At 46.8% G+C, this 59,032-nt stretch overlaps 2 protein-coding genes across 2 annotated transcripts; both read left to right on the plus strand.

Moving 5' to 3' along the window:
* The first annotated feature begins 15,295 nt into the window (after positions 1-15,295).
* Positions 15,296-26,782, plus strand: DLL4 (delta like canonical Notch ligand 4). The gene is made up of 11 exons (XM_030950356.1): positions 15,296-15,733; positions 15,857-16,120; positions 16,568-16,625; positions 17,319-17,588; positions 18,293-18,353; positions 18,463-18,593; positions 19,964-20,133; positions 21,250-21,469; positions 21,922-22,630; positions 23,376-23,484; positions 24,927-26,782. Exons 1-11 carry the CDS (start codon positions 15,680-15,682, stop codon positions 24,930-24,932), a joined length of 2,052 nt encoding a protein of 683 aa, XP_030806216.1. The 5' UTR covers positions 15,296-15,679; the 3' UTR covers positions 24,933-26,782.
* Positions 26,783-53,650: 26,868 nt separating this feature from the next.
* Positions 53,651-55,691, plus strand: CHAC1 (ChaC glutathione specific gamma-glutamylcyclotransferase 1). The gene is made up of 3 exons (XM_030949791.1): positions 53,651-53,943; positions 54,040-54,075; positions 54,323-55,691. The coding sequence occupies exons 1-3, from the start codon at positions 53,692-53,694 to the stop codon at positions 54,752-54,754; spliced, it is 720 nt and encodes a 239-aa protein (XP_030805651.1). The 5' UTR covers positions 53,651-53,691; the 3' UTR covers positions 54,755-55,691.
* Positions 55,692-59,032: the final 3,341 nt, after the last annotated feature.

A 59,032-nucleotide genomic window follows, 5' to 3' on the forward strand; every position in this document is an offset into this window, starting at 1 on the left:
TGACTTGGGCGGGGAGGGGGGGGGGAGGGAAAAAAAAATGGGAGGGAAAAAAAGCAAAGTGTGGATTTTGTCCTTGGAGGGAGAGCTAAAAAGCAAAAAAGGTTACCACACATCCATTGATCCACTGCACAGAGTCACCATGTCACCATTTCTGTGCTCCCAGCAAAACAACATCAGCACAACCCTCTGTACAGCTGAGACAGGTACCTGCTGGCAGGTGGGGGAGCACTTCATCCTAACAGGAACAAGGATGCAGCCCTTCCTGCACACTCCAGCAAACACTAGGGTATGACACACCACAAAAGCAGGTACAGGTGTTGATTCACAGTCCGCGTTTTTTCAGCAAACTTCTTATTTACCATAAACGAACACACACGAGCCCACTTTCAGTTTCTCTAAGTTGCACTGCAGTTAAACTCTGCTTTGTGTTCACCAGAGTGTAACATCAGGACCATAACCTCAAGGTGATAGCAGCTCTCTACAGCTTCAGCTATTACTAAAATAGCTGTATCAAGACAAAACCAAGATTCAAAGAAACTACTTTAATGGGCTGAGTGACAGGGCTTGTAGGTGAAAGCTAAATTGCTGTAAACATTAATAGCCCATGACTGTGTGTGGGTGGCAAAGAAATGCACCAAAGAAATGGGCAGCTCTTGCTTATTCTAGTGGTTTCCTATAGTTTTGATTTCTGGATGGACAGAAGCAATAAGGATATCATTTCTGTTAAGCATTCATTTGCTCTCTATGTAGAAAATACACCACTGAGCTAACCAGTCTCTTCTCTTTGTATCAGTCCAAGGTCACATATATTGCCAGTGACTGCATTGCTCAAGCTTTGTCTTCAGATTTCACAAATCTGAAGACAAATTCAGATTTCATAGATCCCTCCACTGCTGGCAGATGTAGATGGAGCTGCCACTCCATCTCCTCAAATATTTTGTAGTCCTTTCCTGTCCCTTTTCTGTGGATGGAAAGACCAGAGCCCTGTGCAGAGCTCCAAAGATAACAATATTGTAGATCTGAAGTACAGGCAGTTGAGATTTATCCCGAAATCCTGTCCTAAAATCTTCTTCCTAAATCTGTGTGCTCCCAAAGGAACATGTGAAAATAACAGCAAGCATGAGACAATTTGGTCTATCGAGATCTTCACAGATTCAGTGGGCAGGAGTGATCAGCTGCCACATAACATGGGGCCATCAAAAGTCTCCTGACATTCAGGCCCTGCCTGTGCACAGAGCAAGGGAAGGACTTTTATTACCATGCAGTATCCAGTAATGGCCAGGAAAAGCAGTGAGTTTTCAGCCTGGATGTTAGTGGTGGGATTCTCTGATCCTTTTGGAATAAGAGTCCATCAAAATAGACAGCTACCCAGGGTTAGGTGTTACCAGCAAGCTCACTACCAAACCCCACAGGAATCCTCAAACATCTACAAACCTCTGGCAATTTATTTAAGTAAGTCCCCAGTTTGGGGAGAGAGAATACCTATGTTAACAATAGGTCTAGTAAGAAATCTCACTTGAACACTAGCATGTATACTCCCACAAGTCCATGTACTCAATTTCCAGGGAAATGGCCAGGGCAAAAGAGTCATTGCTCTCACAGTTTCCATACTTTGGTTTACTCTGGTTTGTGAGCTGCTTTACTGATAAAGAGCTTGCACAAATTATCAGCTGTTATCTCCACAGAAATAGCTTCTTTTGCTAGACTAGCTTTCAACAGTTACTCATAGCCACTGGAGACCTGGAGCGCTCAAAAAAACCCTCTCTGATCAATGCAAAACATTGATCCTGATTTGCATCTTTGATTTAGGCTTACAGCCTGCTTGGTGCTGCTCTGTTCCTCATTGCCCAAATGCTCTCCCTCTGCAGATATCCCAGCACGCAATGGCAGTCCAACACCCCAAACTTTCACCTAGAGAGATTTCACCTAGAGAGAGGAGAGGAAAGTAATAGTGTCTAAATCCTGATGGACAACCCTGCCCTGAGCCCAGCTAAGGGGAGTCTTCCCATTCCTGTGGCACTGTATTAGGACAGGATAGAGACAACTCTGGAGAATCAGGTACTTTTGGAGCACCCCTACACAACTCATCAAGTATAGCCACAAACTTTGCACTCCACATTTCAAGGACTTGAAATTAAAAAGGATTCATAGACAAAAATTACTTCTGTGACTTTTTAACCTTCAGGTCAAAGCAAAGTAAATCAACCTCCATCTGTTAGCAACTGAGAGCCCCACATTTCATCCAGCGCTGGGACTTTTTAGACTATAATGACCAAAGTTAACCACTGCTGGAAAACAGCAGCTCAGCAATCTTGGCAAAATCACCAGCAGGACCTGCTGGCTCAGGGACTTGTGGTTTCTCTTCAAGTCACCACCCAACACGTCAGTGACCAAAAGACACTGCCACCTCTAACTACCTGTCTTACATACAATGAATTGAATGGCTTCTGCCTTACTGCCCATGGGTACCTATCCACAAGCAAAGCACGCAAGCAGCTTTTCTAACAGGTGTAATACAAACTTCCTAATGCTACTGGCTAGCCCTCCACATTGCCATGAAGGAACACAACATATGATGGTTTTGGCTGGGATCAACTTTGTTTTCACTGTAGTAACTAGTAGGGGATTGCTTTTTGGATTTGTGCTGAAAACAGCATGGATATCATGGGGATGTTTTTGGTACTGCACAGAAATGCTTACACAGTTGTCAAGACTTTCCCTGCTTCTTGCCCCACCCCACCAGCAAGTGGGCTAGGTGTGCACAAGGTTTTTGGAGGAGACATGACCAGGACAGCTGACCCCAACTCACCAAAGGGATATTCCATATCTTATGGCATCATGGTCTGTATATATAGTAAAGGGGGGAGAGGGGAAAAAGAAGGGAAGAGCATATTTGAAATTATGGCATTTGTCTTCCCAAGTCACTGTTATGTGTGATTGAGCCCTGCTTTCCTGTAAATGGCTGAATACCTCCCTGCCCATGGAATGTAATGAATTAGTTCCTTGTTTTGCTTTGCTTACATCTGCAGTTTTTGCTTTGCCTGGTAAAATGTCTTTATATCATTCCATCAGTTTTCTCACATTTGCCCTTCTAATTCTCTCCCCCATCCCAGCATGAGGGAGTGAGCAACAGACTGGATTTAAACCACAACACATGAGTGGCACAGAATATCTTACACTCTGTCTGCTTGTGCTGTAGTGGATCCATTAGTATGGGGGAGTGTCAGCCTATAAAGTTGAGTGTCAAAAATCTTCCAACTGCACTGTATTCAAGAAAAATTAGTTTGGGGCATCACAGGAACCTGGTCAGAACTGTGACCCACTGACACAGAATTTGGTGGCTGCTTTCATTGGTTTAACAGTGTCTGATAGGATTATGGGCAGCACATTTCCAGGCTAGCTAAGCTCTACACAAAGCACCTCAATAAATATGGCAGTACTGAGTCTGTTGTTAGAGGTACTTTGGTGTCCACAGCAGTACAAGGCTTTGACTCTCCAGCAGATTTCTAAGCAACAAAACTTGTCTCTCTCTGTTATTTTAGGAGTGAACTGAAAACACCTTGCTGTTGAGACACCACAAAACTCAACTGTACTGTGAACATTGCAATGTCTTGCTAAGAAAAGTTTTAAGTATTGTACCTTTTTTTTAAGTATTGTACTTGTACAGCAGCTTTTATTTGCACTTCCTCTTCCAGGCTGCAGCCACTCTGAGTCTGGGGATTTTTGTGAATTTTCTAATCACCCTTGCTGGCTGCCTCTCAATGACTGTGCAGATAAAAGTAATGTGAATGAAAGTAATGTGCACAGTAATTTTAGAATTGAGCTTGAATTCACCTATTTGCCAATCCAGTAAATAAGAAGAGAAAGAGTCAGAGCTATGAACCTGTGCTCAGAACTGATGCCAACCAATGCACAGCAAAGGCACCAGTTGTTGGTTGATTTTTTCCCCAAATGGTTGCCTCCAGAGGAGCAGAGACACCCATACCTGGGATATCATGGGTTTGTAGGCTAAAGAAGACTTCCCGGGCACCTCTTTAAATCCAGCCCCCTGCCCTCCCTTCTCCACCCCACACAAAGAAATTACCTCCACACTTTTTCTCCTGGTACTATTTTCTTATGTCCTTTTTCATCTTTCCTTCATTCTTTATGCTGAGATCTTAGGAAACAACATCACCTTCAGCACCTCCCAAGTGCTTATTCTCCATCCAAAATATCCCACAATCTCTGGCCTCAGCTGCAATCTCTAAGCAAAACTGTACCAGCAACAGACCAAGGATAAGTGTCTTTCCTGTCACACGGTTTTCTCTCTCCGTTTCACCACTCCTATCCTGCTGTAGTGCTGGCTAGCAACAGCGCTCAGGTCAATGCACATCACATGGAGCCCTTGCCTCTGGGTTTAGGAAGAGCTTCCTGGCAGGGCTGCCTTGCCTCAGGTAAGAATAGTGATGCCAGCTTCAGTAAGAGCCTTATGAGAACCACAGAAGTACACTGGCAGGTGAATATATTTCCTATTTTTAACCATTTTCTCACCATCTGTAGCAAGAAGAGATACTTTGAAACAGGTTTATCACAGAGGATATTTTGTGGGATTATATGGCTCCTGTGCCACTTACCCTTAGTGTACAAGTGGCTTCCCCAAGGCAAGAGGAGCAGGTAGGAGAGACCAAGCAGAATTTGGACTACCAGTTGTATTCCTGACAGACTTTTACCTTCAGCATCTTCTGTCACTGCCTCCCTGTTAGACCTCCATTGGTGGCAGTCACTGCTGGAGAGCTAACGTAAAACAAGTTGTCCCCTGTCATATAGACTTGGTCTGAGAAAAACCAGATATCATGGTGGTTAAAATTCAAGGCAGGAGGACATAGACTACCTTCCTGTTGCAACTCCTCCTGCCCTTTCTGATGGAAGAAGAAACGGGAAATTATGAGGAAAAAGGCTCACAAAGGCCTTGCAAAAACTCAATTTAAAAAGCTACATCGAGGAATACTTTGAGGCCACAATTAGTCCTTGCAAATGAATGCTTACTGTTTTCATCAGCTGGAAGAGTTAGCAGAAATTAGTCAGCTGTGAATTGTTTCTAAAATGAGACAAAAAGCAGCACTCATCCACAGGGGATCTGAAGCAAGAATGAAATGAAACACAACATGAAAATGTGGCCAAAACTCTTAAATGGGGAAACAAGCAGGCACCAAAATAAGCATGTAAAGTGTCTTTACTGGTCAATTCACCATGAACAGAATAAGATGTTTCCCAGCACAAGAGTCAAAGAATCACAGTTTGGTGGTAATATCCAGCTTGAGATGCCACCATGTATGATCCGAGACTGAAGGGTAAAGCCTCTGCTAGATACTGGATAATAAACACCCTGGACATCTCAACTGTTCTATATCTTGGCACTTGACCAGCAAAGCATCCGTGTAAAACCGTATGCCAGTAAATCTGCCTTCTGCTTTTAAGCTGATTATTCAAGGGTTAACTATGAGATCCCCTAATGAAGTAATAAAACCCAGACATATTTTAAAAGGTATTGATTCATCACACTACCTGTTTTGGAGCATTCTCAATGTATAAACAATAGAATGAAAATGCTGTGTAACCTACAAGGAGTTCATTAATTGTGGTACATGTTGTTTGAAACATTCTTTGCTTTACCTTTACTGCAACACTCCGGATTTTATTGGGACTGGGCCTAGAACAGAATCTTGCATAAGACTCCCCTGCTCCCAAAGTTGAAAGGGTGCTCAAAATCTAATCCACAGTGCACAACCTGATTTTACCAATTAATCCATTCAGCACCATGTGTGGTAGAGACCCCTGGCTTAATCCAGATATCCCAGCTTGCATGCTTTCTGGGTGGTAGTGATGCCTTTTACTCAGGCCTCCTGCTGTGGCATAAGGCAGGTTTCAATGGAAATAGTGCCAAAATGCAACCTATGAGACTGTATTTATTTGCTTATACCTAGTTCTGCAAGTTTTGCCATAAGGATTGTGCTCCTGACAGAAATAAGACACTCCTGATCCTAATCTCAGCTAGACATTGCAAGCACTGGCCAGGGACTGATGCTCATATTCCACCTGAGCTTTTGTGCTCAGGGTAAATCATATCATCCCTGCTCTAGTCAGGCACCAAGGGAGGGATCAACCTCACGTTGCCTTAGCTTTCTACAAGTAAGGGGTCTCACCTGGTGAAGTCATGTAGGGAGCTCTGGAAGGGTTTCTGCAGGTGGTGATTCCTCCTGTCCAGCTCAGAGTCCCCTCCCAGAATGAGCGATATGGTCCCACCTCTCAGTGGGACTTGACTCAAGAGGAAAAGTAGATAATTAATGTAGCCTAAGTACCTATTAAAAAGTTGGTAAAGACGGTCTGAGAAGCAGGGTTTTAACACAGCATTTGTGTGTGTGTGTGAGAAGAACCACACAGGACGGGCCCTTGCTTCATCCCAGGCTTTTAAAGAGGACAGTGTGTCAGCCTTACCCAACTGTTTAATTGCTCCTTGAGGACAGCTTCAGGACACCTACAGGACAGCTTAATTCCTTCCAGGATGTGATGGATGCTGCTGTCTGCCCTCCCCCAGATGATCCAGTCACCTGGAGAAACTTTAGTTGTTGCCATCCTTAAGCAGCCTCTGACAAAGGGCACCAGGTGACAGAAGATTTCTTGATCCCTGGCTGCTGGCTAAGGGTGGCAGCCCAGTCCTATGTAAGGGCACTTAGAAGCCTCATGAGACGTCCTCACAGTTGCTCAGTTCAAGAAAGGCTCCTGTGTAGGCTGCAACAGAGAGGGAGGGAGTTGGTACCCATGTGTTGGTAACCATGTACCACTGGTTTGCATCATTTAACACTCACAAATAAAGTGTTTATTGTTCATCCATTTAGGGCTCACTATGTGGTCAAGTACCAGATTTTCAGTCTGTTAAATTACCTGATGAAACTTTTGATTTAAAGAATAGAGCTGGGAGCTCGGGAAAGCCCACCCTTACCAGCCAACAAGATTTGCTGTCACATATGAGTGACAAGATATTTATGCTGATAGGTCAACAGACAATCAGACAGATTCATTAATTTTCTTCTCCCTTGTCCCATTATCTAGGCCCCTGTGCCATCCATAGCTGGAGTGAATGTTCATTTCTATTCGACTGTCATACTAACTACTGCTCTAGTTTAAGTATTCTTTTGAAGCCCAAGAACAATGTGGACAAGGCGCAAATCCATCCCGCTCCTCCATGGCTAAGTAGGGCCATTAGACAGGAGAAACAATAGAAACTCAGCGGGGGCTCTGTGTTTGCTCCCTGCATGGCCGCACACAAAGACAAAAAGCAAGGAGGGCTGGATGGTCCAGGGATGGTATTGGATACCCTGATGCACTCATTTTCCCAGCATCCCCAGATCACAAAGGAATAGAGGTTTTGCAAGGGCCGGCAGAGGCTACATCAGTCACTCGGCACAGGACCTCATTGTCTGGTTTGTTTTGTTTCCCTGAACAATATGTCACATATTTATTTCCTCTTGGAGGCCTGATGCTAGCATAAAATCATCACCACGTTATGCCAAAATGTCAGCATGCCACATTGCCACATCTCCACAAGAGGCTGCCTCGTGGGCCCCCACTAGGATTTCTGCACCCAATCATTTCCCATAAGCAGTGTTTGCAGGATGAGAGATCTTCTTAAAATAGGACAAACCCAGAAATCCTGGAGCCGGTGGCAGCTCTTGTTGAAGTCTCTGTCTCGAGTGACTCCATCTGGACAATCTAGGAGTGGTTTTGAGTGGCTGTGGAAGCAGCTGGTCCTGGTTAAAACATTTTTTTTACTAGAAATAAAAATAATTGGAAGGTATATAAGTCAGGAAGGTCTTTCTCTCCAATCATTAGCAAGTTTTACCTCTGGTGAAGGGATTTCAGAGTGGATTTTCTTACTTAAGTGGCCATCTGTATTTTAAATACCTTTAACTTTTACCAATGTGCAGCTCTGAGATGTTTGCTGCTGCTGCTGCCTTGCTGCAGCTTATCCTGGTGCACAAGCAGGTGCAACTCCACTGAGTCCCACAGACTTTTTCCTGCCAGTACTGGCCTACACATGTCCCCAGAAATCCAGCCCTGGATGTGTAACAGCTTCTGCCCAACACCAGACCACCAGAAGAGTGAGGGAAGCAGAAGAGCTCAGTGAACACCCGGTGCAGCCACAGTGCCTTGATGGCAGGACACTCCTAGTGGGAGGTGTCCCACCTGGGGATCAGCCCCAAGCCCCACTGGGACAATGGCATCTCATCAGCCTCCTACGCCTGCAGGGTTGTGTGCCACACACCTCTGGCCACTCCAGAAAGTTCCCAACTCTGCTCTGCTCTCCTCTCTGTCCTCTGGGCTGCACAGTGGCTGCACTGAGGCCGTACTCTGGGATTTGCTCTGCCAACTCTCACATGCCAGAGGTCTGAGGCTTCCTTCTCTGAGTGTCTGCAGCGAGCTCCACAATGCTGGGCCCCTACCAAACATCCCGTGGGCTCGGGATGGGGAACGGGAGAGGAGGGACTGCTGACACAGGCAGAGCGTGGATCCCCGCCACTCCCCGGGGGAAGGGTTAAAACTGCCTTTTACTGTTTTTGTGTGACAGATCTCTTTACTCAGTGCTATATAATATAGCCCCAAACATATTCTAAGTAGCCAAGGGCTGCCTGGCCATCTGTTTGAAGACACAGACCTTCTGATGCAGGAGCTCCCAAAGCCTGGCCCATGGGACATTTACTATGGAGCCTGCAAAGGGAATTCTTCCTCTTTAAGAGGGCAGCTTGTACTTGTTTTGTTATGCTGCTTCAGGCCACTGTCCCATCCATGAATGTTGATCCATACACGACTTGTATATGAAACAAAACGTGGGAATTTCTGCTCCAAGTGAGAAATCTCCCCCCCAACTTTCCCCTGCCAAACTCAGCCACAACTCCCAGACTCAAAATAAAGAGAAAGATTTGGTCATCTCCCAGGTAACTACTCTCAGTTCTTGCCATAGCTTCCAGGGGTGCTTTTTATGAGAAATCACAATTTTATTCAGCTATCCTGGGTGAAAGTGCCAAACAACTGCATGACTTTGTGTCTTTCAAAGCAAATTAGGCTTTTACAGGTGCATTTACAAGTGGTATCAATGGCCTGCACTAAATTAGTTAAGAAACAGACCCACATAGCTGAAATATGTCCATATCCCTAACTATTTTTGTACTACATTTCATTTTATGTATTTATTCAAATATAAAGCAAAGGCATGTTTCAAAGGCTCTAGGCACAATAAATTATACAACAAATACAGTCAAACAAAATCCCAGCAATACTGAAATCACTTCCTCTGGAGGAACTCAGCTGGCCCAGAGCTGCTCACTTTCTCCATGAGAAGACAGTGCTGTGACTTCCCCATGCTATATTATATCACTTTCTCACATCCCCAGATGTTACTTTCCCACCCCTGAGACCTACGGGGTGTCACCTAGAGACCCACTTTTCTGTCTCTGTGTCACTTTAGCAGGGAAAGTGTTTTGAGGCGGCCAAAAGGTTTGCCAAGGTATGGGGCAGAGCAGCACATGGGTGAGCAATCACTTCTCCTTGCTCTTCCTGTCGGGGACCACAGGCTGGGAGAGCTCAACCTTGATGCCCATCAAAGCAGCCTCTCCAGGAGGAACAACCCCTAAAACATGTAGAATGTTGAGGTCTCTCGTCCTGCAAGTCCCTGTAAGGAACCTTGCCCAATGTCATGAGTGATAAACTGCAGGCAGTGCCTTTGTGTCCTTAAAACATTGAATTCCCTAAAACATGTGAAGTATCTATTGGTGAGTAAAATAAAAGGAAATCAAAAATGTCACTGACCGTCCTGATGCCTGTGACCCACAGGAATCACAGCACCACCCGTACACCTGCTGCTGGGAGCAAGGACCAGGTGCCACTTCCACAGGCACACAGAAACCAGAGCATTAAAGAAAAAGGTGAAATCGGTGGGCTTAGTGGTTTTGGTTTGTTTTTTTAATAAAGGCATTTTTTCATATTTTCTTTACTTTTCAGCTCTCCTCCACACCTCGGCAGCAGGTTTCTGCCAAGGCACAGCCCCTTGCTGGGCGGCTGTGCTGATGGGGCGCTGGGCTGGGGTAGAGGTTTGGAGCTGCTGTGGCATCTGGCACGAAAAAATGTCCCGGGAAGCTGTTACATTAAATGGCCAAATCGATTTATTGAATGGCAGGTGTTAGCTACAAACAGATGGAGAACATAAAGGCATAAGCAGGCATTTGTATGGAAAAGAAGCCATCGATTTGTAGCGAGAGACTCAATGGTGATCGTTACAGCCTTTAACAGAAATGCGCTTTTTTTCTCGCGCTGGGCGCGGGGCGGCCCGGGGCGAGCGGGGAGCGGGGAGCGGGGAGCGCATCCCGGCCGGGCCCGGGCCCGCCGGCGGCGGCTGCCGCGGGCTCCCCCGGCCCGGGCCGGCCCCGCGCGGGCGGGCGCGCGCTGCCGGCGGTGCCGCCCGGCCCGGTGGCGGCGCGGCGTGTCCGGGCCGCCCGTGGCAGCGCCCCGCGGCAGATGAGGCACGCGCCGGCCTCATTACAATGAGAATGGGCAGGCTGGAGGGGCCATGTGGCAGCAACAGTTTGCAAATCCCCCCTCCTTCTGTGCGAATCGGGAAACATTTCCAAACATTTGTACCCCAAATCGACCACATTAACACCCCTCCGAGCGGCGCTCCCTGGAGGGATGCTCCACGCTACGGGCTTTTAGGCAAAAACAAAACAAGCAAGGGGGATTTTTTTTTCTCTTCATTTCGCTCTCCTTTTTTTTTTTTTGTTTTTTCTTAGAGGCTCTCGGGGTGTGTCGGCGCTGAATCGATGCGCAACTTTCTATAAGGGGTTTTAAAGCCATCGGAGAATCGGTCTCAAAAAGCGGGGTTGTGCGCATGGAAGGGCTGGCGAGCCCTGAATAAATAGGCGAGTCTCTGACTAAGAGATCAACTCACTCCATGATCAAAAAGGCGACCAGCGAGACCAGCCCCGAAACAAACCGCAGAGCCCGAGGCAGGAACGCTGCCGAGAAAGGCGCGCAAGGTGCACAGTAAAACACCGCACAACGCTAGTACAGGGGCTCGGGATGCTGCACTGACCGACAAACTTGTTATGCTAAATTTGAACAAGTGTAGGGCAGCCCGCGGTGCTCTGGAGTTGCGAGGGGTCTCTGGGCGCCCCGCAGCCCACGACCCTGGGGGTGAGGGGGTCAGCTCCCCGGAAAGGTGACGAAAGGGCTCCAAGGCGCAAGTGCGCTGCTCCGCGCCCCGCGCCCCGCGATCCGCTCCCAAATGAGTGCGGAGAAGGGGAGGTGGGTGGGCAGCGGCTGGCGCTGAGGGCAGGGGAGGGGCGTGAGCAGCCGTGCCCCTCGGGCATCCGTACCGCTCCCGGGCAAAGGGCAGAGTCAGGGTTAGGGGAAAGGGGAAGACGGAGACCCTCAACTAAGCTTGACCCGGCCAGAAAGCCAGGCCAGCCTGGCTGTGGCTTCATGCTGCTTTAGGGGACAGCCTGGGACACCTGGGACACAGGGGAGACAGGGACAGCCTCAAGCGTGTCCCATTCCAAAAACGCCGGGTGGCACCGCGGCGCGGCCGGAGCATCAGGCAGGTCCTGCCGCGGCCGTAGGTACAGGTGCTCTGTATCTTCAGGATCTTAAAAGCGGCCCAGGAGAAGTCACGCAGAAAGTGCATGGTGGCAACAACAGTACCAGGAGCCGCTCACGCCCAGACCCGCTCCCCGCGAGAGTTTTCCCCCGTGGGTGATGTGAGCAGATTAGAAATCATGGAGCCTTCAGGAAAAGAGAAAAGCGGGGCTGATGGTGGCGGTGCAGGTGCTGTTGGCTGCGTCTGTGCGCCGATAGCGAGCAGCCCCTTTCCCGGGGCTTGGCAGGCTGAGAGCAGCAAGGACACGGGCGGCCGGGGGCGGGGGGTCGGGCACATCCCGCGGGTGGGGTAGCGCAGGACGGTCCCCCGGGAGCGGAGGAGGGCAGCCTGGCACGAGGGCTCAGGGGGAGGGATGGCTTGGGCAGGCTGGCAACTTTCACCCGCCCGGAATTAATTAACGTTGTCTCGTTAGCGAGATGCGTTTGGCCCGGCCACGCGTATGCTGAGCCGGGCCAGCCTGGAGATAAACCGGCAGCAAATGGGGCGCGAAAGAGGGGAAGAAAGCGCCCTGACCTCGAGTAAGTGAGCTGGAGAGAGAGGGAGCAGGGTGGAATGGACGTGGAAGCAGCGACCACCGGGTATGTCCGGTCCGGTCAGTGCCCAGCATCCCGACAGGGGCCGCGGGTACCCCCCTTGGCAAAGCCGGGGGCTCTGCGGGCTTTCCCCCCTTCCCGAGGACAGGGATACATCGAACTGAGCCGAGGATCTTAGGGGAGGTGGCTGGGCTGTTGCTCTCCAAGTGACCCAGGATGGCGTGTTGGGCACAGGAAAGAGTTTGCAGGAGTTGTGCGTCTAATCTGCTCTCGGCCGACTTTCAGGCTCAGCTGTTTGATGCTATTAGTGAAACTTTTTTTTTTTTTAATTTATCTGAACTCCCTGTGCGTGTGTGTCAACATGCAGCAGGTGGTTTATTATATTGCCCTGTTATTATTTTATTACGAACTCTTTTTATAGCTGCAATCAAAATAATGATCTGGAGTTTTGAGGAGGATTTTGCGTCTGTTTTGCACCACTCACTTGATCTTCTGAAAATATTTGGTTTTAGGGGGGTGACACGTGGGGAGCTGGAGCGACTTGTGCTTCCACCGGGAACAAGCAGAGCTAGGTGCAAAGCTTGACTCAAAAAACAGTGGCCACCCAAGAGCAGTTGAGCAGGTTGAGGAGTGCTTGGAGGGCTTGCTCCCCTTTCATCAGACCTGGGGGAAGGAGAGGTGGCAGCTCTTCTCCAGCCGCCAAGGTGCGCTCCGCCAGGAGGCAGAGAGGTTTGGCGGAGCTGTGAAAAGCAGGGATGAGCTTGTCTTGCTTTAACCTACATTAGCTCCGGGTCCATATGGTAGATGCTGCCTGTGGATCCTCAGCACCAAAGCAAGGCCCTATTCTTGCACGCCGCCCTGCTTGTGCCAGATGGTGCCTGGACCAAGTGGCCATGCGTGGGGTGGCTCTGGTTAGCCTAATAAACGTCCAATACAAGTCAAAAATCAAAACACACACATACTAACATCTGCTAGAGCCTGCAGTACCCAGCTAGCCTTTCAATACTGAATTAAAGAGCCCCACAGCCCTTCTGTTCCCCTAGGTTAGACACTCATTACCATTTATCAAGCACTGATGTTATCTGGCCTCTCATTTTATTTAGTACCGAAGCTATTAGCATCAGATTTGATTTTGACAGTTGACGCTGCTGCTGGTAAAGCCGGGATCTGGCCGGGTGGATCGCTGCAAAATTCCGAGTTCATCAGCGGCGACACATTTCTCCTTCCCACTTGTTTACGAGGCCGAGACAAAAGAGCTCCTCGCCTGTGCCTCTGAGCTTCGTGGTTTATCTCCACCACGGACACGGCTCCCGTCCGCACAAACACGTACCCCAGGTGACAGCCAGGCTACTCGGGACGGAGCCAAGCCAAGGGTGCCCGGCCTCAGGTGCAGTCCCCCGATATTGTCAGAGTCTGTGCCTCCCGGCTTCGGCTTTCACAGGCGCAGTGGGGACCGGGAGAAGTTTTAATCCTCTTTTGGTGGCGACCCCGATTTCTAGCCTGCGCCTCTGCCCAAACCAATCCACGGCGGCGGTGCCCGGGTTTTCCCCCACGCTTTCTCTGCGAAGCCGTGTCGTGTTCCAGACCGCCGTCCCCCGGCCCTCCCGGTGACACCCCGGGCGTTTGGACCCTGACCACAACCTGGGCCAAAGCCGGTCTCCAGGGAGAGCAGCCGCTCTAAACGTACAAGGGAGGGCGACGGCCTGGGAAGTTCGGCTGGAGTGTGCCCTCCCCATGCTGCTTCGCCTCCAAACGATCCAGACCCCCGGTTTTCCTTATCCCCACCAAAGAACTCGGAGTGGGGGGGTGACGCCGCTAGAACAGACCCTTTGGGAGAGCAGAGGGGCGGAAGGGGACCGGCAGCGCTCTGCGCCCCGCGTTGCTCCCCAGGTGACCCACGCCACGGAGGCCCGCAGCCTGGCGCGCCGAGCGCTGGCAGAAAGGTGGCAAGACCTCATTACCATACAGCTGAGGGTTTATCTCTCTCTCTCTCTCCCTCCCTCCCTCCCTCCTTCCCTCCCCCACTCCGGCCTCCCATCCATTTAACAAGCTGAAATAAAAAGCCACATGAAAGGCCTTCTCTGTGCTTGGCTTTAATGAGGGACACGCGACCCAACAATAAGCGCACGCTGCAATCAGGCCAAGGGCTTTATGGCACACGCCAGACCGCAACCCGGCCGCGGCTAGGCGGCCAGACACGGCCCGCGGTCCCACTCCCGCCCCGCTTGCCTGCAGGCGCCCGAGTTGTCCCCTTGCCCATGTTTCCGGGAGCCGGGGCAGCCTGGGGAAAACCCAGCTCCGTCCCTGCTGTCGACCCCGGCCACCTCGCAGGAGCGCTCGTTCGCCACCGAATTCGGAAGGGCGACCGAGCGCCCGTCGATCCCCGCCGTGCCCGCGTCCCCTGCCATCACCCACCGTCACCCACCCCTTCCGCGGTGGGCTCCGGCAGCCGGGGTCAGGAATGGGGCCGGGCCTGCGGCACGGGCGCCCCGGAGCTGGGCGCTGCGCCCCGGGAGCCGCCCCGGGTGCCCGCCTGCCGGGCAAACACCGTTTTACTTTTGGTTTCCAGCCGGGGCCAGCCCCCACCGGGCAGGGCAGCTCCTGCCCGCCGGCCGGCCGCGGCTGCGGGGCACCGCGCCGCCCCGTCCCGCCGCCCGGGACACGGCCGGGGAGGGGGCACACGCGTGGAGTCGAGGGGTGGAGGGCAACGGGGAACGAACAAACTAACTAACAAACAAGCGTATTTTTGAAACATTTCATCCTCTATTGTTCGGCCGCCGTAGAAAGCTGCCCTGTGGAGAGGCGTCTGATTTTCGAGGGAACTCTCTCTCCCAGTGTGAGCGCCGTAAATATCTCAACAGATGCTCGGCTCGTTCGTAATCAGCTCGGCTCCTCGGCGGGCAGCACGGCAGCAGCGGCGGCGGCGGCGGCAGCAGGGTATTAATTCGGGATATGAGGGCTCTCCGCAACATTTGGTTCTTTTTTCCAGAAAGGAAAGATGGAAAAGGGGAGGGATCGCCCGTGAGTCTGACTGACAGTTTACATAATGAGCTTGTGAGGATGCGAGGCAACTATATAAACAGCTCGAAGCGAAGCAAGTTTTCCATTTACTGAGCGCTGTTAGCACCGGTTAAAGGAGGAGCGGTTACACACTAAGCACTCCCCTCCGCGTCTCTCACCAAACCCACCCGGCTTTGGAGTTTATAAAGGCGACGACAGCGATCAGAGGTCGGCGGCTGGCTGCAGGATTAATTCCTTGAAGAGGACGGATCGACACCTGGATTTTACCTTCCGATTTCTGCTAGTGCTCGGGGAATATTTGGAAGAGCAGGTTGCTCCCGGAGAATCGCCGTGACGCCTCTCTTTTCTCCCTCGACCGAGAAGCGCTTGCTTGGTCCATTTGAGGAATATAGAAGGAAAACTAAACCCACTAAGAACTGGAAGCTCGAATAACACAAGGATGACAGCCTTGCGCATCTTTGGCTTGACGTTTCTGTTAACGATTTTGCAGCAGGTAATCGCACACGAAAAAAAAAAAAGGGTTCGCGAAATGTAAAGTGGGTGATGGAAGCAAGTTTGCATGGCAAAGCCGGGTAAGGTCTGATTTGGCTATTTTGTGTGTCTCCCCTTTGTGCAGAGGGTGTCCGGCTCCGGCGTCTTCCAGCTGGAGCTACACGAATTCGTGAATAGCCACGCGTCTCTGGCCAGCGGGAAGCCCTGCTCCCCCCACTGCAGGACCTTCTTTCGCGTTTGTTTGAAGCATTTTCAGGCAGTGGTTTCCCCGGGCTCCTGCACTTTCGGCAGCATCATCACCCCGGTTCTGGGAATAAACTCCTTCAGCATCAAGGATACTGAGAGATTTGACAGCCCCATCAAGCTGCCCTTTAACTTCACGTGGCCGGTGAGATTCTACTTTAAACCCGATTTTGATGGTGGGCAGGAGGGTGGCAAGAGCAGGCTAGCCCCGGCGGGCTGATAGCCTGTAATGTAAACAAACTACTTTTGCTTTTAGATTTATTTCCAGAACTTCCTTAAAAAAATAAAAAGAAAAATAAAAAGCGCAATGAAAAAGCTCATTCAGATCAGAAACACTTGGGATAACTAATGTTATTAAGAGAAATAAAGCAAGGGGCTGAGGGGCTCGGAGGTGGGGATGTGTATCCGTGGTCTGTAGGAGGGAGGGAAGGAGGGAAGTGTGTAGCCGCGGGGAGAGAGCGCAAATGCGGGGCAGGGCAGGGCCGGGCAGGACAGGGCCGCTGTGCGGTGGCGCGGTGGGGCGCGGCTGGGCTGGGCTCGGTCCGGCGGTGCGCGGCGGGGTGCGGGGCTGACGCTGGTTTCTCTCCCGCAGGGAACCTTCTCCCTGATCATCCAGGCCTGGCACGCGCCCGACAACTACCTGCCGGAAGGTGAATACTGCGCGCGCCGCCGGCAGGGGGCGCCCGCGCGGCGGGAGCGCCCCGGGCCCGTCCCGTGCGGCCCCCCCGGGCCGAGCGGCCCCCCCGGCTCAGCTGTTTATGCCATAACTCCAGGGCCGGCTTTATCCCACCATCAGGAGCCGGTCCCCCAACGATATCCATCAGGGGCCGCTTTGATTCTGCCCCGGCCTAATCTCCAACACAATTGCGTTTCCTCCGGTTTATTTTTGGCGTGGGAAAGCGAGGCGGGCTGCGGTGAGAAAGCCGGGAGCCTGCCAGCAAGCCCCGTCCGCCTTTTCCTGTATTTTACACCTTGCTCGAATTCCGCCCTTTGGAAAGGAATAATGGCTTTGGGATGTTTTTCTGAGAGGAGAGGAAAAGGATATTTCACAGCAGCCCTCCTTTCACAGGCCCCTCGGCTGAGTCCCTTTGGCCCGGGTTCGCACACCCTGGTGGCCACCTTTTTGTACCCTTGCATACATCAACCTCCACACGCGTGCCTGCGTATATGTATATATATGTATATGTGTGTATATATATGTATGATGTGCGTGTGTATATATATGTATGTATGTGTGTATATGTGCGCGTACATATGTGCGAGCGGGGTATCCCGCTCCGCTGGCCCGGCGGGGCGGGACGCGGCGAGATCGGAACCGCTGACCCGCGCCCGTTCTCCCGCAGGCTCCCGGCCGCCCCCGCAGGAGTGGCTCATCAGCCAGATGTCGATCCAGCGGTCGCTGTCGGTGGGCGAGGACTGGTCGCAGGACGTGCATCAGGGCCCGCTGACCAAGCTGCGCTACTCCTACCGCGTGGTGTGCAGCGAGAACTACTACGGCGAGAGCTGCTCCCGCCTCTGCAAGCGCCGCGACGACCGCTTCGGGCACTACGTGTGCGCAGCGGACGGGAGCCTGGCCTGCCTGCCCGGCTGGGCCGGCGAGTACTGCTCCGAGCGTGAGTGCCACGGGCAGCGGGGCGGGGCGCAGCGCGGCGGGCGTCGGCATCGCCTCTAAAGCTCACGGAGGCCTCCGTGGCCCGGGCCGTGTTTTCATGCCGACCTCTCTACTCCCTGTCTGGAGAGGCAGAGTTGCGCGCTGAGGACTTTGGCCCCTTTGGCTGCAACCACCCAACGCTGTGCTGCACCTATGCGAGCCTTAGCAGCAAAGAGCGAGCTGGCAGGAAAGGGACCTTGGCTGATAGCCCTGAATAGCACTAGCTGTTGCAAGGTAAAAGGGTAGCAGCTCACTCGCACAAAGTCTGCCACCAACCATTCCTGCAGCCAGAGGACATGTGATGGGTGTTGCAGTGTAGGAGTGGGAACCTTTACTCTGAGCTCAGGGTATCATTGAGTTTTTTCAGCCTTTCATTAGCACAAGCCAAAGCCACTTTCTCTTGCTGCTTTTCTAGCAAGAGTTGCAAGAGTTCATGTTTGTTGCATAAACAGAAAAACTAAAGGACAACTTGTCAAGTGTTGGCTCTCCCTGTTCACTTCCTCCTGTTCCAGAACTCCCCGTACCAAGAAGTTTTAAAACAAAGCTTTGAACGTGTAAAACTCTTTATAAAGTGTTTTTTAAAAGCTTTCTATCCTTTAAAAGTGTATTCTGTAGCGCCATGTGTATTTACCTAAACATTTATGCTTTTTTATGTTCTCTTCACAGCCATCTGTCTGGCTGGATGTACCGAACAGAATGGATATTGCAACAAGCCTGGAGAGTGCATGTGAGTAAGATGGCAAATGCAGTCTGAACACCAGTTAAAATGTCACCTTGTAATAGAAACTTAAACTCTTCTCCATGTCATTAATGTTTTAATTGGACTTTTCTTTTAGCTGCCGTCCTGGTTGGCAAGGCCGCTACTGTGATGAATGCATTCCCCATATAGGCTGCCGCCACGGGACTTGTAAAACACAATGGCAGTGCATATGTGATGAAGGATGGGGTGGCCTCTTCTGTGATCAAGGTTAGTTCTGAAGCTTGCGCTTACAGCCCTAGGTTGGGTACTCCTTAGTACTACACTAAGGAATCTGACCCACTGGATCTGGAATTAAATTTCCCCAAGGTACATCTTCACAGGCATCAGTTTGTAGCGCTGCAGCCAGTTCTTGTAGTAATTTTCTTTGAGAACAAGGAAACCTTTTTGGTAGCTGCAGTTTTTCTCTTGCAAAAGAAGTTTCTCTTGGACAAAGACCTAACAATCTGGATGAGTATTGAACAGACAAGTTTTCTGCCTGCTCAAGCTAAGTTTAACTTATTCCTTGTACAAGTATAAGAGTTTTACTAAATAGTTTCCAGCAGCAGTAAACACCGTCATTTGGGCCTTCCTTATTTTGCATACAAGGAAGTTAACTCATGTGATAAGTCTGGAGCATGAGAGAAAAATCATGTAAGCAAGAATGAAAAGTACAGGTTCCATTTTAAGGTACACCAGACCACTTCCACCTATTCAACCCACTGAATCACTGAACCGTAGCCAGCTGAGCAGTCATGTCCTCAAGGCCATATATGCACTGCTGGCACTGAGATCATTAAGTGCTCAAAGCAGGCTAAGTGTTTCCAGGACAGTTATAGGATTAAGATGGTGAAGGCTGAATTAAGCAGGAAAAGTAAAGTTGCAGATTTTTTTCTGCTTATAGTTATCTATTAACCAGTTGCATTCAAATTACTCTATAATATTTATAGAGATAATAAAGCTTTTCTTACTTACATCCTATGAACTTATGCTTAACCTCTGTCTCAAATTTAAAGGAAAAAAAAATAAAACCGTCAAGCTTGGCAGGGCATTTGACAGTTTAATCTACTAACATCCATAACAAAAGAGCAAATAAACAATAAAAGATTTCTAGTGTTTGTTTAAATCTCAAAGCCAAAACATCTTTTGTTTTTCCTCCCTGCCTTTCTAGAATGTGCCTAAGAGCACACCTTTTAAAGGTGGGGCTCACTCCTTTAGTGTGTAGCATGCTGTACATGAAGTGGCCATAGTGCTGTGGTGTGTGTTTTGGAGAACACATGCTTATGAAGTACATTTTCCAGTTTGGTACCTAAATCCAATTGCAACTAACAGTTTTATGTCCACAAAAAAGGGACAATATACCAAAACACTAAGAAAGTTATATTTTTGCCAGCTCTCTCAAAATTCAGAGCTCAAGTGATAGATGGTAATCTGATTATGACTGATAATAACCCAGATAACAATCTCCAGTATTCCCATCTATACCAAAATGAAATGCTTCATCGGACATTCTGTCTTTTTTCTTGACTACAGCCTTTTTGTATGTATTTTTTTTCCCACCTGTCAAAGATGTGTTCTCCTAACTCCTTGTATCTTTGCAGATCTGAACTACTGCACTCACCACAGGCCATGCAAAAATGGAGCAACTTGTATGAACACTGGCCAGGGCAGCTACACGTGCGCGTGCAAACCCGGCTTCACCGGCGTCGACTGCGAACACGAGATCAGCGAGTGCGACAGCAATCCCTGTAGGAACGGTGGCAGTTGCACGGTAGGGGCATTTTAAATGGAAAGCCTTTGTGCACAGCAAGCCCTGGTGTACCTTTCCAGCAATGGCTCTGTAACAACAGAATGGGAATTCGATAGGACGCGGGTTCATTACTGACGCTCACAACTATCATACTGAACCCTTTCCGAGAGGTGTCGGGGGAGGAAGTCTGTCACAGGAGGAGATGTATCATCTAGATTAGAACTGGTCAACTGATCCTTGGGTTTCTGTGGCAGCCATTATGAGAGCTTGGCAAGATCCAGGGTTGATGAGGGAGCATATCTGTTAAAAATAAGCTTCTCAAACCACTGTTCATACAGAAATGCACTAAGTCTGTATTTTAATAGTAAATTAAAGAAAATTTTGCTTTCTGCTATGAGAAGATAGTGTCAAACAATATGGGGGCAATCAGCTGAAACTTTCTGCAAAACAGAATTCCACACTTTTGGATTCTCGTAGTTTAGTGTTTCAGCCTGTTTTTGAATCCAGTTAATGATGGATTCTTACCAATGATGGATTGGTAAAGGCTGATTGATTATAGATATCAAATGTAATCTGATGCATGTTTAAAGCAAATTCAATTTTTAGATTAAAGCACAAGACCCTACCTAACTTTTCCCAAGGCCTTGGACATATAGCCCTTGGAAAGAAGAAACAGTTTGTTACGATTTAAGTGGTGGGACTTAGGCAAGCCAAAGCAACTTAAACCCTTATGAAATAAAAAAGGGCTCACATACTGAGGATAAATGGCCTGATCACAGCTGTGAAGTCAACACATACCACCCTGCTCTGGGAAGACGTCTGGGAAGACTTCTGGATGCCATCAGACAGTAGTGGTGTTAGCAATGCTTTTGTGTAGCTGCCTGTGTGCTCCCTACAACTGCATCTGCTCTGCGTGTGTAGCTGCATGATTACTCCTGTGCACCACGTACAGCTGAGCCACAACTCTGTCCCTCACAGTCCAACCTGCAGTTGTTTACTCTCCTGATGTCACTTTTGCCACATCAGGCTGTGGATGAGAGGAGACTGAACAGTGCTTGCTGCTGACCAGAACTGAACATGCAGGGAGCTATCATCTCTTTCCATTAAATAACAGTGGCCTAATGTTGTGTTTTGCAGGATATGGAGAACGGTTATCACTGCCTGTGCCCCCCTGGCTACTATGGCACTCACTGTGAGCACAGTGCTCTGACATGTATAGATTCTCCGTGCTTCAATGGTGGCACGTGCTTGGAAAAGGATCAAGGGGCCAGCTACACTTGCGTTTGCCCTTTCGGCTTCACAGGGTCTAACTGTGAAAAAAAAGTAGACAGGTGCACAAGCAACCCGTGTGCAAATGGTGAGTCTTTTTATCAAAAAATCTCATGACCCTGACTCATTTGTGCTTTTCAGTGCAGAAGTGATAGAAATCCAATCTGACCTCTACTCTTCCTCTAGAACATTAGTCCCTCTCCCCCGCTGTATTCCGCATCCACCCTAATTTTAGCCTCTTACTGGGGTGGGACTTGCACTGGCATTTTCTATGCAACAAAACAATGCATGAGGTTTATCATATGGTGGGGAAGATGGCAGAATTAAATTAAATTAATTCTATTACATATTTATAAGGGGCATAATTTTAAGGCGCGGTGATACAATTAGGCAAAGTAGAATGAACTTTTAGATGTGCGGTGGTTTTGTAAAATAATCTCTCTCTCCTTGAGGTAGTATAACATGCTGACGAGAGAAAGGTTTAGATTTCTGAGTGAAGTGCATTGCAAACTAATTTTTATTTCACTTTTTTCCCCTCAGATGGTAGTTGCTTTTACCTTGGGCAGATTCGTGTGTGCCGCTGTCGGGCTGGTTTCTCTGGTCAGAAATGTGAGATAAACATCAATGATTGTGCCAGAAACCCATGTTCCAATGGGGGAACTTGTCATGATCTAATCAACGATTACACCTGCACATGCATGCCAGGCTACAGTGGCAGGAACTGTGACATCAAAACCAGAGATGAATGTGCTTCTGGGCCATGTGAGAATGGAGGCACATGCTACAGTGGACTTTATAGTGCCAACTTTGTTTGCTACTGTCCTTCTGGCTTCATGGGCAACCGCTGTGAATTGCCAGTTTATTCAGTGCCTGTTACACTTCCTCCTAAACCAGTCCCCTGGATTGCTATATCCATGGGGGTGGGGCTGGTGGCTTTGCTCATACTGTTCTGCATGATAGCAATGGTCATCAGGCAGATGAGGATGCACCCAGAGCAGGAGTTGGAGACAATGAACAACCTGTCTGACTTCCAGAAGGACAATCTCATTCCAGCTTCCCAGCTGAAAAACACCAATAAAAATAAAGACCTTGAAGTGGACTGTGGGCTGGAGAAATCAAACTACAAACCCAAGAACCATAAACTGGACTACAATCTGGTAAAAGACCTGACAAGTAGAGGGACACCAGAAGATAAATATTACAAAAGTGAAAAGTGTTTAGGAGAGAAGTCTCCCCTCCGACTACACAGGTGAGAATGCAGTTTTCATTATAGTCTTTCTTAAAGCCAGTCATCTTCATATCAGTCTAGAAGCAGGTGAGCATATGAGGGAAAAAGAAACTTCAAGCAGATAATATACAAAACAAACCAGATCAAAGCCAGGAATCTTCATACTGGAGTATGTGTGTCACAACCAAGTGCTATCCTTAGCTAAGTCAGTTGATTTGAGTGTTTGTGCAGGGTGCTGCTGGTATGGATACTGTGAAGGAACCCAGAGTGGCTAGGCCAGTGATGAAAGTAAGAAATATGTTTCCTTCCTCAGTAGATCTTGGAGGAACAACAGTAAAGGCAAACAGTGATTAAAAATATGTATTTCACTTTGTAAGAAGGCAAGATGGTCTGCTTACTGAGAAGAATGATAGAGTGAAAACATCTACTCTTTTTCAAAAGGAGAAAAGGGCGGGTGTTCAGTGGCTTATCAGTCTTCTGATTCATGTGCTGAAGATCTTGTCTGGGATCTGCATGTGGTTGTTAGACCGAGGGCTCTGAGGAACCACTGTTAGGTTGGACATAGCAGGAGCATAGGAAGACTCTTATTTCCACTTCTCTAGCATAATATCCTGACAGACACAGAACGTGTGAAACTTGATCCCATGCACTTCCCTTCCACACCTTCATGGCTATCTTGTTCCACCGCTCCATATTCATGGTAGGTTTTGAGAGTTGGGTTTGTCAGTAATCAGCTAATGTTCTTTTTTTCTCTGCTCTGCCTTAGTGAAAAGCCAGAATGCAGAATATCAGCGATATGCTCTCCGAGGGATTCAATGTACCAGTCCGTCTTTGTGATAACAGAAGAACGGAATGAGTGCATCATAGCCACAGAGGTAAGTAAGTACAGAGGTGGACAGGCACAAATTCACAAGGTAAAAGGGTTAATTATCCTTTAGTATTGTATCTGAGAAGGTTCCTTTATTTCCAGGGATCATGATGCTTCCAGCATTTTCCTCTCCTCTTCTGTGGCCCACACAGAACATGCAGTGGGGAAAATAAAAAAATAAGCCGCTCTGACTTTATTAAACCAGAGGTTTTGGGCATAGATAAGTCAGTGGTAGATGAAAACACAGAACATCAGCCCATAAAAATTCAGCACATTGTAGGATTATTTCCTCTTAAATAGGTGGTCAGAAAAAAATGGAAATAATAATCGTTCTAAGGCCCATTGATGTAAAGCCATGTTTTTTCCTGTGACTACAATGGATAATCTTTTTTCTGAGGAAACAGGCAAAGCTATAGATTTCTAGCTGAAGATGGAAGGTAGCAGGATGTGTTAGTGGATAGGCATAACAGCCATTTAGGAAATCTGTTATAAGGTAATTTCAACCTCTTAGCATTTAAGCTCCAACTCAATACTCTCTAGCAGAAGTTAATGCTGTTACTGGTAAAAACATCTCAATTTTTATGTTATATTGAGAAGTTGGATACACAAAAAAAGGAAAGGCCTAGCACTGAACTTTAAAGACTTTGAAAATCAGATATTGAGGAACCAAATAGCTCCTGAAGAACTACCAGCCTTTTGGAAAAAGTCTCAGTGGAAGTTAAAGGCAATTTGACTTTAACCAATACCCGCCTTCTTTGGTGTAGTCATCTTTAGGACTAATTTCAACCTGTAGGAAAGAGAAGCTTGCTGCGCTATACAGCAGTGATCTGTGAAGTTAGATCTGCAGGATTCAATCTCCCTTTCCAAGGTGGATATCAGATTTCCCCTTGAAAGCAAGCTGGAACACAAGTCAACCAACAATATTAAAAGTTTAAGACTAAGTGAAAGGATTCAGAGATACAAATGACAGCTAGATGCTTCATTCGCATTAAGTGACCTAAATACTGTATCTTCAAAGATCTTGCTGAGCAAAGCTAGGCTCCCAAATTTACATTAGGCATCTCCAGAAATGATTCTGTTTTCACAATGACAACCCCTATAATTTCTCTTTACAGCATTCAGGCTTAATGCTTCTAAACACAAGCTATTTAACTATACCATGTACTTTTTTAACAGATCCCTAATGTTAAGCACCCAGGTTTGTAAGCATTCTCCCCCTGAGGCCAGGGTAGAGAGGCCACTTATCACACTGCTGACTATTTTTTTTTTTGCTGGTGATTCTTTGCCTCTGGACCCAACTGAAAATATTAAACACTGAGAGTTAAACTGCAGTAATGTTTGGCATAAATTGCTTTGGTTTGACATAGCTGAATTGTAGTTTGTTAGTTCTGCACTACTCTGTGTTCTGTGATTCCTTCTCATTCCTGGTGTTATTTTATATCCTGACAGGTATAAGACTGAACATCAGACCATTTGCACCTCAGATTTGATGATGCCAGTAGATGGACGTTCCTGCTGCATTGTTTACAATTCAGAACTGGATTGGACTGTTTTTAATTACATGCAACTTGCTGCTCTCAGGCGGAGGATGGAACTGAGTGAACTGGACAGACTGTGAATTTACTGAAAGATGCAATACACCTTTTTGTTCTGACTGCCCTTGTTTGAAGTTTGATACCAGAAATCTCATTTGCTATTGAAAAGGGGAGGCAGAGGGAAGAGAGAGGTTAAAAATGTTAGTGTTTTAAAAGATGCTGAGGCCAGTTCCTCATGGACAGACCCCTGGCTTTCCAGAACTCTGGTTATGGGAGGTGCTGGTAGATAAGGAGGCACATAACTGTCACAGATGTTGCCATGGAAGGTGCGAAGCAAGACACATTGCTATGCAGATAATGGATACAGTATAAATGAGGTCTTAATATTTTCTGGGTTTAAAAAGTGCCTATAATGTGTCAAGAGAATCTAACAAGCCCAAACAGAAACTTGACTGCTCTTTTTGCAGTTACCTGAACAGTACTGGGCAGAGGTAGTTGATTCTTCCTGCTAAACATCCATTTGCATCTCCTCTCTCCTGCTGCATGTACTGGAGACTGTGTAAGGGGTGAGAGGAGGAGGAAAGAGGAAAACCGAATTTACATGTCAACTCATTTGGTGATGCTTTGGAGAACTGATTGACTCAAGCTACGATGTGGAACATGATTTTTGGGGAAGTTGTGATAAGGAATGTGTACTGCCTCGTCCCCATTAATAGGGAGGAGGTGATCCCAGCTCTATATAAGGCCTTACAAATGCGTTTAAAATCAATCAGCTCCTAGAACCTTTATGTGCTGAGCTGTCTCAGCTGTTTTCATGCCCTTTGCACTACCAGTGATTGTGAATAGACATTACTTCTTTTCTTCTCCTTCCTCATTCTCTTTCCCCGGCCTTATTTTGACACAAATTCAGGGGTTTATGTAGTGTTTCTGAATTAGGTGCCACCTTTTACTGCAAATAGTCTCAAAATTGCAGCTGTTACTTTCTGAAGAAGCAGCAGCAGTGTGACACAACCTACTTACTCCCCCCACCATTTCTCCATCTGGTTGCAAAACTCCAACTCTTGTTCTTCATCCTGGTTCTAAATGCCCAGTAGTGAAGCACTCGCTGAGATGCCCTCTGCCAAGAAGGTGGAGATTAAAGTTAGAAGGTTTTAGGCTCATCCTGTTTCTTTCATACCCACCCAGTGCTACATGGAAAATATGCTGTGTCTGTCCCTGGCAGCCAGAGGCGGGCAGAAGCTCCTTTTTTCTATACATATTTACAGCAATAATACCGGACACCCCAGTGGAAAGTGCCGTGACACTCATGAATGAGACCAGGGCACGGGGCAGAATGAGGAGGGAGAAACAAGATCTCTTGGAGGAAACCCGGACTGTGCTATCTCTCTGACAGCGATATTCCTGCCCTTGTAAAGCCTGTTGGACCAGCCCATCTACTCCCTTGAACTGTGCAGACAAGACCCCTTCCTTTTGCCCACTACTGACCTTCTGCTCTTACCATGTAGGACCATTTTGAAGATGACCTTCAGAAATCAATAATATGGGTTTTAGTTTGTCTGTTTGTAGTTTATTTTGAAGACTAGTATTTCAGTAATTTAAAAAAAATCAGAAGCACTGAACTTTCTACGTTTTATAACATTATTTTGTATATAATGTATATTTATAATCAAAACAGAAGTGTAAATATGTTTATTACTTCTCATGTAATGTTTTTAATGTGATGACAAAGTTTGAATTTTATTTTTTTTTCAAGCAATGAAAATACTTTCCTGCTACTACAAAGTTGTGGTTTGTCCTTTGACACGTTATTCTGTGACAGCCAAAGTTAGTGAAGACCCCCAGAAGTAACCTCGCCTGCCTGGTCCCTGCATTTTCATTGTGCACACCAAATGATATCAGCTGCTTTTTATAAAAAAGTTTTAGTGTTAACACATGTCAGCAAAGTTGTTCAGCTGAGTGCCACTCATCTGACATTTTGAAATGTTATACATATTTATATTGTGATAGATAATATTTAAATTACATATACACACACACGTATATATATATACACACATTCTCTTGCTATGTGTGGGACTAAACTGTCAGGAAAGTTATTTTTATTAATGCTTCACTCTTCCTCTCCCCTGACAACTCATGACACCAAAGATGCAGATTTAATACCATTTCAAAGTGGCTTAATAAATGCGTTGTCTTGGGGTTCACTTACAGAACAAAACACTACTACCATCTTTTTTAATCCTATTTCTTTAAACACTTTTAATAAGATCCAAATCTTGTCCGCAGGTTACTCTGGCACAGCATCTACATGTACACATGTAAGATTGTATCCTTGTTTGTTTGATTGCAAAGGGTAAGATTTGTCTTTCACTTGTGGGATTAGAGGGAGTTTCAGGCTTTCTCCTCCTGAGTTCCCTACACTACACCAGCAGCTGTGTCCTCCCGGGGCATCACAAAGTCATTATCCTCTATAGCCCTTTTGGAGGACATTTCCACAAAAAAAAGTGTAAAAAGCACACTTGTATAAACACTCCCAGCAGGTTTAGTAGCCTTTGAAGCACATACATTTACAGGCAATTAAGTCTCTCACTAAATCAGCTAGGTGCAATACCGCCAAGATCTGAGTGCACAAAAGCAAAACTATAAGAACAGGAAACTACTGCTGCTCTATTTTAAAATCAAGGGGTTTTGTTGTTGTTGACAAAGGGCCAAAAAATCATCTGAATATTGGATGCCTTTCCTATCTTTCCCCAAAATAAAATCTAAGCAAAATTTGCTATTTTTTTTCAAAAAATGAAAAATTAAAAACCCCAGTGACATTTAAAAAGCACCATTACAAATTCTTTTTACTTCATTAAAAAGAAGTCATTAAAATACTGCAAATAACGATTCATAAGGGTCCTTCTGAGTGTATTATTAGGGTTACATAAATACTGTTTACTTTGGATGGTTTTGTTTCTCCCTCTTTAGACCTTTTCACAGCAAAATTAACTTTCAAATCCCAGCCAATTTCCCCAGCTACCATAAAAATAAATTTAAGACGAAACTCAGAAATAAAAAGCCACCTCCCCCTCCCCAAACATTCACCCTGTAGAGCAAATTATGAAAAACAAGCCATTGACAAAAAGCTGAGCAGATGCTCCCTGCTTGCAGTCCTTCCTCGGCAATGTGAAATAAACCCAACAGATGCCTCTCTTAATTGAGCACATGGATTACATACACACATGCACTCTGTCCTGCTTAAAACAAAACACACACAAAAATCAAACAGGAAAATAGACAGAGAACTCTTCCCAATGCCTAGGCAAGCAGGAATGCTAAGACCAAAAAAGACTCAGCTCTTCCTGCTCAAAACATGACAGGAAACTGTACCCATAGACAGAAAGGAGTTGAAATCCATTAAAACCTGTGGACCTGATTATGTAGATCCCATGGGGTAAAGCAGCTACAACACATGCCTTTGTGTATCCACACAGGAGAGAGGAAAAAAAAAGCATCATCTTACAAGGAAATCTGTGAATATTTACTGGAGGCAGCACTGCACGATGCAGCTACCGGAATAGATCACAGATCCTACACAGGAAAAACAGGAGCAGTGCCTGCTTCCACACAGGGGGACATGAAAAGCATATGTGAATCCCTGCACGTGTGCACATCCCCAAGTCCTTGCCAAAGAAACCACAAGAAAGTTAACTGGACACATAATATGACCTGGATCTGACCCACATCTTTGGCCAAAACCTTCCTCACCAAGGGCCACTGTGCTCTGACTGCTCAGCAGCCTGGCCCCCCCAGGTGAGTACATCTCTGAGCCACAGTGTGGGAATTCACCAGGAGGAGATGGGATCCTTCCGGCTGTAAAGACTCCTCCACCTCAGTTTCAGAGATTCCTCTTGAGGACCATAGACCATGTCAGGACCAAAATATTGTGCTAAGCAGTGCCTTTTCTCTTAACAAACTCTTGACAAGCTTATAGACTTCTCAGACCAAACTGTACAATTTATTGCTTTCAGCATAACTTGCAGTTACTATGGTAAGATTATGGATTTGGCTCAAGGACTGCAGCTGAACTTGTAATTCAGTTTTAAAAGACTTCACAAATTCACTTGAAAGCCATGTGACAAAATAACAATTTTAAGGACGGCCTCTGCTTCAGAGAAACTCTTGCATGTTTCCTTGTATTAGCACCTGTTAAAAACTTTTCCACAGCCATGCAGAGAACTCCAGTCTAAGTAATTTTGGAGCTGGGATGAGTGAGAGGGGTACTGCCTCAGGCAGTGCTTCCCCTGAGTTGTTTCATGCTCGGCTCCAGCCCTACATCATTTTCCTCTTTGACAACTCCGCTGCTGAAGGGAGACAGACGCCGGGATATACCCGTAGCTATAGCATCCACTGGTGCTGAGACAACATGCAGCAGGACACAGCACAGGGCACAGAGTTTACTTAAAGTAGTGGAGGTGAGGGATGCTTGTAGAACTTGGGGTCGATACAGGACATGCACTTGACCAGCAACAGCTTTCAGCCTTGAAAGAGCTGCGGAGGAAGAGTCAATTAGTTATTGTGCAATTGCAGCCACCTAGTCCAACAGATGAAACTATCTCTGTAAAAATGCATATCAGGTATTTTCATTGCTCCTCAGTCTTTCCTTTCATTAATTTATGCTAAAATGAGAAAGGCACTGTAGGTCACTAGCAAGCCCTCACTCCAGCAGCCTAAGTGACAGTTACGTATCTGTGTTTGCCTCCCTTATCTCCCTTACCTGACCCATAAATACACATTGCTTTTACGCAGCAAATATGACACTCCCAGCACATTTTGCTCTCAATCCAAACTCCAGTTGTAGAGAATTGACATCACTCAGTGGCCCTCTGCCACACTTCACTGTTTTCACAACTTCAATTTTACACCCTCTCCACCAAGATTCCCTGCCCTCATTGTGCTTCTCCCTCTCTAAGTCCAGCTCTCTCTTTTTAAGTTTTGCCAGTTCAGCTCCCAGAGCTGGCAGGTTGGCCAGTGACACCCAAAGCAGTGAGATTTCTCCTTAATCACTCTTGCATCTGCTCTAAACCATCCTACTCTGCTCTCACACCTTCTCTGGGAAACGGTGTGACCCAGCACCATAAAGCTACCCTTTCTGCTGCCTCTGCTGGGCATTACCACTGCCATCCTTGCTCCTCTTCCCCTGCACAGTGCTGGGGCATATTTCTGCAGCACAGTGGTCTGTCATGCTGCAGGGTTAGGATGGAACTCTCTGGTCCATCAGGTAATTGATTGTGTACACAGCAATAATTTCACATGTCAATGCAACTGTTCCACTCACAGCATTTGATTCCAAGGATCTTTGTACTTTGTGGAATGTACCCTTGTTTCCTCCCTTTTAGATCTTGATGACAGACCAGCAGCTTCCCAGAGGTGCTCCATTCTCAGATACATCAGCTGTCCCCTCCAATGAGCTTTTCACCCCTCAGGAGACACAAAGAGAAAGAGACACACTACTGATCTGCTTACACAACTGACCCAGCAGTCACTGCCACCCAGAGGTCTTCACTGCCTGCCAGCAGCACTCCACACGTGTCCCTGAGGAACTTGGTGACAGGCTCTGTGCAGCTCCCCACACTGCAGGAGTGCTCCCCTGGACAGGAAAAGTGGGTCAAGTTTAAAAGTGCAGGACATGGAATGGATTGGAAAATAACTCCTGCTGCCCAAGTCTCCATCTCACCATCCTCTCCTCTGGCTGGGTCTGACATGTCATGTCAGAGTGGACACCTACAGCTGAGGCACACAGAGGGGTCTACACCTGGGATAACATAGCCCTGGGTGTTGCATGACCCGCATAACACAGATGATCCCATGACTACCTTGCCTCTTCCACAGACTGCACAATAGTGATGGACTTGCCTCCCACAGAGATAGCAGCATAGTACATAACCACCATGGAAGGGCTTAATCCTTCTTCATTTCCTCTGCAAGCATGCTGTCTTTCCTGTTGCCAGCTAAGTTGGAGACAGTGCTCAGACTCCATCTATCCCTGCAGCCAACCCACCCTGCCAGGTGCTCAGCATGAAGATCAGGTCATCCCCAGGGAGAGTCCCAAGGTTCAAAAGGAGCACCTTGCTCATAATCATGTTTTGCAAATACACATTTAATGGAGGAAATCATGCAGTTTGAGGAGAGGCTGTTTGGTGATGACATCTTTTAGCTGTACTTTATAGCTTATTTGTTGAATTGTTGCTGGCTTCACAGTGGTTTTGGTGATTATATTTTTAACTAACTACCTAGAAGGTCACAGAGACACCATGTGTGTTTTTATAAATGAAATTGAACTAAGTTGTATTTAACATCCAAACAGATCTGCTGAGAGTTAGATTTATAGCTGGAGAGGCCTTCACCAGTCAGAACAGGATTTGGCCATTCCTGGCATCATGCAAGAGCTCTGATGATCCCTGTACTGGGGCACATTTGTGAGGAGGGCTGAAATTCCTGGTGCAGATATGAATCACTATGCATTTGAAAGTACTTCTCTATTAACACTGTTTAATATTTGCCTTACATTGTCTGCTTTGGCAGAAAATGCCAAAGCGTTGCCAAAGCATTTTGTTCTTGATCATAAACTCATTTGTTCTCTGGAAGATTGTCAACAAAGAAACAAAAGATAATTTGAACAACATGTATCTGGGGGGTTAAAACCCACATGAGATAAAAGCGTGGTAATTAAAAAAGAAATGGCCTTGTTCTAATCCCCTCTTTCAATTCAGCCCACCAGGTCGTGGTGTTAGTTTCTTCATCAATAGTTTCCCATCCTCTCATGTCTCCTTATAGTACAGAGGCTCTTTTCTTCCTCCCAACCCTCTCCTTTAATGAAGATTACACTGATTTTCATGCTTTTAATGGTATTTATGTTTGCCATAAGCTGCTGAGGGGGAGGTTTTTGAAGTTCTTCAAAACAAAGCTACAATTCGCAATGCCTGTCCAGATTTCTGGAGGTAGAGCTCACTTACATCCTAGGAAGAGCTAGAAATACCTGTGTTCTTATAATTCCAAAAATCTCCTTTTTTGTGGAGACAGTAATGTTAAGGAACCCTTGCATCAGATGCACATTTTTCAAACATGAGGAGGAAGAATTTCTTTGCCTTTTTGGCAGTTGCTGCACAATCTGCTCTCAGTCATCTCCAGCAGATGCAGATTCATCTCACCTCACTGCAGCCATCCAAGCGTGAAGCGTCTTGTTTAAGCCAACCGTGTGACTTATCTAGGGTTCATGGAGAAAGGTAGATCCTTCCAGTCTTTGCTCCTGGAGAGGCATCTGAACTAACTGGGGGAAGGATGACGCTTGGAAGGGTCAATGTCATTAACTGAAACCTGACAACTGCTTTTAAGATGGTTTGAGCTGTGCAAGAGGCATCCTAAAGCATGAATTTGAGGAGCAGGCAGTGAAGGGAGTGGGATGCAGACACTTAACCCCTACATGTCCTTGAGGAGGTCTCCATTTCCATGGCTGGCCGTTTCTCTCTCCTGACATGTGAGGTGGAATTGTTACTGCTAATGCGGCTTAGAAGGATGTTGGAAGGGCTCGCTCATATCCTTCAGCCTCCTCATGGCCGTGGAAGTGTAAACAAGCCTTCACCGGTTTGGTCTTATTGTTCAAGTAGCTGCTAAGGATAAACAGCCCCTGGGCACGGCGAGCCTGCTGCAGGGCCATGCAGAGCAGACGCTGCTCCGCCACTTCCCTCGCAGCGTTTTCCTTCAGCTGCAGCCCTCACTGGGCCGCGCTGTGCCGCCATCAGCGCTTCCTGTTTGTTACCTCACAACACCATTTCCCGTTTCCTGCCTGATTATGACCGTGCCAACTGCTTTTCCCAGGCCTGAACCAGCCTCCCAGCACCCCCATTTCGACTGATACGGAAACACCACCATGGACACTGTCCTGGTGGCAGAGGGTGCTCCTGGCTGCCATGTGAAGTACAGCCCTCTCCCCACAGTCACCTTCCCGCTCCCTTCCCACGTGGGTGCCCAGTCCCAAGTTAAAGAAGTGGGTCTCACACATTCCATAAAGTGGGAGAGAACAAAACGAAGTGCTGATAATTCCCAGGGTTTTACTGCAAGCCAGCAGAAGGCAGCAAGGTACCCTGCAGAGCATGAGTCAGCTGGATGGAGACGGTGGTGACATGAGGGACTTGTGGGGCCCGTCTCTACAGACACCTTCTCTGCCACTGGACTTTCTGCTTGCTCAGACACCTGGCACTGAGCTGCCTAAAGCAAAACACTGTGGGAAATCACATGAAGGCATCAGAGTACAAGGGATTAATGTGGTCTCCAGCAGTGAGTCCCAGTGCCTCATCACCCCTGTGGTAGAAATGCTTCCACTTCCATCACTGAATTTGCTTTCAACATCCAGACACTTCTGGTTATGCCTTTCTCCACTCCAGGGCTTATTAATGTATTTTCTCATTACTTGTAATAAAGTGATGTTCCTAGTCTTATTTTGGTACCTGAGGCAGCTGAGCCATTTCAGTCTCTCCTTGAATGTCACAGCCTCTAAAGCTGAGGTGAGGTCCCTGGCTTAGGTGGGAAGAAAACCTCCCTCCTACTACTCTTTACACCCTTGTTTAAGCACCCAAGGAACTCATGGCCCTTAGAAGGTGTCCCTTCCCCTCATAAGGGGCCTTAGTAGGTGTCCCTAGCCCTCCAGTACCCAGTTCAGGGCCTGACCCAGCTAATATATATTGCCAGTTACTTACTCTGTTGTGTCACCACTTCTCAGATATGAAGAAAAAAAAATAGCTTTGCAGACAAGCAACAGGGGTATGGTACTTTTAAGCTGTGCTGCAGCCTTTTGTTTCCATACATCTCACTTACAGTATGTAAAAATAAAAAAAAAAAAAACAACAAAAAGCAACATTCTTGTTCCTTCACCTTTTGCCTGTTCAGACTAAACTGTAAAGTATTTGAGGAAGGACTTGTCCTTTGCTGCATCTTTCATAATATTTAGGTGTTTCACAGATGCAACACTGGAAAGACCCTGGGCATTCTAAACTGAAAAGTGAAGACATGGAAGTGGCAATAACTGATCTATAACATAAAAACAAAAGCTGATTTCCCCAGCTGACCCTGAATGAACACAATGTGCCTGTTGGTACTAGGTGTTTTCTTACTAAAACACCTGGCAATAAGACTGTACCACTACGAGTGGTCCCCTTGCAGTATAAAGCTTTATGATCATTCCATTTGAGGGCTCTTATGAGAAATCTGAGCAGGCAACGGTAGCAGGGCACTTTCTGTGCATTACATTTAGAATAGGCTCTCCCACACTGAGTAACTGGGGCGCGCTGCTGGAAACAGGCTGGAGAGGAATGGATCCTGCCAGGTGAATCCAAACTGGCAGCATCTGAGAGTGGAGAGAGTGCTGGTGTGGAAGGAGCTCCTCACCATGGCCAAGCTGCTGCACTCAGATTTTGTCTTGGGAAAGCCGAGCACGTTCATCTGTACCAGAGAGTGGGGAGAGCAGCAGGAAAAGGGAGTGTGTGTTTGCAGCAGTTCCACAAGCCCTGCAGCCCCTGGGATCCGGAGGTACAGCCTCCCTAAGCAGCCCTGTTCAGCCAGTAGGGGTCTGTAGGGTCGGCACAGCCTGAGCCTGCAGCTGCTCAGGGTAGGTGGCAGACTACATCTCCCTGTCACAAGGCACCTTAACTGAGCAGAACTGTGCATCTCTAGGAACTGAAGGCACACCAAGCTCTGTCCCTGTGCACTGTGGTTAGTGGGGAACAGAAAAGTGGGGCTAACAGAGGGTAAATATTGCAAGATTTTTGGCTGCAGGGATCCCTTCCTAATATTGGGAGTACAGATGCATCATTGCATGGTCACAGTTTGCAGATGTCTGGCCAAAATGGGGTTTTTAACATAGTTAAAAGGTTTTGCACAGGTCTGGAACCCCAATTGCAAGGTCACAAGTGACCATGGAAAGTGCACTGAGGCACTGCAAAACACTGCCTTCAAGGGTCAGGTTGGAGTCATGGGAGGAGGGTGTGTGGCACCCAAACCCACATTACAGTACAGACAAGGTATCAGAACGTTCCCCAGCAGCCAAGGGAGGCAATTCAGGCATTTTCAATGAGACTCAATGTTAACACCCTCTCTAAGCTCTAGGAGACAAACTACACTCTACCCTTTCAAAAGCCCACAGGGATCAGGGAAGTTTTATACCCTGGCCTTCAGTGACAAATTTCTGCATGGCACATGATGCAGCACATCAGCTAACAGACATTAATTCAGTGGCAGTGTGCAGAGCCAGGAAGGGCATCTCTCTGAAAGTCACTGGTCATGTTTCAGCTTCAGCCTGCAGCTCCAGATGGGGAGCATTACTGCAGAGCAGCAGGCACAGGGAGAAAACAAACAGCATCATTCCCCCTCAGTACCAGATTCCCACCCCAGGACCCTCCTCAGGTGTTCTCCCTGGCCATGAGCTGGATTGGTGGGCTGCAGCTGTAGCACCAGGAGGAGCTCCTCAGTGACAAAAGACAGGCTAACACTGTGTGGGAGACAGCACATCTCTCCCCAGCCCACTATCACAAAACTTGCTGAAAATAGCTGATCCAGAAGGCTGCAGCACAGCCACCCTGCAGTTGGTGCTTTGAAGGCACAGAAAAGCTTTCTGCTTTTCTCAGTTGCCCCTTTGCTTTAGGGACACCTGTACACCTGCTTCAGCAGCAGTAGGGTCCTTGGCAGCACTGGAGCCCTCGGGGGCCAGGAATCCAAACAGCAGCCTGTACATGCAGCACTGTGTTTGTTGTCAGAGGCTCCTTAACATACAGCTATTTAATCAGTGCCTCCAAGGCCAACAGGGAGAGAGGCCATGGAGTATAGGCCTTCCGAAGGTTTGCAGGAGAGGCAGCACTCCTGTCAGTGGGACTGCAAGCTCAGAAAGCCTGACCCCCACGGCAGCCTGGAGGCACATGGGAAGGGCAGACCATGTGCTTCTTTAGGCGTGGCTAAAGATGTCACCAGAACCCCTCAGGGTCCAGCACAGTCAGTCAGTTCTGCAGCACTGATGTTGTGGGTGTGGCTGGTTAGCTTTAGTTTTCCTTTTCTCAGGTTCACACACATGCTGGAATTATATCAGTGAAAGGGCAGCTGGAGCAGTTTAAGGGGTATTTGTAAGCCTACACCAGAATTAGATAACAATACCTGATGGGGAATGTGAGAGGCAGAGGGTGAACTCTGCAGCAGGCAGTTGCAGAGCCTGACCAAAAATGGGTGCCCCATCTCTGGAAGTGTTCTGGGCCAGGCTGGATGGGGCTTTGGGCAACCTGGTCTAGTGGAAGGTGTCCTTGTCCACAGCAGGACAGTTGGAACTAGAAGGTCTTTAGGGTCCCTTCTAACCCAAACATTCTGAGATTCTCTGAAAAGGCGTCAGAATGGCATAGCAAATAGCTGCACTGTGTACATTTACTTTGAAAAGGATTTCTCACTGTCTACCTCTGCTTCTCTTTCACTATTGTTTCATTGCTCCAGAGCCTGTTCCCTCCTTCCTGAGTAACTAGCTGCAGCTCTCCAACCTTTTTGAGTCACGTTCTGGAGACGCAGAGGCATTCAAGGCACTGCTAGGCAGCCACATAGGACAGATACCTCAGGAGAAGACACCACCCCAGACCTGCAGAGATCAGCCATTTCCCAGGAGGGTGGATGCTTCTCTGTATCTTTCTAGGTGCACATCCACCACCTCTGTTTACCACTGTTAGTCGAGCTGTCCCCCTGTATCCTGTGGCAGCTAATGCCACAGGGCTGCAGTTGCCAAATGAAAGAGAGCCCTCTTCATGCAGGCACACGTCTGCCTTCAGGGTGCTGAGCAGCCTCAGCTGTAATTTTGCAGAGCTGAATGATTATCAGGTTCAAAATGCCTTTGCATTAACCTGAGCAGTATTTTATGCACACATCTTGTGTTCGCCTTTTGTCCTCTGCTTTAGTTTTATATAAAAAGCATTGCTAAACAGTTGCAGCATGTAATTTCCTGTAAGCTGGATGGAGTGTATTCTGGAGTGTGAAGAAAGCTTTGCTGATAGTACAAAGAACAACTGGTGAAGTGACATGGAGCTAATTTTTTTTATTTCTCAGCCGGCTTTCCTACTAATATAATTGCACTGACTCCAACAGTTACATTTGTGTAAATCAGGATGAGAGGGATTCAGGGTTAGGGATCCATTCCCTCTCTTCTCTCCCAGCTCCTACTGTACAGTCTCTGCAGCTGCCCTCTGCAGAATCCCCTGTTTCTCTGTCCACCATGTTCTCCATCACACATTGTTTATCCGCTGTAGGTTACAGCAGGTTTGTGCAGTGCTTGGAGATCCTCTGTCCGTGGAGGCAAGAGTTACCATTACTGACAAACACCTCTCTGCAGTCCTGCTCTCCGCCTTGCAGTCACTCAGCACCGTGTGGGATGTGCCCAAGCAAGTGGCAGAGCTGCTGCACTGACACGAAGAGAGCCCTGAATAGACACTACTGAAGGGATTCCCTATGGCTGCAAACCCGCGCTGCTGGAGCCGACTGCTTGTCCAGAGAGAGGTGTTACCACAGCATGGCGCTGTGGGTCCTGCGGGCACCCCTGCTCCTCCGCTCTCAGCTGGACAAGATTTATACTGAGGAGACAGAAGAATTAAGAGAAAATAAGAAGGGTCGGTGTTTACCTGGTGCTTCACTGGCTTCAAAAGCTTTCGGCATGAGCTCATTCTTCGCCTCTTTATCTGTGTCTCAACAGAAGGACTCAAGATCCCTACACCAATAGATTCACATGCAAACAGAAATCTTCATAAAAAGCTCTGCCACTGAGGACTCAGTGCACAGACTTCTTGCTTGCCTGGTGTGAGACACACACATTTCCCATTCTCAACTTTCCTTTAGGGAACAGGTGTGCTTTTTCTGATCTTTTCCTGTGGGACCATGCAGATGCTGCTCAGGGGATGGGTGTGTTGTTAAGCAGTCACGAGTCTTTTGAACAAGTCCGCAAGGAATTCACCCTTTAGGTCATAATTAAGTGTATTATATCTTTATTACTGTACTGTGGGGTTTCCAACAGCCACTGTCACTGACACAGGACTTGCTCTCCAAATTGTTTTGAATGCCATAAAGAGAATGTTTTTTGCATGGCTTCTGCTGGAATTCTCCAAGCTCAAGTACCTGCTCAGTGTATGAATAGCTCTCTAATTCTAATGTTCAGTTAAAAACTCATCCACCATAGAGGATGTTTTGATTGGTTGGTTTGGGTTTTTTCTGAGTTTTGGGGTCTTTGTTTTGGATGGGGGGGGAGGTGTTAGTTTGTTTGTGGGTTTTTTGTATTTTTCGTTTTAATGAATACCTCATTACTTCCACACTTTGTCTTCATATTCCAGATCAGCAGCTGGTGGTGAAGTTTGAGAACAATCTTTAAAGATGAACCTTTATGCTCTTTGGACCACAGAGGAACTCACTTTTGATCTCTTTAAACCCTCTTGCTCACACTTTCTTGCAGACAAATTTCTACTAGTTCCAGGATGACATTCCTGCCAGACTCTGAATGTCATCATATGGAGATCTGCTCCCACACAGAAGGGTGCAGAAAAGATGATGTGCTAATGAGCTACCTTCTTATCCCTGCTGTCAGTTCAGTGACTCTCCCTCCTCCTCTTCCCTTCCCCTGAACTGCAAATGTAATTGCTTTCCAGCAGCCCTGCGAACAGCCCGGTCCATCTGCAGCCCTGGAATCCCTCCAGAGGGCAAAGTCTTGGCTTTTTGCTTCAAATTATCTTGTCTTTTCTTGAGAGGAGAAGGAAGGAAATACCAACCAGGGCACTGATGCAGCCAGACTGAGCAGTTGAAATGAGGCCAGCATCCCTTTTGCCATCAGACTACCCAGGCTGTCCTCCTGCCAGCGCTCAGCAGGCCAGTGGAGCCTGTTGCCTGACTACCATGTCCCTAGCACTGTTATTCTCCTTGGCAATGCAGCTCGTGCCCCTGAGCCCACTCCCCTCGTGCATTTCTCAACACATTACCTGGCACCCAACATGCAATATAATATCTAACACGGAATGTTAGCCTAAGAGTTAACTCCTCTCCAAGGAACTTGACCATTTCTGCATGCACAGGACTCAGGTGCAGGCAAACAGGGTATTTGACATTGCTCACACTGGTTGTCAATTAAACTTGGGTCAAGCCACTTTCCCCTCCCACTCTTCCTAGATGTAAAGTGGGGCTGGTACTCACTCATCTGCCAAGAGGGGTAGTTAGACTCAATTAAGTGGTGTAAAAAGAGTTCTGTGCGCTACTAGAGGACACTGATGCAACATCTGAGCCTGCTCAGGCAAGAGGTATGCTCAGGCTAGAGCACTGAATAGAGCAAGGTCAGCACAAACTTTGATGATACTTGTGGTCTACTGAAGCCATAAAATAATTTCAGATGTCATGGTCATCAGTATCTTTCTCTCACATCACCTCTCCATATGCACATTAGAGCTTGCTAAGAGGCACATGATGTGATTCTTGAGGCTGTCCTGTGTTGGGCCTGGAGTTCAACTTGGATGATCCTGTGGGTTTCTTCCAAACCAGAATATTCTGTGATTCTGAGTGTTCCTGCTTAGGGCACTTGGAAATGGGGAGAATGAGAGATCAGAGGAAAAAAACCTGCATGAGAAAAGGAATTTGCCTACTGAGTTTTCTTAACAGGATCCATTGGTACAATATTTGTCAAATAACACTATCTAAGCGGTTGCTTTAATTTCTCATACAGAGGCAACATACCAGGAAAAAGATTTGTCAATAAAAATCTGACAAAAGACAATGATGCTTTCAAACTGTGTTGTTCCCCAACTCCCTTGTTTATGAAATCTATGCCAGCCTTTTATAGCTTTTTCAATTTAAAGGGTCATATTGAGAGCTCAGCACTGTTTCCTGCCCTGCCTTTGTTTCTCAGTTTCCCATTTGTAGCTGTTTTTTGACTAGCCTGGTCACAAAGCATGAAATCAATTGTTTTCAAATCTAGTGCACTGTGTTCCCAACAAACACACAGAAAAACTGGGGGATTCAACTTGTAACTATTTTGATCTGATATCTTCTGGGAAAAGCCACATGTGAAAACCAGCTGGCCTTCCCACATGGATTTCTCCCACTTAAAGGCTCTTCAGATGCTTTTTAATGGTAATGCTCAGCCTTATGATGCAATCTTTGCTACATACATCATGGATGCTGTGACATGCCACAATGACCCTTCTACCCAGGTACTGAGTCCTCTCACAGCACGTTCTGCCATGAGTAATACCTAAAATGTGAGGCTGTTGCACAATCATATCATGACACCTTCTTTCCATTACCTCCAGCACAGCAACTTGAAATTCCTCTTTAATTGTTCTCATTATCTTCCTCTACCACATATATCTCTAAAGAACAGCCAAAAATAGCTCAAAGAAAATAGGCCAGCTCTGTTACAGGAAAGTGGCTGAAATTTGTCAGAGGGGTTACCTCTCAGGCTCAAGGCTCCACAGAGGATGCTATGGAGTCTAGCTTTGACTTTTCTTTGGTGCATAACCCAATGTTATGACAGAACTAGAAGACCTCGCACCTGCTGATGTTTGAAAGAAGACACATGGCGAAGCTATATTTATGTTCAACATAAACCAAGTCACCTTGGCTTGAAGGGAAGAAGATAAGAGACGGTTCTTGGGTTAGATTTGGTCTCCCATTGCCTGTATTGCAGTATTGCCTGCCTGCAAAGTGCAGTACATGGGCTTTGTTAGATGAATGGAGCCCCCCTCAGATACACCATCACAGCTTGGTGCCATTCCATCACCTTGCAGTGAAATCTAAATCCTTTCTGCTGCTGCATTTAACCTGCCTATCCACATATCCACCCACAACTGCTCTTTTACAGCCAAGCCCTTGACACCCAATAGTTGTCTGCTCCCCTTCCCTTTGTCTGCTCGTTCATGGAAATCCAAGGGCTAAGAAATCCTAAGGCTCTACTGTGATGCTTTGCAATACAGGGAAGGGAAAATATTGTAAAGCCAGTTTAATGGGGCAGTTAAGGGATGCTTGGAAGTGCACTCTAAGCTACTGTGCCATCAGATGTCATCTTAAACTGCTGAAGAGCAGTTTGCTTGTCCTGCTCATTTAGGATAAAACATATACGCACAGCTCAGCCAGCAGCTCTGGAGAAGCAACAAGAAAAGCTGGGCCTTTCCCACCATTGGGATCGAGAAGAGAACAGCCATCCACAGCCTTGGTTTGAGGAAACTTCGTGTTAGAGGCTCCCATTTCAGCACAGAGGGTAATGGAGTGGGGGATAGGAGCAGAATAGGTGATGATGATTCAATCATCATCTGCTGGAATGCAGCATGAAACAGTCCTTGGGCAATAGTGTGATGCCACAGCCATCTTCAGGATTAGAGAGAAAAGGCACTGGTAGATTCAGAGGGATTCTTTCTACCTCTGACTCTGAAGACCTCTCATATGCATAGGCTCAGACTCAAAGGAATCACTAACTGCTTAATCTTAAGCACATTATGAAGTTCAGCAACAAGTGATTTAAACACATTCTTATCAATCTTCAATCATGAACCTCTGATCCTTGTTTTCTTGTCTAAGCTTTAGAACACAGCAGGGTCTGATCATAACATTATACATGCAGAGGGTCAGTCTATGACAGGGCAGCATTGTCACTGCCCATTCCACAGTTTGAGGCAGTGTGACAGGGAAAAAAGCTAAAGGATTTGGCATTAGCTTGCCGTGACAGGCTTTAGGAATAAGCATCTACCAACCAAGATCTTAGAGAGGAGAACACTACTGTCCTTTCACCCTGCATCCACCTCTGCATGAAGCTTCTCTCCTCCAGACAGTGCCCAGGTGCTCCAGCTGATGCTGCAAGCTACCTGCTGCTAGGCTGGGGTCTTGGCAGATTGTAGCCAAGTGCTCTCAAGAGGTTGAGATTAGAGGGCAGTTTTAAAAAGAGAAAACTATTATCCTGAAGAATCATTAACCTCTTAAAATCTATAAGCCAACAGCCTTCCTATCTTAGCTGGCACAGATTTCCCAAAATAGGAACACAACTAGAACAGGTTAAAATATATTGGAAACCACTCAGTGTTCCACAACATGACATGTATGTGTAAAATTAAGAATAGGCTGTACATGTCCCAGCACTGCTGATAGTAATGCCACATTCATCAGAAACTGGAACACAAGCAGCTGTACAGCCACTTTGTTATAGTGGTCTGGAGGTAAGACCTTATTTATTCCTTCACTGAGAAGACGTACTCAAGGAACTGTTTCTATCCAAAACACACAGATAATGGGACAGAGTCTTTCCTCAACAGTGCAATCTGCACCATGGTGGGATTCACACGTCTCTGAGGATTTGAAATATATGTGTTAGCTGAGAGTCCTGAAATCTTATGCTGAGGATACCATCGAGGGAACATTTAGAGGCTTTTCCTTGAAATGAGGGGAGGGAAATTACTCTCAAAAAAAGCTGACATTGTCAGCTGCTGTCCTGGCACCAGTTAGTGTTCCCACCTCATGAGAATCTGTCTCTCTCAGGCTCTTTAGCCTGGTGTAACCTCAGGCTATGTGTAACATCAGAGTTAGTAAACAGGTGGTGACGGTGCCTCTGCTTGTGTACAACATTCCAGTCCAATCATTACGTAACATACCAACCACTCAAGCTATGATTTTGATATTCCACTGACACACCAGTCATCAGCGTCCAGTGTCCATGCCACCAGAGTGTCTGCAGGGTTAGTCTGTCTCAGGAGCAGATTCCCCATGGTCAGCACTGTACTGCTCACTGCCAGGTTTCACACTGGCCATCAAACAGGGACAGTGCCCTGCTAAAATCTGGATCCAGATTCAACCAAACTACATCACCTTTAACTCTGTGTTGTTACACTTGGCTTTGGAGGAATGAGTGCTACAAATGTTGTTACAGGGTGCAGGTAGAATTCAGATTGTATTAAGTAGATTACATCTAAAAAAGCACATAAGTCAAATCAATCTCCCTTCTTCCTCTTGTCCACCTTCTCACAAAAAAGTACCATTGTTTTTTAAGAGCCAGACGCATGTACTGCACCCTACACTATCCTTTACTCCAGGCAAGGCAGATGAACTGTACTTACATTCTGCTTTAGTGACATTGTTACTGCCTCCACATACAGACAGCTATAACTAGGTAGGGTATTTGGCATTGGAAAGATACCACAGCACCTCAAACTACCGGAGAGATGCTGAGAGATGACATTAGAATGGGAAGAATGACAAGAATATCTCTGGCCTTGACATAAAGAGATGAAGTTACCGAATTCAGCATGGCTCACCTGAGCTTCGGCTCTCACATGCGTTCCAAAAAACTCAGCATGTAGCAGGGTTTCAGCTAAGACAAAGTTAGGAACATGAGAAGAATTAAAATCTGCAATGGAGACGTGTCATGGCAGAGCTGGAAAAGGTTAATGCCAGAACAGGATCAATAGCAGAATCAGACCAGACAGAGAAAAGCAGTCTCACAGAGAACATTGATAGGTCAGGGCTAGCCAAAAGAGCAGCAACATCAGGACATGGTGAGTGCAGCACAGAGTTCAGGCTGACACTGCAGTTACATGCACAGAGAAGTTACGCAAGCAGACAGGTTAACAGTAAATACCTCGTTCTGTCAACACTGGATGCTGTTTTCAGCCATGGCTATTAAAACCCTGGCACAGTATGACAGCTCTGGACAGAGCAGAACTCCATTTGCTGGTGCCCACAGGTCAATGATAGCTGAGGAACTCCTAAGAGGAGCTCAGATGACTTCAGTCGGGACCTTAACCAGCCAAGAGCTTGGTCACTGTCAGCCTATATCATTTTGCTGTCAGTCCCACAGCTTCTGTGTGGTCCAGTGCCTGTTCTTCAAGTCACCATGTTGCCTGCACAGAGGAGGATGCAAATGTCTCATGAGTCACTTTCCTGTTGCCTCCCAATTAGGAGCACGGCCCACAGAACTGCACTGTCAACACTTCCCACTGTCAACAGTGCTTACACGGCGAGAAGGTGCAGCAGAAATATCTCTGCACCTAGAAAAGCTGTTGAGTTACCCTTCCTTGCCATGCATTCCATCAAAAAGCTGACAGAAACCTTCTCACACAGTGCTGGAAGCAGGGAAATTATTATTAATTCATGGAGAGGCTGCTCAAGGCTGCAGGAGCCCTGCTTGCTCAGGCATTCTGACACAGCACAGGAACAGAGCTACCATTGCACACAAGGCGCACCCAAGACTTATGCCCAGAGAACAAAAGCAAAGATGCAGCTTTTGGGTAGGGACTGCTGGTTTCTGCCTGGAGGAGGGAGGTGAAGGCATGCCTGCAGGCACAGGCATGTCTAGGTGACACAAAGCTGGGGAAGAAACACCAGCGGTCACTGCAAGCCCAGCTGCCAGAGCCATGCAGGCCAGGGCCCTGCACTGACAGTGCTGTGCGTCACAGGCAGCACAGGTGAATCAGCCCAGTCTTATACGTGCCTAGAGTCAGCGTCCCCCAAACACACCCCCTTACACACAGTGCAGCCACAGGGAATTCAATTTATGCTAATGCCTGACTCACCCTGTTGATCATCTTCTCTCTTTGCAGCCACTACAACAGCAGTCTTGGACAGGCAGTCAAGTGCCTGAAGCTTGGACACTGGTGCTCCTCCTACCCACCTTCTGCTACCACCACAGCCTATGACTTGACACGTCCTCAGAAGCCCTCTGTTTCCATCTCAGTGCAGGGCAGCACAACCCTCTGCTACATGGCCCCACTGTTCCATGTGGAGCAGAAAGGAAACCTTCCCTCTCCAAAAAGAGCACAGTAAGACGCACATATTGCTGGGGTTTTTGTAAAGCCAAACCAGATTTCAAAGAGCCTGTGACCAGAGCCACTGCCTGTCTGGTAACAAGACCACAAAAATCATGCTTCTCTTCAAGACAGGATTAATCTTATTTCACTAGAAAAAATCTGTTTCCACATGGGCTACACCTGCACTTTCTGACCTCTCATTCCAGTAGGCTTAGAAGCATCATATCTGCTAAAAACTCAACTGAAAGAGGTTTAATGTTGAAATAATTTACCTTCACAATCAGCAACAGTTTTAAAGTATTTGAGGGTCGTGATATCCCCATGATGGAAATGATAACACCAAGCTTTCAAAGGCTTCTACAGCAAACTGCCACAAAGATTATGAAGTGTGGAATGCACCAGGACAACCCAGGAGGGGCCACAACCAACATGCAGGACAGCTCTGTCCAGGCAGATGCTTTTCCTGGTTTGATCTTGCATGTGGTTGAGCATAGGAGGACAATGCCCATCCTTGCCATACAGAAAATCCAACAGCCACTGATTGCTTTTGAGTATTCTCTGCTGTCCAGCTACGCAAGTTTTTGCTGTGGATACAAGAAGGTGGCAGGTACTTGACTTCAGAGAGCAGCATGACTGGTACAGACAGGAGTCTACCCAGCTTTGCAGAGATGCTCCAGCACTGACTGCTGGCCCACAAGATGGGAAGGATGGTGTGGACTGACTGCTGGGCAGCACATGTTACTTATGCATTTGTGCTCCAGGCTGAATGAGAAGTGTTTCTGTGGAACCTGCATGTCTTCACACAAGTTCTCATGCCTGTTATCCTGGCACTCATTTTTGTCTTCTGGAGCAGAGACAGCATGAGCTGATACACAGATGCTCTCTCTGAATTAAAGAGCTGGCAGATCTTGCTTATCATATTTGCCAGGGCACCACAAGGAAGACAGGCAACACTTAGCAGGTGTGTGAGTCATGTCTTGGCTTATTAAGTAGCTTTTTTCCATAGCATTTTGTTCTAAATAAATAGCATTGGGCTTTAAGGAAGGGGCTGATCATTGGCATGTTCTGCTCCTCATCTTAGGGAAGAGCCCCTGTAATTAGGAAGGACAGGTCTTTGGATCTGCTGGGCTAATTACAGGAAGATTCAGAAAAGGAAACTGCAGACCCAGGTTACCAAATTAAAGTGCAAAGAAAGCAGGGTTTTATCTTGAGACAGCTGAGAACTAAGTGCCCAAAACCTAAGTGGGCATGGCTTAGGAAATCACAAAAAGAATGGAGCTACTGTTGAGACAGAATCTGTCCTGTTAATGCCACAAAACCAAACATGCTAGATCACATACAACACATCTACACCTGGTTTTCAAACCACAGTTTTCAACATATGTGCCACAGATACTAAAACAGAAAGACAAATATTTTCAGCAGGACTGCAAATTTCCTTCCGACAGAAAAGCAGTCTTTACATCAGAACACAAAATTCTGCCCAGCATGGCCACATTTAAAGCAAAATCTTTCAGTACTTGTCACTAACAATAATCTGCTTGTTATGACCCACAATCTCAGGACTATTTGGGGTTTTTGGTCACAGCAATGAGACTTTTAGTCATTCTAGAAATAAACAAGTCCCATTTACTGATACAGCAGCAAAAGCATCTGTCTTCCTCTGCATTAAGCATCATATTAGGTAGGTCATTTGCTTGCAAATGTTCAAAAGAATGAAATACAAAATAAGTTAGTCATAGGGACACATTAAAAACTGCAAAGGAGAAGGGATGCAGTGAAGGAGGAAGTTCTTATTGAGATAGCTACTTATCACTCTTTCTCCACACTGATTCATAAGTCCCACCCATTGAGTGGCTGGATTATTGCTTTGATTGTAAAGTCAACACACACATCTTCCTGCCCTGGAGCAATCAAGAGTCCAAAGCACTGTTCCTATTCTCCTTTTTGCCTTGATAAGGACTTGTATGAGTGGGTAGCAGGTGGGTTTTCTTCCTCTCTCAGATGAAGACTATTAGTGAGTATTCCAGGTGCCAATCCATCCCTCTGGCCACTACAAAGAGGGGCAGGGCTGCTGGGAGGCTGGCTCTCTCCTTACAGTGGGGTATGGCAGTGTTACCAGACGCCTGGTAGAGGGAGGACTTTGTTCCTCTTTATGCTGTTTAGTCTTGTTGCAGACTTAGCTCTTACTCTCTCTCTCATTTCTTTAGCTGTGTGTTTTATGGGCTTTCTTCTCAAGGAGAAATCTCTTGTGCCTTTATTACAATTGGCAGCTCGCTGCTTCCTCTCTTTGAAAAGCAGGCTGGTTACTTGTGGCTCTTTCTTAAAGCTTGGTGGCTGACTTTACAGCTCACTTCTTTGCTGCTAAGCAGAACATGAATTTCAACTTCCTTCTACCGTTCAAAATTCCAGATGATACTGTAATGCTGCTTTATCTGGGGTTTCTCAGTAGTCAAGGGATGAGGTAAGGTTTCAGGGTGTGCATTTGTTCTGCAGCCCTTGTTTTGTCATTAATATATCAGTCAGATATTTCAGAACTCTCAGTTTGTGCCTGTTTAGGGCATTTTCTACAATACAGCTCTAGCTGGCTGTGTTGTAGAAAATGAATCCATAGCCGAAGAGAAGCAATGCTTGTTATGAAGACACTGTGACAGTCTGGGTAAGAACAGCTGCAAGTGTGTCAGGACAAAACCTCATCACTGCAAACTGATGAAGCCTCTCTGACACTACAAATCTGGGGAAATTCTGGTGCTTGGCTATACTTCAGCTACTTCCTGTGATATTCCTGAAATGAGAACTTTCTGCTCATCAAACAAGAGCACTGGATGGAAAGGCAGCAGGTAATAGAGGTAATGACATCACGTAATCTCTGTTGCAGTTAAATCTACATAAAGAACTTATTTTTCTGTTATTGGTCCTTCATATAGAGGAGTGGGGGTTGCAGATTTAAGAACTTGCTGCTCTGCAGGTTAGGATATTCTTAATGTGCAAGCTAAGCCACTCGTGTCGTTAATGCTCATGTCCCTTTGTGTGAATTCAGTTTCAATAACAGGGCTTTGATTTGCTCAACTGTGATTTATTTTCATGTCTCAAATACAGGAACCACTTGCTATTTTCCACTTGTGGTACCTGCCCCATTTATATATTTACATTCTTTGCTAATAAACTTTTGGATTGTGTCTCTTTTTTTCACCTCCCTTGACACAAGCACCAGGTGTTCTAAGAACAGTGCTTTTCCTTTAGATGTGGTAATTTTTTTTAAGGACTCACAGCAATCACCATCCTAACTTTTATTGGTTTGCATCTAAGGTATCTTTGGTGTTGACCAAAGTCATATCCCTGCCAGTAATCTCACTTTTATCTTAATCCTCTTTTTATTTGACTAGAGAGCTTCTTATTGGGTTTTAAACTCTTTGCAAATGTGCAAATTGGCCCAAACTTCTGCAGTTCTTACTTCATTACATAGCTAAGTGCCAAAACAGAAGTTTCTCTGTTGCATTATTCCTTGTCCATCCTGAATGAATTCCCTGTTATTTCTTGAACTGTTATTGAAATCAGCTGGTTACTTCCATAAACAGTTATCCTTCCCCACTTAGGATGCAAATCATAGATTTGCTTTCTACCTTTGAATTAAAATTTCTGTTGTTCTACCATATTTCTGTCTTTGGATTCTTCAGTCTACCTGCTTATATCAACCAGTTCCTTCAGGTTTTTCCTCAGACCTGTTTAAAATTTTAGCTGTAAACTCATCTTTCTTCTTTTTATACTGGAACTGAAACTAAATCACTTCCTGCTGTGAAACTAAATGAAATTACATCAGCCCAGACAAGATGCTGAGTTTTACAGCCTGGGTTGAGGTTCCCAACCCCACGGGCCTTGTGAGCCCGTGCCTCCTGCATCCCTGTCTCGCCTTAAAGCTGCCAATGTGGACATCCACATGAATGCCCCTCTGGAGTTTGGGCGAAGAGTGAGGCCATGGGGAGCGAAGAGCAGGGGGTTATACTGTACCAAAAGAAGAGTCAATTGAGTTCATGACTCACAGCATGGCACTCGGATGAGCTGCTAGGTTTGGGATGCTGTGGGCTCAAGCAAATGGAGTTTCCATAAGTCTGTACTCTGATTTTAATTTCAGTGTCCAGTTTGTTCATCCCTCAAGCTAAGCTACTAGGAAGTGTTTGAGCTTCTTTCATACCCTTTACCCAGTAGAAAAGCAAATCTGAAATTGTAGTTCTGATTCTTTATAGAGAATTTTTTAAATGTACTAGTGCTGGGAGGAACTTTGTCAGCAACATGGAATATGAGAGAGGGACAGGATGACCAGAGCAATCAAGGCCGGCTCCTGCCAGGGGAGTCAAAACTGCTCACCAGCTTGACGTGAGAACAGGGTGGGGGAACTCAGCAAAACCCATTGTGCAGCAGATCACTCTGGTGTACAACTCAAAAGCCAAAATGACAGTGCTGGATTTTCTTAAAGGACCCCTCAGCTAACTACCAAGATGGTAGGGTATTGATGGCATGTTGAAACACTTATTAGATATATTGATTTCTTTTTTCCCCTCATATAACTAATTCAAATACAAATCAAGTTTGTAATGTCTCCATCAAGTTTGTCACTCTCATCTGGGAACTGGAAACACTGCAAAATCTCCTAAGACAGCTGTCAATAGTCAGAACTGTAGCAATCATGGGATAAACAGACTAAATGTGGAGTAGGTCAGCATCAGTTCAAGTTCTGTCCTGCAGAAAAATCACCCAAACTACCACCTTGTCCTAGACTTGGTTTTCAGTCTGATGTCCTTAGGGTACCTCTTCCTCTGGATTTTTCAGTTGTTCTCTTTGACATACTGCTGTGTCCTTTGCCATTTCTAGTTCTCTGTGCTCAAGACTGTATTTAACCCCACGAGTTAATGCCTTTAACAATGGAAGTGTATTCCTTTTGGATGCAGCAAGCAAATTCAAATATACCTATTTCCTACTGTTCTGTATGTCTTTCCAGATCCCCAGGTTTTAATACGGAAGCTTTGACAATGTGGCTTCTGCATTTCCTTGTTTGAAACAAGGCTGACTGCATGTTTCTATGGTAAGTGTTCACATCTGGAGGGGATTTGTGATTCCATAAGAATTGGATTCCTCAAACAGAAGTGAGTAAGACCCCTGGTGATGCACGTGGATGTGGCTTTGTGAATATCAGGTGAATAGCACTGATTTACATTTCTTTATAAAAAGTCTGTGGCATTGTTTGAACTTAATCTCCAATTCCAGTAGCTCTAATTTTTACTGAAGCCTTCAGGAAAAGAGGACAATTAGTTTTTATATTCTCCTGTCTGCTCATTTTAGAGAGGAAAGCAGTGCCAAGGTTTTGGAAGATTTGTGGTATCTGGAAATGATATGGCAATCCTCCTATCCCCAGATTATATTTTCTGAACATACCAACTTTTGGTAAGACCCAGTATGTGCCCTCAATTTATTGAAGTAAATAAGAGGCTGACACACAAGCCACTGCTATGTGTCATGCCAGCCCTGTTGTTGGTTCCTCTGGCTCTAAGGTGATTCACCAGTATCCTGAAAAACAGGCAGCCCTGGCACTGCTGGTCACCCCACACTAACATGGGAATGCTTGCTCTGGGGAAGCACAGCACATACTGCTAAAGAGAAACTAGCTCCTCCTTTTCCTGAAACATGGAAAAACTTGTTTCGGGAGTAACAAATAAAGCTATGATTGCCTTTTTCTCTTTCCCAAAGGTTCCAGCGCAAAGCAAATATTCTTACTGCTGTTAGGGTTTTTTAAAAAAAATTATCGTTATAGAGTATGACCATTATATTCCACTTCTTTTTCCCTTAGGCACTTCTAAACTGTTGAAATGCTATGGCTTTTTTCCATCTCCTTTTGTTGTACTACAAAATCTACATAATATTCCCTAACAGTTAACTCCACTGCTGTTCCACATCCTCTCTCACATCTGTTTGAACATTCCTGTGTCTCAGTTTGGCAGGCTGCTCCCCTGGTCTTCTGAACACAAGCTCCAACGATCTCCTTTATACCTACCTGCTTCACTTACAGAGCTGCACCTACACTGCCTGCAAGACACCTTTTCTGCTCAGGCTTTTGCCCCTGGTAAGCCTCATGTCCTTAGTTTATTTAACCAAAGTACAGTGAAGGTACAGTCAAGGTAAGAAATGAATGAAAGAAATTTTGAAACAACAACAAAAAATTCTTAAGCTCTTGCTGTATATGCTACAACTTCAGTTACAGTCTTCCCTCAGGCTGTGCTCCTAATGATGGAGCAATATCCCAATTTATACAAGAAAATCAGGGACTTCAAAAGGAGTTTCTAACCTCATACCTCATTGATCTGGTTGTACAGCACTGCAGGGAGCAGAGAGCTGTAGTGTTTAACTGATGTGGGATGTGAAGCTGATCCCCTGAGGCTTTTGCTGTACATGTTGACTCCCCATTGCAAGTCTGGCTTAGCCATGCACCAGAGCCTTTAAGCAAAGGCAGACACACAAATGAGACAGCTCTGCAAAGGAAAGGAGCAATTCTTCTCCCTCACCAGCAAGCATGCCGTCACTTCCCAGCAATATAATTTTGAATTTCTTGGTCCAATTTTCCTTAGCTTAGTACCAGCAGATAAGATACCTAGAGGTTTGTCACATGTGCATTTCTCAGATCACAGAATCACAAAAGATGCTGAGTTGGAAGGGACCCACCAGGATCATCGAGTCCAACTCCTGGCCCTGACCCCAAGAATCACACCCTGTACCTGAGAGTGTTATTCAAACACTTCTTGAAACCAGATAGGCTTGGTGCTGTGACCACTTCCTTGGGAAGCCTGTTTCAGTGCTCAGCCACGTTTGGATGGAAAACTTTTTCCTGATATCAAACCTAAATCTCCCCTGACTCAGCTTCATGATTTTTCCTCAAGTCCTGTTCCACGTCACAAGAGTGAAGAGATCAACACTTTCCCCTTTGCTTCCTCTCACAAAGTTGTTGAAGACCACAGTGAGGTCCCTCAGTCTCCTCCAGACTGAACAAACCAAGAAAATTGATGAAATTCACATCCTGGGGAAAGCTGAAGACAGAGGTCAGATTCTTTTTTTCCCAACTGACCAGAACATAGCAAGACCACCTTCATCTTACCTTTTAGACTGATTTGTCTCTTTTTGTGCTCTTAATAATGAGAATGCACCTACAGACAAGTGTTTTAATGCTTTTATTAACTACATATTGGAGGTTTGCTGAAATTTCCTTGACTTTAGCAGGAAACAAAAAGTAAAGAGCTGAATATGAAAAATATACACTTGTCCTACATATACAATGGGACACAGAAGACTGGTTTAATTCCCAGAGGACACTGTTTTCATTTTATTGAAAGGCCACATAATTTTAGCATTGACAAACTCCTGCTAAGGCAGGAGTCTTGTATGTTAGGAGACAGGAACCAAAAGACTGAAAAAACGTAAGATAAATATTAATTTCTTGTTTCGCCTAGTGGAGCTTTGATACAGACAGCTGACAAGAACAGTTTCTGGAGAGTTTTCTGGTCCGACTAAGGACTCTGAATAGAGCAGCTGTACAGACAGGTGACAGATTCACCTTCTGCCTATGGAAAGGGACCAGCAGAAAAGGATTAAGAGGCTGCACCCTTTGCCAGCATGGGTGTGTGGTGTGAAGGGCTGAAGGGCTGGGAGCATGCCGTGCCAACCCCATACCTTTGAGCCTGAGTAAGACAGAGAAGGTGACTGGGAAAAGCGCAAGTGGAGAGGAAAATGAAGGAGCTTTGGGCTCCGTAACAAGGCTGACCTTGTGAAGGGTCATCACAGTGACAAGTCAGAGAGTCAGTTGTGCAGGGCAGGAGAAAAGGACGTGCTGTGTGAGGCACACAGCAGCAGGGCAGATGTGAGAGCCATGCAGACTCTTGTCACTCGTGGTGAACACACCACAGTACAGGGAGCGCCCACTACAGACTGTGGGTGTTGTAGCTGCAACACCCTGCGAAGTGGAATGGAAAGGTGGGTGCCAGTTGGATGGGGACCAACAGGAAACTAAATAAAAAACTGTAAATAGATTGTTTAGATTGAGTGCAAAGGACAAGAACAATAATGAGAAACACTTTGGCGATTTTGCTTTTTATTCTTTCTCCTCCTCTGTCACCAAAAGGAGTTACTTTGTAATGTAAAAGTCCACCTCTTTAGCTGTCACAACCTGCCTAGAGCTGGTTGACAGCTGGGTGTCCATCCGGTACACAGACAGCACTTGCACCCCTCCACGTAACAAATGTTATTTATGTATTACAAGCTGACACTCCAGCCTGGATATAGTAGTAGGGAAAATGCACTCAAGTAGCTGGATTCAGCACCGTGTCCTCGCATTAGTGTGGATGTTATTATTCTGTTTCGCCTATGTTCCTTACACCTTGGCCCTGTGGACGTCAGGTGCTGTCGCGCCACCCTGTTAAACATTAACTGCCTGGTTTTCCATCGCAGCACCTCAGCTTCTGGGGTAAAGCCAAAGCCGGGAGCGCGGGACAGGCTCCTGCGGAGGGCCGGCCCGCTCTCTCCAGCCCAGCTTCTCCCTTTGGGCACGGCGCGCTCTGCTCCGGCGACCTCTGCGTTCTGGCAGCGGCCGATCCCCTGGCATCCCCGGGCGGGAATGCGGCACCCGGCGCTGCCGGACAGGCGGACCCCCGGCCGGGCACCCCGCCTGACGCAACCCGCGCCCCGCTTTGCCCCACGCGCGGCGCCGCGAAACCTCCCGCCCTCGTTGCATCACCCGGGCGGGCGGGGCGGGGCGGGCGGCCCGGGCCGCCTTTAAAGCGCCGCGGCGGCCCCGCCGCGACACTGCCGCCGCCGCAGCCCGAGATGAAGCGGGATCCGCAGCTCCCCGAGGAGAGCCCCGAGCCACCGCCACGCCCGCCCCTCTCCTCCTCCTCCTCCTCGCCCCCGGGGCAGGCGGAGGGCGCGGAGCTGGCGGCGCCGGTGTGGATCTTCGGGTATGGCTCGCTGGTGTGGAGGCCGGGCTTCGAGTTCACGTCGCGCAAGGTGGGCTTCATCCGCGGCTACAGCCGCCGCTTCTGGCAGGGGGACACCTTCCACCGCGGCAGCGAGAAGATGGTAAGGGCCGGGGGGCGGCAGCGAGGGGCGCGGGGCGCTGGGGTGCCGCGGCTCGGCTCGGCTCGGTTCTAACGCGCTGCCTTTCTGTGCCCACAGCCCGGGCGGGTGGTGACGCTGCTGGAGGACTGCGGGGTGAGTACCGGGGGCGCTGGGGCTGGCCCGGGCGGGGGGTGCCCGCGTCACCTCCTGGACCGGTGTGGTGGCTGCCGAGTGCTCTTGAGCCCCGCCGGGATCGTGGGGGGTTGTGCGGTGTGTTACCCTTCTCTGCCCTCTCATCACTTGTACGGGGACCCCCGGAGTAAGGGAGCCTTGATTTGAAACACTGGCGTGGGGCAGGACAGGCCAGTGCACGTACAGCATCCTGCTCTTTGACTTCCAGGCATGCACGTGGGGTGTAGCCTATGAGGTCCGTGGGGAACAAATTGCTGCATCACTCGAGTATCTCAACATGCGAGAAGCTGTCCTGGGAGGCTATGACACCAAGCTGGTGAAGTTCCACCCTCAGGAGAAAGATGCAGAGGAACCCATCCTGGCTCTTGTTTACATTGCAACACCCCAGAACCCTTCCTACCTTGGCCCAGCATCTGAAGAAGACATTGCAGCTCAAATCATTGTCTCAAGCGGTTGTGCTGGTCATAACATAGAGTACTTGCTGAGACTGGCAGACTTTATGCGCTACTTCTGTCCTCAAGCAGAGGATAAACATCTCTTCTCCATCGAAGAGGCTCTTATTTCCATCCTTCCTTGTCTATACTACACAGAGGAGCCTCTAGAAGAAACTGCAAGTGTTCCTCAGAAGTCTAAGGGTTGAAATAGGAAATATTTTTGCAGGGTTCAGTAGAAGGGACATAAGGGAGAAGAAAGCAGTGGGGACAATCTTAACTCTGCTCTGATAAAATATACTGGACTGAGTGAATAAACTAGCAAGTACTTGGGGAGGGAGGAAGTGGAGAGTAAAAGGCTTGCTATAGGACTTGCAGTTAGTACTTGTTACACTCCTTATCTGTAGCATCACCATACCCATCACTGCTTTCCAGCTGAGGAGCTGGGATCTTCACAGGAACTCTGCTCTGTAAGACTTGCTTACAGAGTTAAACCTGAGGCACTCATTTTCTGTAGAGAAAGAGGCTCATCTATTCTGTGCACTTTCTCTTTTTTTCTTACCTTTTTTTTTTTCTTTGAAGACTAGTTGAGCAGGACTTGACTGGGTTTAAGCAGTATCTATGTAATTCTACCTCAGATTGGCAAAAAACTGTTTGTGTGGTGGTGGAGACTTTGGCAGATTCCGCCAAATAAAACCTTTATTTTTTTTTTCCCCTGCCTTGTCCCACCTCCAATGCAATGACCTGACATTAATTTTAGAACGTTTGTGCAATATCAAGTGAACAGGCCTTTTCATGCTCTTGTGGATCCTACTTCCTTATGTTGTGAAGGATGACAGTAATGCACTTATTTTCTAAAATGTCATACTGTATTTATTATGTGATACATTTCCTCTTAGGAGGGGTATCTAAACTACTCACATGCCACAGTGGTATGCAGCCCACGCTCAACCTTGCATTTGTGCCTTCTAGTTTTAAATCCATTTTCTGAGGAGCTAAGCCTGCTTTAATGACAAGCTTTTCTCCAAGCTTCACTGTCCTTGTGCTGCTCCAGACGTAACTGACTCTGTAAGAAAAGGTCCTGCCTGCGTGGGAAGCCTGTGCTGCCTGCAGGAAAGCTGTCAGGATGCAGGAGACGTTTAACTAGCTCTGAACTGGATAAACCTCTGGTGCTTCAGGATGGTGTGTGTTTCTGTAGAAGCATTTTTTGAGGGTTCTAGTTCCATACAGAGGTGTCTGTCTGGCACCTTCCATTTGACTGCAGAGCACCATGAGTGAGCATACTTGTAAGCCTGTGAGCTGCTGAAAAGCCTGCCTTGATCATGTTAAGCAGAGGCACTGCTGCGAGCTCAGACTTTTCAGTTTCACATATTAACAGCATGAAAACCCACAGTATTTTGTGAGAAAACTGCTGCTACTGCAACTGCAGCAAAACAGCTCTTGAGAGCTGACCCCTGGGACTGCTGGCTCCTCCCAAACGCCATGTGTTTTTTTAATTATAAAAAAGGCTAGGGACTGTTTGTATTACTGTGGCTTGTATGCATATGAAGTGGTACGGTGCTGTGCCCAGTAATAAAACAAACTGACAAAGTCAATCTCATGTACTTTGGTGTTAGTCTTTTTCATTATGGACTTAGAGTTCAAACTAAGAAGTCTTGGTTTTTGTGGGGTTTATTTTGGGCTTTTTGGGGGGGGGTTGTTTGCTTTTTGGGATTTTTTTTAGGTTTTTTTTTGATGTGTGGTTCTTTTTGTTTCTTTTTTGTTGGGTTTTTGTTCGTTTGTTTTTGTGGGTTTTTTAATGATGACTTTTTTTTTTTAACAAAGCCTTAATTGCTAATGCTGCTGAAGTTCCTATGGATTTTTTTGTGGTTTTGTTTTGGTTTTTTAAATCATCTTGCTGAGCAGCATGCCTCTGCCAAATCTAGTGGAAGAACCCGACTGACTCTTTCCCTTTGAGAAAAGGGGATTCAGTGACTTTCTCTTTCCAGCTCTTGTTGATTATGGAGTGCTGGTACTGACAACAGACACAATCCAGCCCTCCAAACTCTGCAGGGCAGGCACAGAAATGTAATTCTTCCTTGGCAGGTGAAAGGATTTTCATTCTGAGTGTAATTTGGCATTGCTGTTTCCAAGAAGTAATAGTGGACAGACCAGAAACTGCAACTGCAGCCAGATCTGCTGGCTACAGTAAGGGAGTCAGTTATTTTTTCCTGCCTCATGCCCCACGTGGTGTGTACAGGACTAATGTGCACATTCCCACTCCTCTTGTTACCAGCTCCCTCAGCACCAGCAGATCACTGTACCTACCAGTATAACCTGCCTCAAGACTTGAGTGATGGAGTAAAAACTAACTGAAACAACTGAATATACCACTAATTAAAGGCAGAGATAACAGACTAGAGAAAAATACACTTTCACTGTCCTGTGGAGGCTCTCACTTCAGCTGAGCAGCTGCACCATGGGGGCTGGGCTATCCTCCAGCTGGAAAATCAAAGGGTTAAAGATGGAACTTACCTGTAGAGAGCACTCCCTCACTAGTGCAAGACTGGAGTCAGATTCCAGAATAACTCCAGATAAAAGAAAACCATCTTCACACCTTTCCAATCTTCACAGGCACAAAGATGCCACTGACAGGAATTAACATCAGATGTGCACTGAGCAACCTCCATTGCCATTGCACAGGGAGAGTCCCTTGCCTTGTCCTGCCAGGCCTGGAATGGCCCCGTGGTCTTTCACATCTGGTAAGAGACAAGCAGTGAACAATGCAGCTGCACTAGGAATGTTCCTTTGGTGGCCTTTATTCTTCCCTGAAAAACTTCACTGTTTTAAGCACAGGTACACTACTCCACTGAACTACCATTTTCTTCCCAAGGAATTCTTTGTAGTGGACTTCCAAAAAAGGACCCCATTTTCTCATCAGAAGCAGTGAACATGGCAGCTTGCTACTGTCACCCTGTCACTGCATCTACAAGTCAGTAAGACACTGAGGTAATTAGTTAATTTCTTTCTCCCAAGGCTTTTGCTGTGTCCTGTGAGTCCGGGAACAGGTCATATTTTGGTCAGTTGATTAATTTAAAAGGTTAACATCCCAGATTTGAACTTTGGCCATGTGAGTGAGGACAGATGGCACCCTGCAACATTTGCTACATGCCCAGACTTTGTACTCCTATGCAAAGGTGGGGGTTCCTTGCCTCTGATGAACCAAGTGGGAGGAATATAATTGCTGCCTGGAGGCAGTCTTACAACCATGGCACTTGGGAGTGCCAGGTGGATGGTGACACACAAAGACAGTGTCCTACCCCAGGTATATTTCCCTGTAGGTTTCCTGTCCCCGTGCCAACCCAAGCCAAGCAGCTGGCTGTGGATGCAGCTCCAGCTTCCGGCAGCACTGCCACTGACAACTGGCCTGGGAAAAAACGCTCACCATTGTCAGAGGGTGGGACAACCAGTGCTGCCAGATACTTCTGGAGATGCTTCCCTATCCAGCAGCTTCCTACTGTATCTGCAGTTTTTTCTGACTTCCCTATGACAAGCTTGTGCCTATCAGGTCACCTCACATTAGAAACCAATTGCAATGGAAACACATTTACAAGCTCTATCAATCGCATATTTCCCAAGCCTAAAACCAGCACAGTTCGTATGATTTCAGTTCCTTCTTCAGCCTTTTCCATTTTCCTGCCCAGCAGTTCCCACACAGTCTTGGAACATGGGCCTGAGTCACCATTTCCTTGAGTACATTAAGACAGGACCTACGCAGCTGCTTTGCAGTGGCACAAGCCCTCTAAATAAAGTAGATGACAACAGTTAATCCAGCCCCAGCCTTTGTATGTTAAAGCACTCCTGAGGGCAAACAGCCCTTGAAAGGCAGGGAAAGGATAAGCAAACTCAGCAATGTTAAAAGGATTCAGAGAAGACCAAACCAAGAGGGAAAACCTCTGGTTTTTAGATGCTACAGTATCATCACAGTTTCAAGGTGGAGCGTCCAGAACAGAGGAGACCACGCAGGCAAATCCACCAAAGTGATTCCAGCTTTAGTAAACATTTAGTTTAAATATAGCATCTCCAAGGTGTGAATTTACCTGTGCTTCATGTACTTCTCCAGGTCAGAAAATTAATGAGACCAAATTCATATTTGTGGCTGATGACAATAAATGCATGCAACTTGGCAAGGGAAGGAGGTGTTAGGAAAGGGGAGAGGAGAGGGAACAGACGAGATTCCCTCAAAGGGGTGTGAAAGCAGCCAATGGCTTGGTCAAGTCTACCTGAGGAAAAGGTACATTTGATCCCAAGAGTGGGGCCAGCACAAACTTTGAAGGCTACTGAAGAGCCAACCCAGGGTCTCTGTTCCAGGAGGAGCTGAAGGGGGAAGGTGGAGCTCTGCACACATGCCCACAGGCTCGAGAGGCTCCCTGGGGCTCTGCCATGTGTGGCAGGGAGAGTCTTACAGTGGCCTGCAAGTCACAGGGAATGGCACATGCTGGACTTAG

This window comes from Camarhynchus parvulus, chromosome 5, assembly GCF_901933205.1.
Source record: "Camarhynchus parvulus chromosome 5, STF_HiC, whole genome shotgun sequence".
Classification (NCBI taxonomy): domain Eukaryota; kingdom Metazoa; phylum Chordata; class Aves; order Passeriformes; family Thraupidae; genus Camarhynchus; species Camarhynchus parvulus.

What these genes read in the sequence shown, in the direction of transcription:
- DLL4 (XM_030950356.1), top strand. Translation starts at nt 15,680, where the DNA reads ATGACAGCCTTGCGCATCTTTGGCTTGACGTTTCTGTTAACGATTTTG. An exon ending in CGGCGAGTACTGCTCCGAGC is followed by an intron (nt 17,589 to 18,292) that starts GTGAGTGCCACG and finishes TTCTCTTCACAG; the next exon opens with CCATCTGTCTGGCTGGATGT. An exon ending in TCTCCCCTCCGACTACACAG is followed by an intron (nt 22,631 to 23,375) that starts GTGAGAATGCAG and finishes GCTCTGCCTTAG; the next exon opens with TGAAAAGCCAGAATGCAGAA.
- CHAC1 (XM_030949791.1), top strand. Translation starts at nt 53,692, where the DNA reads ATGAAGCGGGATCCGCAGCTCCCCGAGGAGAGCCCCGAGCCACCGCCA. An exon ending in ACCGCGGCAGCGAGAAGATG is followed by an intron (nt 53,944 to 54,039) that starts GTAAGGGCCGGG and finishes CTGTGCCCACAG; the next exon opens with CCCGGGCGGGTGGTGACGCT. An exon ending in CGCTGCTGGAGGACTGCGGG is followed by an intron (nt 54,076 to 54,322) that starts GTGAGTACCGGG and finishes TTTGACTTCCAG; the next exon opens with GCATGCACGTGGGGTGTAGC.